A 72,089-nucleotide genomic window follows, 5' to 3' on the forward strand; every position below is an offset into this window, starting at 1 on the left:
TGTCCCCCAGTCAATAACCCGCAGACAGGACGGTGCAAGTAGCGCTCTGACTGCATAGAGCCAATATTCTGTCCAATCAGGGTCTGTGCTAGAAACTAGTACAACGCTCTCTGGATCTTGAACTGCTCCAATCCTGGAATGGAAGTAGATTGGACCCCCATAATTCTGTTAGTTGGTGGAAGAGCACTATTATTATTTTATTAATAGTAAATCTAATTTGGAAGTTCCAGCAACTGGGACTTCCAAACTTAGATGTATGGGGGAGCTAGTCAATTCCTCCTTGGATTGGAGATTGAGACAGTAACTGTGTCAAAGCAGATGAATAAGAGAATGCTCCTACTGAATGGAATATCCAGACAGTAATTGCATTCCGCACTTCTATCTCACACACTCGTTACTCATTATTCATTGCCAATAACCTTGGGTTATAGCTGCAGATGCCAGAAATCCAGCACACAGCTTCACAAGCCAGATATTGAATGCATATTCAATGTTTGGGAAAAGGTTAAAGAACAAGGTCTGGGTTCACTGACGACCTCACTCGGACGCAAGCAATTCTGGCACAGACATAGCTGGTGGTTGTTGTGTAGGCCTGGATTTATATGCCGTTTTTAAAATAGATCTTTTTTTGCTAAGATTTTCCTTAATAGTGATTGTACAGATCTAATGGTTTATGCACTGAGATTGCTTTATTAACCATTAGTATTTTTGAAGCACAGAACAGAATACTTTGCATTCTTACCCAGTGTTGACTGGGTTAATGAGAATTCTGTTTTCCTGCATTTAAGCACAGATTTTCTAATCTAATTTTATTGGCATTTCCCCAGCAAACACTACTAATTTCTAATAAAGATAGGGAGATTGTGCTGGTAACTCAGAATACTATCTAAGACCAAATCCTGTTTCTTTTTTTCTTTTTTTTTGCTACGAGTGCATCTGGCGGAGTTTAATATGCAGCTATCACAAGAAGAAACAGCCCCATACGGCTCAGGGGAGAGAGAAACATGATAAAATTGACACAATCCATGCAGCTCCTCCATCAGCATCCACATTTGGTAAAAATGCCATCAATCCAGACTGATTTCAAATTCTGAGGAGAGAAATAAGCTTACATCGATGAGATGCAGACTAAAATAGTGCCAGAGAATCATACAATTAGTAGATGCCCTCTGATGCCTTGTTCCACAAAAATCTATGGCTTGGAAGACTAATATCAATACTGAGCAAACATACATAGCCCACACATTAGTGCAGACATATTTATATTACATTTATTTAAAGCACGCTGCCCTGTCATAGAGGAGACTTTGGTGAAAGGACAAAAGAAGCCAGCAGACAGGACACTGGCGATCATTTCCAGATATGTTATCATTGGGCTAGTGGTGGTCACACAGAGCTAGGTGAGGGGCTCGCTATAAATGTCAGTAATGTAGGAATGTATCTGATGGGAAACTGAAAGAAGGCTTTGTTAGGCTGAACAGACATAGGGGTCCACTCATTATGTATCGCTGCAAATCACAGGAATACATAATGCAATACTGCTGCAATGTATTATGCTGGGCTCTTCAAGACCCCCCCCCCCTCTCTGATGCGAATGCACAAGGTGCAATGTGCATGTCTGGCTAAATTCTGCGCATCCCCCTGTGGGGGATCAAGTGAAGCCTTTCCAGCTTCAGTTGGCCCCATAGGAGACGGTGGTCGTACGCCATAATAAAATGGTGATAGTATGCAGTGAAAAGCGATGTTGTTCACTGCTTGATAAATCCCTAGAATCACAGTCCTCAGAATTCTATGGGGACTGCGGTAACAAACAAAACGTAGGTTAATGCAGGAGAAATCTGGAGTCTGTTTGAGGGAACATTACTGTAAAGTATTGAAAAATAATTGGGAATAAAAAAAAAACCCTTCCCAACTGATAATAGGGTGGTGTGGAACTCCAATATATTGTGCTGAGCGTTACCACTTACAGTATGAAACACTACAGCGACAATGAAACTGAAGCAACCACTCTTCAGAAAGTGTGTGTACAGGTCTAGTCACTTATGATATCCTTAGGACTATCAGCATTAAAGGGTATATAGCAGGCCTTAAGAATGGGCATTGATGGGCCTGATGCTGAGTTGTATGCAAATTGAACATAATTTACACTCACATACAAAAAATGTATTTACACCCATATGTTCAGGTTTATGCAATGCAAGATGAGTCCAGATCTGTGCCAGTAGCATATGTTCCAGGTTTACATTAGGCACACATCAGATACGTTGCTTTGCTAATGGTCTGTGACTTATCACATTGTTTAGTAAGAATGCACATACTTTGTTAGATGAAATTCACTGAATGTAGTAATAATCATCCTGATCCACTGCAGTGGCAGGATAGGTGGCCCTCTATACTTCAAAAGGGCCATTACCCTTAATACCAGTAATAAGTTAAAGCAATAATTTTAAACAAAAAAAGAGACACCTATGTGTGACAAGTGTCATTGTTCTAATTGAAAAAAGCAAATGAAAACAATATTTTTTGCATCATGTGTATGTTAGTATTCTATCATTATTGCAAAATATGTTGAAAAATAAAGAGTAGTTACATACATGATAGTGTTTTGAAGGCATACTTACAATTTTCAAGTTTATATAGGCATGCAGGGAGATCCCAGAATGAAGGTGATGTGACAAGTCCAGAGGTGTGCGGCTCCTGTGTCATCTGGCACCACGGCACAATACTGCTATTGTGTCATCATGTTGTGGCTGGGGGCGCAAAATGACATGAATCAAGTCATTGCGTTACCTAGTGAAGTGGGCAGGATGCAGGAGAAAGGACTCGGTGGGTCCTAAAATTCAGGAGTAGGCAAAGTGAAAGTGACAAGTTTTGTTGAACCTGTAAATAAATGAGCAGAGTGGGTGACCACTGACCCCTTTCAAATTCCACTTTTAAACTTCAATTTTTATCTCCGATATTAATTCATCCTTAGAGCCAGAATGTAGATTCTGGCTTCACAAACCCTGACATAAAACACCATACACAGCAATCTCAGCTGCAGAGTGAGGCTGCACTATTGACACAAACATTAACTCTTTCAAGGGCAATCATATAACACCCAATAACTAGCTGCATTTACATAGACACAATGTCAGCTAGATGGAAACAGGAGCATTACATGTCTATTCCCCTGAGCACACCAGATCTGAGCAGATAAATGCAAAGCACACATTTGCTATTAACTTTTTACAATAAAAACCTCCATAGTTCAAATCACGGATGAATGAGAACAGCTCACCCCCCTCTCTTCAGTCCATCATTAATAGGACCTGGCATGTTTATCGAATGGAGTTCATGACCAGGACCGCCGAGAGGGGGGGGAGCGGGTACTAATTACCCCGGCATGCCAGGAGGCCCGGCCCGGGCCCTCGCACCGACGTTTTTTTCAAAACTATTTTTTTCAAAACTATTTTTTTTGTTGTTTTGGGTTTTTTTTGTGGCGGGGGGGGGGGGGCTCGGTCGTTGGTGGGGGGTGCAGGGTAGTAAAAAAAAAAAATATTCATACTCACGTGATCGCGGCGCCGGCGTCCCTCCTCTCTGCTGCTCTGTGCTCCATTCAGACTGTCTGAATGCCGGGTGTGACGTCATCATATCACGCCCAGCATTCAGTCAGTCTGGAGCAATGGAGCACAGAGCAGCAGAGAGGACCAAGAGGGAAGAACAGGAAAAGGTAAGTAAAGGGAGCAAAATGGGGGGGGGGGCCTGTCATAGAGGGGTTAAAAAAACAAGGGGGGGGCCTGTCATAGAGGGGTAAAAAAAATGAGGGGGGGTCTGTCATAGAGGGGTTAAAAAAGAGCCTATTGATTTTGATGTGTTAGCCACGCCCCAATGGCGCATTTGCCCCGCCCCCAAATGCATGACCACACATCTGAAAAAATTAGCGCCGCCAATTTTTTTTTTACCATACTCGACTATAAGGGGGGCCCCATTCATTTGTTGTACCGGGGCCCTGAATTCCTCTTGGCAGCCCTGACACAATCTCAGGCTATGTGCATTACCTCTTCTATACGCTAATTAAATCTTTTTTTGTAGTTCCATCATATTATGATAACTTTTACCTATATGCCATTTTATATGTGCTTTAGACATAATATCATCCATATCAATTACATCCAGCATCTGGAACGATGGTCTTTTTTAATATAGATAGGAATATGCCTCCTTTGCCAGAACTATTAGATTCAGTGTCCTAAAAACTGGATAGTACAATCCCCATAATTAGTAGCCTGTTATGCTTTGTTGTCTTTTTTATTTGCATTCAGATATTGACTTTCTGTAAACTCTTTTATATATGATTAATGACAAATTCCAACCAGCACTTTCTTGGTGTATTGTTCTATATATATACATACATAAGGATATTTTAATTCTTTTCACAGATACCCTTCCAGTCTAGATCTTAAACAGAATAAAATAGACAGTCTCCTCTCCCTTTTCTAGCTTTCCTATCCTTCTTCAAATGCCATATCCAGGAGCCCAGTGCAGAAGGAGCAGGTGGAGTACGTGTCCCGGGCGCTAGATGCCCCTATGTGACATCATAGGCGGTCAGTCATACACACAGCGTGAGTGAACGACTGGTTTGTGGTGCCCCATAGAGCCTCTTTTTTGTTTTGTTTTAAAACTTTTTTCTTTTTAATCCATTTTTTATGACTGGTCTAGAGGAATGGGGGATCAGTCCCCTACCCGGGCTGTCTCAGCTCCCTGATGCCTCTCCTGACAGACAAAGTGCATAGCTAGTCAGGGTCGGGGCTGTTCCAGTCCTCCTCCTTGATGGTCCAGCTGGCCCTCCCCTTCTCTTCCCTCCTGTTTCTAAGTTTTGTTTTGTTTTATCTCTTCAATGTGGGGCAGCCCTTCTAACATCTTCCAGGACCTGTAGCACTGATGCCGGCTCTCCAGTGTGCAGGGACCCCGCAGGAGACAGACAGTGCCACTCACAGCAATTGTCTGAAGAGCTGCCAAGCAAGTAAGTGTAGTGGTGGGGTATTAATGTAGTGTGTGAGGATTGCACTAATGTAAAATCGTGGATGTGAGATGCATACAGAAGGACAATGCAAGTATCAGCTACAAGTTAAACTTACATTATGCAGTGCACCACACATCTGCAGTGCATGGCCTGCTACATAATGTACGCTTGACATGTAGTCAACACTCATGTATGGGTGGGGGTCCATTGCGTATGTACAGCCCAGGACCCCCCATCTTAATCCAGAATACTGTTCATCCAGACCAGCGATTCACCCATTAATAAACAAGCCCCTTAGAGTTAGAAGCAAATTCAGCAAATCTGAGCAAATTTGCACTTGGACAAACCATGTGGCAATGGAAGGGGAGCAAATACAATTTTTTGGAATGCTGGGAAAGTACTGGCTGGTTTGTTTGCAGCACAAAAATACTGGGCAACTTTATTTTTACCCTGCAGTTTAAAGTTCAAGTAGAACGTGTCTCACTGCCAACTCAATTTGTTTGCACATTTTAAAGTCCCCTCAGCTCAACGTGGCTATGGCAATGTGCTCCTTCCCCAACCAATTCCCTTTACTAAGCCCTGCTTCTTGGCTGTCCCTCATAGCTTATATCCTCACCCCCTCCACCCCTGATATCTTACGTTAAAATCTCATCCAGCCATTTAACCATCTTTTCCTGCAGCACAGCTGAACATTTCCATTGAGGTACAGCGTATCACTATATCACAACCTAAGCATACCTTCCAACATGGCACCCGCACCTAGATCAGCCCAAACCACACCTACATCTTAATGCCACTCCCCTTTCTGGGTCCAAAAACCGGGAAAGTCCCACCAATATAGGGACTTTTGGGAGTTATGCTTCCTGAGAAGCTGACATCTTGCACAGCCTTATTTCACCTTGAACATTTCTTTCAGAAATTCATACTTGGCACAAGTGATACAGCGAAAAACATTACCAATCATGGAGCATATCCTGACTAAATAGGAATACGTACAGGCTAAAAGCAATATTACACATTATATAAGTTGTAATCTAAAATATTGTGCATAAAGCATACATGAAATTAATGCATCCAAGCTGATAGATTAAAGTTGTCTGTATAGGGAAACCCCTTTTAAAGGAACATTATACACAAATCTCAAACATTGACTGATTTGTACTGGGTAAAACAAATGTACATTTATAAGATGATTTATTCAGTAATATCAAACTAGTGATCTGTATTTTTCATATTAATTTCACCACTAGATGGCATTGTTGTATAGCAATCTATGGATGAGACATCAGTATATCTAAGGCAGTCATGATCCACTTCTAGGGCTGCGTTGTGCGGCTCTCTAACCTTTAAAATGATTGCACATTAGTCTTAATCTTGGTAATAAGTTAAAGCAATTAATTTAGTCAAAGAAAGCGACATACCATATCAGCGAGCATTTTAAACAAGTGTTACAAGCTATAACTAACAAATCTGACAATACAGCAGGAAGGAGCTGGGTCCACATTTGAAGGTTCGGAGGCCGTATGCTGCCTTAGGGCTGCCCATCGCTGATCTATGGGCTCATGGACATGTGTGATATTTCCTGCCAAGAACTCTGCTTGCACTGGTTTTTCCCCCATTGACAATCATGCACTCTCTAAAGCCCAAGTGTATATAGACGCTTTTTAGCATAAAGATCAGTGATCCCTATTTCAAGCTCCATTCACTGCAGACTGCAGGGTGTGAAGCTTAGATGCAAGAAATAATACCTGTGTGCATGAGCCTGTAAGGTTGCCAGGTCACTCATTCAAAGGAAAACAATCATTAAACTACAATTTTTAATATGTTGTGGAAAGTGATAGGATTTTTCTCCTCTCCCGCTGTAAAGTCTGAGAGCTGTATTTGACAGCTATCTGGCAGCTGGAAAAGTAAAAGCCTATGATTGGCTATCCAGGCCTCCATTCTAAAAGGTTACAGCAAGTTGTTAGTGAGGTCAATGAAGAGACTTATCCTTAGAATAAACACCATCCACATATAGCAGCATATAGGGAATGTGTTCATCCTAACACTAAATATCATAACAACTAAGTAAAACTGATGATTATTTTAATAACTATTATCCTCATCATCAACATTTATTTATTTAACGCCAGAAGATTCCGAAGCGCTGTACAATTGGGAACAAACAGTAATAAAACAGTACTGGGTAATACATACATACAGAGAGGTACTTGCAAGCTTACAATCTATGGAATCCCATTTATTGTAATAATATTATTATCATTACAACACATTTATTTTAATAATATTCATTCTTTAGTTGTTTACATGTGATGCTCACTAAAACAATTGTTCCGATATAAAAATCAAGAGCAAGCCATGACTGGATGATGATTTCACAGCAGTGACTGACCAATCACATTTAATCCTGCAGATCAGGCAGTGTGAATATCATTCTCTTGTTCTCTGATGTCATGATATGGGGGATGGTACATGTAGAGATATATCTGTTTGTTGGGATGGTGATAGGCGATCTTCTGTTTTACTGATGGTAACTGAAGCTGAGCCTTTACAGTTCAGCGTGCATTGGGGCCCATTAAGGTCCCAAAGAATCACATTTCCCACAGTACAGTAGAAGGGGCAATGTAATTTACATGCTTCAGAAACACTGTTCTAAAAATGAAATCAGTATTGTTTATCAAACCCACTATCATTGTAAAAATAGCTTTACTTGTACACAGTACAACTACCAAAAATATAGCTAGGTATAGGTCCTTTGTGGGACATCACGTCATCCCTATTTCTGTGTTAATGAATGTTTGAAGAGGCATTGTTCCAGAGACTGTACCGCTGAACACCAAGCCATACACTAGACTCAGACACTGCGTGTTTTGATGTGTGGTCCTTTAATTTTAAATAATAGCCTTGTCTACTCCCTAGGGCAAATCTCCAGTTACCCTCCCTGGCCTCAGTATGTTAGGGAGGGGGAGGGCCTCTCCAGTTGCAGTATAATTATTGTAAGAGCAATGGATGTTATCCAACGCTGGCGGACACTCATGCAGGTCACGATGTGACTCTTGTCAAAGAACGAGACAGCCTGCCTGTCTATCTCGGTGGCCCGGACTCTAACCTGTCTGCCCTTCCTCGTTCACACCTTCACTTATCCTACTCCTAATCTTGCAGAGAGGCAGTTAACTGCTAGAGTGCGAAGAATGACTGACAGCAGCTGTCTCTTTCACAGCAGATTGGACCAAAAGCTTCCTCCGTCATAGACATTGTTGTGATTCGACTTATCCGAGATCTTAACCCATTCCTAGACTGAATTGTCTGCATATCTTCCAGCATAAACACTTTACCGGGTATGCAATTGTCTGCTCCTCCTGCTCCTTCTACTTAATTACATTTGCCGTAACCTGTTCCTAATTAATTACTGATGTGACCTTGCAGTGCACAGAATTCAGGTTTAAGAATCGGCCAAATACTAAAGGCTTTTTTTGCAAGGCTAGGCTACAGAAAATCAAGATTTTTCCTTTGGTTTTAGTGTGTTGGACATTGAGTGCTAACCTGGAGTTAAAATGAAAACTTTATCATTAAAGTGGACCCATCGCCTACATACAGCTGAGGCAGCCAATTTGTGAGCTAAATCATTACCCACGCTATCTACTAGTGACATCACTGAGGCATGAGGCACTCATAAATGAATCAGCCAAGGTTACTGCAAGTGGAATAAATGGGAGCAGAGCGTTGTGTGCCACGTGAGGTGTGTCATGCTGTAAGATTAGCACTATTCATATAATGATTCCTGTAGAAATCTGCAGAAAATCACCGTGTTCCAATTAGCCTTTGGCAGTTGCATATTGATATATTTTGCACAGTATCTCCCAGTTAAGGGAACTTTATTCCTGTAAATTAATTCTTACAGTTACAGCCTGTCTCATTACAACAATCGGTGATTATAATTAAAATGCAGAATTATTTTTCTCATGTTGTAATATACAACCTTAGGATTTATATGGTGTAGGTTCTAATTTTGATCTCCAAAATATACACTCAACAAATATAATAAAGCCAACTAAAAAACTATTTGAAAAATAGCATATAAGTGCTGCGACTACTTATAGTAAACGTATGTGGCTCTGAACCAGGACCGGCATTACTGTGGCTGGCACTACCTTGAGCGCCAACATTTCGAGGTGCACTTAAAACAGTCATTTAGGGACTCGTTGTTAGGTTGATGCATATGTGCCTTTGGTGCACTTAAAAGTATTCTTGCAGCCAAATACCTGTAGCAATCCAAACAATTAAAGAAGAGTAGTATATTTGCACCAGTCACTCTGCACCACAAGATACTAGAGCAGATTCAATTACAAATGAAGTAACGCCATAGCCTTGTACAGTGAGACTCCGCGCCAAGACCAGCTTGAAATCTCCACTCATTTTTTCTTGCATGCATACTTTTTTTTGTAAAAGTGCAGAGTACCAACTGTAAATGAGCAAGCCCCACACTGAGCACCATACACAACGTGTAGTTTTAAATTAAACACATCCCTTTCCTCATTTGCTGAAAATGGGGCAGATCGCGTGTTTCATAATTTAAGCCCAGCGTCACACTCCAAACCTATCACTGACAGTAAGGAGCAGCAGCATAACTGACATCCCCCTACGTTGCCTTCCGCCCCCCTCCTCTCCTCTGTTTGTTCCACGCACAGTAAGAAGCGATGGGGGGTATTTCTGAGGGGGGAGGGCACCTCGTACCCTTCCACTGGCCCTGGGTGTAGAACATCTAGCAACTGAAGTCAAAAATGAATATTTGCACTTCGCTTTTCCACTGGCTTTGTTAAATAACAGTGAATGTTTACAGTCTATATATACGCAAATAAAAATCCTTTCCCACTCTATGTCATTTGATTCCCTGCCTTTTGCAGAAATGGGTTAATTTCATGATTGCTGACGGTGTCTGAAGGAGCATTAATCTATAAATCTATTCACACCACGAAAAATCCACACTTTCTCGCACACTTCTCATACTCTGGTGAGAATGGATTAATCCATTTGGTGCCTGAGGAAGCGTGCAGAATGGTTGTGCAACTGGAGACTTGTGGGCAGTATGTGGTCTCCCGGGGGATTAAATCCTTTCCCACAATATATAGCTGTGAGTGAATCAAAACAACCGAGAGAATCAGACAATCTGTGACAGTATTCCCTGTGCAGGCTTAGCGATGCCGAATCAAAGGCACCCAGTGCACTGCAGAGGATGACAGAGCTATACCTCTAATGTGACAGGAACCCACTGACACTTCTTATAAACTGTACAGGGCTCTGCTTCTAGAAATAAATAATCATATTATCCCCTGCCTTCCTCTGCCTTTACAGCAGCAGTGTCACTCTAATACACTCACATTATCACATGGAGGTAACAAAATGAAAATTAAGCAGTGGTTGGAAGCCCTATTAATGATGTAGCACAGGAGCTAAATTATTTTCTTAAAGAGACAGATTGTATATATAGGAAAATAAGGATATATGTCCACAGATCAATTTCTTTTGTGTTAGTGAGGTGCCGTTATCAACTCAGCTTCAAGTCTTGAATTAATTATATCCTAAAGCTATGATTCTTTCAGGCGCACCTTTCAGATACTATTCCTTTATGTGATTTGTGCTTTGAACTGCCTTAAATACTGTAACTGCAGAAAATCAATATTAAGGTGTCTGACTGACACATCAACTTCTAAGTTCTTCAGAATATTCCAGCTTGCCGGCAGCATGCCCCTGTTGGGGGAAAGAGGGGGGCGGGCGATCGCCCTGATCGCCCCCCTCTGGATCCGCCAATGCACGGGAGTCCGGGAGACCTACCCGGATTCCGGGAGAGTTGGTAAGTATGATTTAGAAACACCTACACCCTCTATCCCTTCCTCAACCATATATTTGCCATTTTTCTACTTACCTCAAACAGCCCTAATTCCTCACATTTTGACCCTGTATGCAGATTACAAGGTTGTAAAAGGAGAATAGTATGTATAGGTATGCCTATATAGTATCCCAAATTTCTAAATCACTATAAATATGTTTTATGCTTTATAATTATAAAAAAATAATCATAATGATTTCAGATTTGGCTTAAGTAAGTGTGTCGCCGGGAGCTGAAAATTATCATTTGGCCTGAACTGGTTAATTGGACCTGTTTGACTCTAACCCCAGCTATTCCATATTATTAATAATATATATTTTCTCTAATTAAACAATTGACAATTAAATCAAATACCCCAACAGATACTTAAATTTACCTCAGAAACGAGCCCACCCTGCTTTGCTAATACCTCTGTCTCCCACTGTGTTGGTTCAGTGTCACTTTCTCATGAAATAAAAAAACATTAAAAGAAATGATTTTTTTATAGAGGGGCCTGATTCATTAAGGATCTTAAATTAAGAAGTTTCTTATTTCAGTCTCCTGGACAAAAACATGTTACAATGCAAGGGGTGCAAATTAGTTTTCCGTTTTGCACATAAGTTAAATATTGACTGTTTTTTCATGTAGCACACAAATATCAACTTTAGCTGTCAGTGTAACAAATAAGCTATCAAGTATTTGAGTGCTACATGAAAAAACAGTCAGTATTTAACTTATGTGCAAAACAGAAAACTAATTTCCACCCCTTGCATTGTAACATGATTTTATCCAGGAGACTGAAATAAGAAAATTCTTAATTTAAGATCCTTAATGAATCAGGCCCCTGGAGGATATCTCCAGGTCTCTCTAAAAAATAAAAATCAGTACTCCCGAACTGCCATGCTGCAGTCCACACAAAATAACTCATAGTTAAGAGTCCCCTATTCCGATAGGTATATAACATAGGAAAATTGGGTTTGTCCATCCAAAAACTGGATAGATCTCTTCAGCTTCCTTGTTACACTGACCCTGATTTTAATGCAAATTTATAATTTGTTTGAACGTATTTCCTGCATGAGAGCAAATATTCTGGGGGGCCAGAAGAGTGTAATCTGAGCACTAGGGCTGATTAACGGAAAATATATTGGTGTGCTTGATTGCTTCTGTGTGTCTATCAGAGGTCTCCATGCCTCGGAAGGGGGCATTCCCTGTTTAACAGAGCAGAGGAGTTCACCCCTCAACCATGCCTCAGTGGAACATCATTTGCTTCTTTTAGGCAAATTTGATACAGTACAGTGCAGTTCTAGACAAATTGTCACCATTGTCATAAAAATATTAAGGGGCATTATTAAGCCGCACTGCATGATACGAAAGATAGTTTTCAATCCTCATCGCATTGATAAAGATTGAACTCTTTCATATTTATCAAAACACTTCAACAGGGACAGCAGTCATGTTAAACTGCTGTCCCTGTGAAGTTTATCACTTACCTTTTCTCTGTCTCAGCTCTGCTCTTCGGAGCACTGAAAGTGTACAATTACGAAAATAGTGTACATTAACATGGAAAAAAAGAGAAAAAATTAGATTCTCAGATATTGATAAATAGCGTTACTGAGCACTCCCCATACACTTTTATGGGGACTGCTCAGTAAAATGAAAAATTATGCAAAGCAGCAGATATCTACGATTATTATTAATTTTTATTAATTATTAATTTTTATTTATAGGGCGCCACAAAGTATCTGTAGCGCCGTACAAGGACAAACAATGGCACAGTACAAGGTGAAACAGCACAGTACAAGTAACAGTAAGCACTATAACTCTGGGGCTCAGGCACAGCTAGAAAGAGAGGGAGGGGAAAAGTCAGTACAGGCAGGTAACTAGAGCCCAAGAGGGTGGGTACGGATGACAGGTTAAGAGCCACTGAGGGGAGCAGAGAGAAGCGAGAGGAGACAGAGGGCAGAGGGACTGAGAGGAGGTGAGCTGAGTAGCTGGAGAGCACAGTTAAAAGTGATGGAAACAGGAGGTAGGAGAGCCCTGCTCAAAGGAGCGTACAATCTAAAGGGAGGGGAGGACAGACAGACACATGGATGAGACGGAGAGACGGGTGAAACGGAGACGGGGTCGAGGAAGGGGGAGAAGGGAAGAAGGGATGAGAGAGAGAGGTAGCCGAACGGTGGGAGGTTAGGCATGAGACTGGAAGGCTCATGCAATGCAATGATCATAAATCTCAATTTTGTGGTTAATCCTTGAAAACGTCAGTTTCTGGAGATTTAACAGAGGATTAATGTTTGATAAATAGGCCCCTAAAACACAAAATAGCGCAGCATGTAAAAAAGACAGTTCAGATGTCCCCTTACTTTCATAATTATTGAAGACATTAAAAGGCTAAATCAAGCCGTATTTTAGAAGAAAAACAGATATATGTACATGAATAAAGGGTGTGGTCATAATGTGTTAATAGACTAGACCTTGAAGTGACTTTTTTACTATTTCCATAATTTGCAGGCAGACCCGCAGTGCCGCAAAAGGTCACTGAGAGCATTTTAATAGGGGCAGATCCAAAATACGTAATGAGAGAGAGAGCTCTTTGTTATGTGTATATTTGAAAGGATTGGACTGGCTGTGGACATAACTATTGGGAGAGGTGATAAAACTGAGGTTATTAGAAAGAGTACAGTGTACGCAACTATAAAGAGTGCAATTAGTCTGTAATGAGCAACGTCTGGATATTATAATCACCTTTATGTATCCAAATTTTAGAGCAGGTTAAATAAAAGAGAAATGTCTGTTTTGTATAATGAATTCTGAATTGTAATTAATTGGTATGGTTTGCGTCTTCTATGTACAATGATAATTATTCATAGAAAGGCAAATAGAAATCTCTAGTGTAATGTTTTTGAATTGTGCCATATAAGAGTGGAACAATACTCCCCAGATTCAATTAAATAAATATTGTATACAAGTTAACCCGTGCATGATACTCATGCATTCTAGTCAAATCAAGCTACTTAAGGTGTTAAAAAGGTTCTTGTCATGCGTTTGGGGCTAGGCCAGTCCTCCTCAGGGGAAGAGTGTTACTTCCCGACGTAAGCGCCCTTTTTTAACGTGGTTTTGTCCACATGTCACCACCTCATCATTCTTCTCCATCACCTCATCCTTCATCTTCATCGCCACATCCTTAATCTCCATCGTCTTACTGTTCTAAAACCTCTCGATACACAACGTTTCTGCTAAACACCTTATCGCTGTGCTCAATCAGTCTTCCTTGAAGGGCAGTATTCATAACCTGCACTTTCACATCACTGCTTCTCCATACTCGTGAAAATGCGACATACAATTGTCCATGACCACACACGGGCTCTGGTAAATATATAACCACATGGTCAAGAGTTTGAGCCCTCAACTGGTAAACTTAGCCTTTACTACCCCTCCCACGGGGGGAAGGGGGGATGATGGAAGTTAACTGACTTCACTATTATAATTTTTTTGTCAAATAATGTCAGTATACCAAATTTCAGGTCAATTGGATGAGCCCTTTCTGAGAAAATAGTTTTTTACACACACACACACACACACACACACACTAACACACGCCGCTAGGCTTATATATATATGTTAGATTATAAGTAGTAATCTTTTATGCCCCACTGCACTGTGTATTATATGGAGATTTGAAGTCAAGGACAGAGGTGGATAAGGCAAGAGACCTAGGCTGGATAACAGGCTTAATGTCATCTCTTCTTCCACTGATTCCCTGCCACATTGCACAAACTCACCAATACAATGTTGCATAGACCCCCAAGGCCCTTAGCACAAAAGACTCTGACATTTTGCAGAGAACTCCAGCCACATCATATTCAGTCATCCAATTTAACAAAACCTACTAGTCACATTGCACAGATCTAAGTGCTACAATGCACACAGACCCACTCTGGCTATACTGCTGCACTCTGCCAATATTGCATAATCCCTCCCATCTACATTGCACAGAACCCTGACACATTGTACAGACAGCCACCACTGCATTGCCCAAACCATCCCCATTGGCACAGCCCTTCCATCCACTGCATATATTCCCCACATTGTTCCTCCTACACACTTCCACATTTCACTGATTTTCCAGCCACATTGCACAGACCCACCAACCTTATTGCATAGACCCTAGCAACATTGTACAGACCTCCCTACACAAATACCTCTGCAATGTTGTACAGACTCCCATACCCCCTCTCTTCTAGCTACAATGCTTAGATCTCCCATCATCATTGTACAGAATCTCCTGGCTTTCCACCACCACCTTTGGCTAATTTCCGAGTCCTATTGCATCGAACCTTCATTGCATAGATCAATGCATAGACCGGCGAGGTAAATTCTGTAAAATACACAGCCACATTGCACAGACCCCCGTCAGACAAATTGCACAGTCTCCTTGTTGGACAGGACAATCCTGACTGGACGGAGAAGGTACAAATAATAACAGCATGGCAACTGTGGATATGTCAACAACTGCACTTCTCTAATCACAAGTTGTGCTTGGGCAACATAACGTCCAAGTCCAGGGGGAGCTATGTGCCTTACCATTAAACCAGCAGTGATCTAGAAGTGACAATATAAAAGCATGAGGCAGCAGGCCAAGTTTTTGAAAATGAATATATTTTGTGAAATGCTTCTAAGTGTACACTAGAGAGTACATAATGATATGATATCCATATGAACAAGTACATTTGCAAAAACTCACAGCACTGTGAGGGATCATGTTACTGTCATTGGATACAAGTGTGCTCCTTTTGTAGGTTTCGTTCAGTCTGCTTTGCAAGAACAAATGTCCATCCCAAACCTCTATATATATCCCCATACAAAAGAAACAAACAGTGTGCTCTGTGAACCAATAGCACACATCTCTTGGGCAGTACAGTGACCTAGTGGTTAGCACTTCTGCCTCACAGCGCTGGGGTCATGAGTTCAATTCCTGACCATGGTCTTATCTGTGTGGAGTTTGTATGTTCTCCCTGTGTTTGCGTGGGTTTCCTCCAGGTGCTCAGGTTTCCTCCCACACTTCAAAAACATACTGGTAGGTTTATTGGCTACTATCAAAATTTTACCTTAGTCTCTGTGTGTGTGTGTCTGTGTGTGTCTGTGTGTGTGTGTCTGTGTGTGTGTGTGTGTGTGTGTGTGTGTGTGTGTGTGTTAGGGAATTTAGACTGTAAGCTCCAATGGGGCAGGGACTGATGTGAATTAGTTCTCTGTACAGCGCTGCGGAATTAGCGGCGCTATATAAATAACTGATGATGATGATGATGATGATCTCTTCATCTATACCTGTGGTTTCAACTACTGTTAAAATAACAGTATGTCCTTACCAGGGCCAGATTAACCCTAGGGCTAACTGGGCTATAGCCCAGGGGCCTCAGGCATCCAGGGGGCCCTTCAAAGTCCTCAGCAGCATTATTGATCATTCCGAGGGCGGGGGCGCCCCCATCCCGATCAATGCTGCTGAGCACTGTCAGTGCAGTCCTCCGTCCCCGACGCCACTCAGTAATCTGCTTACTGAGGAGATCTCGCGAGAGTTCACGAACTCTCACGAGATCTCCTCAGTAATGAGCTTACAGCGCGCCGCGGAAGGAGGACTGCACTGACAGGTAAGTGCTTGGGGGGGTGGCCTCACGGGGGGGTGGCGGGCGGCTCACATTGGGGGCCTCAGGGGGGAATGGAGGCCCCCTTAGCCCAGGGGCCTCCATTCCCTTAATCCGGCCCTGGTCCTTACTGAGAGGTATAAACAATCCACACCAAGGAAATCTAAAAGAGGAATAGAAAGGAATGGTGTATTCCATAATGTGGCCAAGCTCAAATGAGTTCTTAACCTGCAGTGACAGCTTTGCCCCAAAGCCCACATCATTTGCAAAGCTGTCAGCATCCAATTCCTGGATAACATTAGAAAACTACATATTAGTGGAATAAAACAAGAAATGAGAGCATCGAAGGTACCGTAACTAAGAAATGTTGGAGAAATATACATCAGAGACTTGCTGGCTGCACAACTTTTATTATTTGTGTCTTTTGAACCCTATAGATCATAAGCTGTCCACAGCAGAGCCTATTGGCATATCATTACTCTCTGCTGCTTACAGTACAATACATATTTTGTGAAAAGCTTTGCTTACATCAGCCTTTCTAGCCTAATTATTTGATCTTAGCTATAAGCCCTTTAACCAGTAGATACTGTGTATTATAAACATCATGCACATTACAACGCAATCAAGTATGATTTTATGGAAGTCCTAATGAGAGCTTTCCAACTATTGTTTTGGGGAAAGAAGAAAGGACTCCACATGTCTGGTTAGTCATAGATTCTATGACCAAGTGCCCCAGGCATGTGAAACGCACAAGCGCAAAACCCTGCAAACTCTGACTCCTTTGTTTCCTGTACAGCTGGCACCACCTATAAAGTTCCTGCACAACATTTATTTGTTTGGAGTGTATTTAGTTACTAACTTGTATCCAAGCAGTTTGCATTTTGAAGCACTGATGCACATAAGTAAGAAGTTGGCAGGGAGACATTGGGGCATTTTGTTATTACAGATGAGGGTGGGCACTGACACATAGGCTGTGCTTCCATCAGTGCCGAAATTATTGTACTCAGCATTGCATAGTGACTGAATATAGCAGATATGTGACTGTTAGAAGAGGAAACAGTCATAGCTATAATTATCCCGCAGCAGGACACAGGTGGCGGCTCATCATGACTCCTTACATCTGTACTCCTTCCATAATAAATTGTTAATGTAAATGACTGGTAGTGTTTCAGTACCACAGGCCACTTACTCGTGCTAGTCCGCAAAGCCAAAACTTGCTAACCTTCCCCTGCTGTACATACAGTATATTTATAGCAGATATAGGATGACGACATATGTATTGTACTATATATGTATGTATGTACTAAATTCAACCATTTTATTATAACACGAGATCTAACCATGTTTGGCCATGTGGACACCATAAGGATGACACACTGTTACAGACAAGGTTTAATGTTCCATATTCCATAATGGTAGAATCATAAGACAGGTGATTAAAAAAATAAAAATTATTATTTGCATTAGAGAATTTCTTTAATGTCGCATATTTAAAACATCAGAGAGTCAATTTTAAGAGGCAGGCTGTTTTGCAAAGCGGCATATCTCACACATGTATTGTGTTTTAAAGGGAAAACGATATAGGAACATTGCTGCACAGACATGTTAGTGCTATGGATTGAGTCGCAATGGGTTGAGTTGTGTAGGGCCGACCACAAAATACATTTGCAAGGGCCCTATGTATGCTACAGGGGCCCAGTAAGGCTTGGGGCTCACCAGAGGATCCTCAGAAAACTTTAATGGCCAGTTTGAGCCTGGCAATGATCAGGGGCTGGCTGGGCTGGGGCATATGGGTTCCATAGTGGGCTACCTTGGGCTGAGTCACTGGGCTACCTGCATTTTTTTTATTTAAAATGTTCCTAATTGTCTACAGAGCTGGGTCGTGCCCCCCACCCCCACCCCCTGGGCTACAATTTGCGAGCCAAATCCTGCCTATGGCTGGGAATTTGTGAACAGAGGTGTTAAATGTCTGTTTTCACTGCGATTTTCTAATATTTGCTGTAGCTCCTTTAAGGAAGGGGTTAAATATATTAAATATAAAATATAAGTAGGGAATAATGACAACAACCTTGAGCTCATGTGTATGTAGTATCTAAAGAATATTTCCACATTAGATTAAGATGCAAAATGGAAAAAATAAAAAGTCTATCCAGATTAAAGCATGAACAGGCAAGACGTTGGGGGAAGGGACGTCACCATGTTTCCTTACATGTCAGTGAGGCAGACGGATTGTCTTAGTCTCCTTTTTAACAGTGGAAGACGTGTGATTAGCAGCCAGTGAGGCGGCCAGCATTGTGAGCACAGGCCATCTCACTCCTTTTCAGTGTAATCCTTGACAATCCTCCACCCTCATTTGAAGAAGAAAAGCCACATCATACCTCAGACCTCATCAGCGCACAATACGCTGTTCCCTCCAGTTCAACCCAGTGCCTGGGGACTAGGTTGAATCAGCGTGCCATGAGGCAGATTAAAGTGGATTCAGCTGTATTGAACACATCATATCCATTATTTTTGCTGAGGCGTTTAAGAAGGAATGGAAGAGTTACCGAATGAAGGGTTATTATTATTTCACTGTCACTAACATGCATTTTAACATCTTGTGACATACTCAAAAAGTAAATAAAAACATAACCCCTGATTCAATACTTTAGTTTAAGCTGCAAAACTGAAAATTTCAAGGCCGTATTTATCACGTTCTTTAATTTGCTGCCATGTGACCTGACGTTCCTTGCTTTGGAAAGTACTTTCTGTCATGGCTGAGCATTAGCTGGGTCAGAGGTCACAGACCCAGCCTAAGTCGCTTGCCTACATTATCACTCTCTTATTTAAGAGTAATGCAGCATTCTCTACATTGGCAGGACCAGGAGGAAAGGGGGCATTTGTATTAGAATCTGAGCACCGTTCTGTTGTACATATATATCATGCAGTTTCGTGCAGAATATTTTGATGTCACTTCCTCTTCTACCTCATTGTTTCCTGTTTCACACTATACAAAAATACCATGTGACTTCTCAGCATTTTTTCTAGTAAAATTAAAACAATCTTCTTAAAGTGCTACGTTTTCTTGCTGGGGATTTGATCCCTTCATGGAAGCCCGTAGTGATTTAAAAAAAGCAACTGAAATTGAACCAGGTCAGTCATCATATATATGTTATTAAGTGATATAACTACAGTAAAAACATATTACAAAAAGTGAAAAATAAGAAAAAAAAAACCATTTGTAATAACCACCAGTGAAACTTTTTGATTTTGACTGGAGTTGCTAGATTCTCAAACGACCTAGGGGTATATTTACTAAACTGCTGGTTTGAAAAAGTGGAGATGTTGCCTATAGCAACCAATCAGATTCTAGATAGCATTTATTTAGGACATTGTACAAAATGTCAACTAGAATCTGATTGGTTGCTATAGGCAACATCTCCACTTTTTCAAACCCGCAGTTCAGTAAATGTACCCCCTAATGCCTGATTCATTAAGGCAAGCAAAACAAAGGTATTGTGCATTTCTTTTTAAGCTGCAGGTAAATATAGGCCTTTTTTCAGATTGCTTTGAATGTCTCGTTTGGAAATGCACTAAGAAATTTTTTGGGAAACAAACTGAAACACTGGTGGACACAAATTAATTATATGACTTCTGAAGACAAATGATTGATACAGATTTGTAGTCGTTTTTTAAATGACATTACAAAATTATTTTGTGTTAAATAATGGTTAAAAATTCCCATATTAATCTATTTCGATTCCATGATATAAGATAAATATGTGACAAGAGCCAAAGGGAGTGAATACTTTGTATAAGCACTGTAGATGAGGGCGCCTTGGCTTGCCATCAGCTTAATCATCATCATCATCAACATTTATTTATATAGCGCCAGCAAATTCCGTAGCGCTTTACAATTGGTAACAAACATTAATTAAACAATACTGGGTAATACATACAGACAGAAAGGTAAGAGGGCCCTGCTCGCAAGTTTACAATCTATGGGCAATCTAGTTTCCTTAATTGTGCTCCTGTCACCATAATCACTAGCATCTTCTATGGTTATATTTAGAGATGGGCGGGTCCGGTTCTCCGAGAACCGAACCCACCCGAACTTTGGGTATCCGAGTACCGAGCTGAGCAGCTCGGTACTCTCCCGCCAATTCCGAATCCAAATCGAGGCCGAACGTCATTGTGACGTCGTCGGATCTCGGGACTCGGTTCTCGCGATACTTCAACTTTATAAATACACGCCTCCACAGCAATCCATCGCCATTTGACAGAGGGAGAGAGCAGGGTGTAGTCATAGGCTAATTAGAGCAGGGACAGAGAAAGAATACAATATTGTTCTTGCAATTGCTCTAACCAAAATCGCTAGTGCAGAGAGGAGGATAGAGGTTTATTATTTTTTCTTCATATTTGGCACTCCCCAGCGCTTTTGGGTTGTCCCCCATAATTGTGCATTAATATTTCTGGCTGTCAAAAGTCATATCTGTCAGCAGTATCTACTCAATAAATGTTAGCACTCCTCAGTGTTTTTGGGGTGTCCTCTCTAATTGTGCATTAATATTTCTGGCTGTCAAAAGTCATATCTGTCAGCAGTATCTACTCAATAATTTTAAGCACTCCTCAGTGTTTTTGGGGTGTCCTCTCTAATTGTGCATTAATATTTCTGGCTGTCAAAAGTCATATCTGTCAGCAGTATCTACTCAATAAATTTTAGCACTCCTCAGTGTTTTTGGGGTGTCCTCCCTAATTGTGCATTAATATTTCTGGCTGTCAAAAGTCATATCTGTCAGCAGTATCTACTCAATAATTTGTAGCACTCCTCAGTGTTTTTGGGGTGTCCTCCCTAATTGTGCATTAATATTTCTGGCTGTCCAAAGTCATATCTGTCAGCAGTATCTACTCAATAATTTGTAGCACTCCTCAGTGTTTTTGGGGTGTCCTCCCTAATTGTGCATTAATATTTCTGGCTGTCAAAAGTCATATCTGTCAGCAGTATCTACTCAATAATTTGTAGCACTCCTCAGTGTTTTTGGGGTGTCCTCCCTAATTGTGCATTAATATTTCTGGCTGTCAAAAGTCATATCTGTCAGCAGTATCTACTCAATAATTTGTAGCACTCCTCAGTGTTTTTGGGGTGTCCTCCCTAATTGTGCATTAATATTTCTGGCTGTCAAAAGTCATATCTGTCAGCAGTATCTACTCAATAATTTGTAGCACTCCTCAGTGTTTTTGGGGTGTCCTCCCTAATTGTGCATTAATATTTCTGGCTGTCAAAAGTCATATCTGTCAGCAGTATCTACTCAATAATTTTTAGCACTCCTCAGTGGTTTGCGCTCAGAATGGATTCAAAGCAGTCCACATATGATCTAAATGAGCAACCAGGTTCTGTCACCAGTCCTGATGTTAGTGTTCCCAGTACGTCATCTGGCCAAGGCGATGTCAAACAACAGAGTGTTTTCAAATTAGTGCAAAAAACAAAAACCAAAAAAAAATTTACTGTATTGAAGCGAAAAAGAAGTGTAACTGAGCAAAAGTTAAGTGACGATAAAAAAAAAATTGCAAGCATGCCATTCTACACACGCAGTGGCAAAGAGAGAATGAGGCCTTCACCTTTGGCTATTAGTGGCAGATCCCAAAAAGTTACCCAGGCTACAATTGGTGCACAACTACTGTTACGCGTCAAAGCTGAGCTGCAAGATACCAGTGAGGCATTACAGGAGAATATTTGCTCTGATTCACAAATGACAACAATCCCTGTGGAGAGTCCATCCAACAGTGGGATGTCTAATCGTGAGCATTCTGCTGATGTGTGCCTTAATAGCCCGAGTGTAGCCGGTGATACCCAAATTGAGGATGCCACTTTGGAATTAGAAGAGGATGAGGGGGAGATTTGTGTAGGCGACGAGGGCGCTAATGATGATGTTGATGATTATGATGCAGACAGATACCAAATTGCCTTTCTCAATTTCTATTTATATTCTAGATTATATAACGGCTGAATAGTTTTCTATTTTACTCCTAGTGGAGAGAGGATCTGATGCAGACAGATACCAAACTGCCTTTGTCCATTTCAATTTATATTGTACAGTCTATAATGGCTGAATTTTTTAGTATTTTATACAAGTGGAGGGGGGGCTAGAGAGACAGAAACCAAACTGGCTTTCTCCATGTCAATTAATATTGTACAGTCTATAATGGCTGAATTTTTTGGTATTTTATACAAGTGGAGGGGGGCCTAGAGAGACAGAGTGACCCCAAACTGTCTTTCTCCATGTCAATTAATATTGTACAGTCTATAATGGCTGAATTTTTTAGTATTTTATACAAGTGGAGGGGGGCCTAGAGAGACAGAAACCAAACTGGCTTTCTCCATGTCAATTAATATTGTACAGTCTATAATGGCTGAATTTTTTGCTATTTTATACAAGTGGAGGGGGGCCTTGAGAGACAGAAAGCAAACTGGCTTTTTCCATTTCTTTACATATTTAACTATAAGTGTAGGGTGTAATATACATTCAAAGACGATGGCTGCATTGCCAATATGCATAGATGGAGAGGAAGACAATCTGTTTTGTGTGTAGAATAGGCCTACCAACGAAGAATTAAACTGTTTTTTTGGATGATTTATTACCTCAACAATTAGATTACTTGTCTCTAAAACAGTTGGAGCACTAAATTGGGTTAATTTAGGCCCAAAAACATGGATTTTCCCAAAAAATAGCAAAACAAAACCAAACAAAACCAAAACCAAAACCAAAACACGCAATGGCGGTTTTGCAAAACCAAAACCAAAACCAAAACACGACGGTAATCCAGATCCAAAACCGAATCCAAAACCAAAACACGGGGGTCAGTGACCATCTCTAGTTATATTTTCAGATTTTTGTGCTTCTGCAAAATGTTTGTCATTTCATAATTTTGTCAAGTCATAGTTCAAAAATGTGATGTGGAATATTTGATAAACTTTGTGCAACATCAATGATTGGAGGCTCTGGTATCACAGAACAGACATCACATTGCAACATATGAAATGACATAAAAGATACAAGAGAAACGCACATCATCTGGATCCATAAAGATAGTCAGCATTCAAACCTCTATGAATGTCTGAAAGCAATTCCCCTTTGTCCAATGTTACACACATCCCGGACTATGTTGTGTGCAGCCAGTGCAGGTCCTTAGGTCGCTGTCTGGTTTCAGGGTGTCATTTAGCCTGTCAGCAGAATTTGTTGGTATGGGTTAAAAGCTTTTATCTGTGAATTGCTACGGCAATGAATGTTTTGGTTTATAGTTGCAATCTTTCAATTCTGATCTATGTCTTTATCAGACACATATGTCTAGTGATATTCCATGTTAAATGTCCTGTAGGCACTGAACGCTGTATTAAGGCTTTAGTACATAACAGGAAAGTTGTACAGGTCAACAGTTTTTGCTATTTCAGTGTCCATTTTGGATTTATATCTTCTATAACTCACCTTTCTCAACCCCAACTCGGTCTATTAAGTGTGAGTCTTTCCTCCGGACCCTGATCACAAAGATGGTGGCTTTTTTGGAAGAAAATGATGTGTTAGGGGTCTATTTATTATTGCTTTTTTTCTTGAACTCACACATTTAAGTATTGTCCACATTTGTTGACAGTGCATTCCAGCAGTTAACATAGATATCTGTTGCCAGGGCCGTAATACAAAAAAGTGGTATAACCTGGCGCAAATATAATATGGATTATAAAACAATGGTATAAGATACAACAAACATTTATTAATATCTCTCAAATGGTCCGGACCAATAACCTCCAGTACCATAAAATAAAAGAATTATATAAAAAACCTAGTAGGCTAGAAAAGAGCTTCCTTTGATGTATATAGGTAAAATCAGTCCATTTTCAAATGTCAACACTAGATAAATAATCCTAGAGGATGAGTGGGTGACGAAAAACTGAAAACAATCACATACCAAACAGATAGAAGTTCCCAAAAAATGTAGCCACAGCTCAACAGCAAATACAGTCCAGAATAAAAACAGTCTTGCCAGGGCCGTAACTAGGGCTGTGCGACAGGGGCGACCGCCCAGGGTGCAACTCTGAAGGAGGGCGCAATTTAAGAATATTTTAGGTTAATTTGGTTAAAATTGAGGGCTAGGGGGGTGGCATTTGTCTTTCTCGCACCAGGCGCTAGAATTCTAAGTTACGGCTCTGTCTGTTGCTTTGCATGTTTTTCGAAATCCAGAGCAGTCCCAATAGATGTCTATGGGGACTGCTATACACTGCAATTTAATAAGTTCCAAAAAGGCAATTACACATACGGTAATGTACACCAGCTCAGGCTGGTGTAATGCCCAGCTCAGGCTGGCATACATTACTGTATGTGTAAATTTACAGCTCTGCTCTATGGGGACAGCATTACAGTAGAGCAGAGGATCCCAAACTTTTTCAGTTCAAGGCACCATTGGGATCTCCATAATTTTTTGAAGGCACCTCTGTGCCAAAATAATTACCAAGTAGTCTCCCACCTTGCTTACCATTGGGCCTGGCTGAGGTACCCCTGGGAGCCTAGGTGCACAGTTTGGGAACCACTGCAGTAGAGGGATCTTCGGATCCCTCACCACATCTTACTGCTCTCCCCTCCCCCCTCCGGTCACTATCACTTTGTGATACTGAACATAGGAAAGATAGGAGAGGGGTCTTCACAGGAACAGCAGTTTTACGTGACTGCTGTTCCTGTTGAAGTTTTTAAATAAATACACATCTTTATCTTGCGATGAGGATTGAAGTACATTGTGTATAAAATGCAGTGGGTTATAAATAGGGGACAGAGTCCTTGCACAGAGTGTCAGTGAAGCAGGAGTTTGGTTTTATATAAATAATTCTCCACTTTTAGAGAAAAAGTTTCAGTGAGTACTGCACAAAATGCAACTAACAGTTCTGTCTTTCACTGAACAGATAGTTCTATATGTCGGAAGTATCAGGAGTTACTTGTTGTAACAGGAACTATTTCTTCTTTCTTACCCTTTCCCTGAAGGATCAAAAACAAGCATCAGAAAGACGAACTGATAAGAACTTTTTCCATCTGTTTGGTAGATAAGTTTGTCTGTGCATCAAAATAAGAACTCCACATATTCACTTGCTTTGTGTAGCTACAAATGTACTTGATACAATGATGTGTATTCACATATGGTTTCTACACACCACATAGAAGATCTCTCTTAAGGTTTCTCTCTTAAGGTTTCTTTGGTATGTCTGTGGTTGTGTTTAGTACTCTGGCTAGAGGACCTCCTTTCAAGATCTCCATCACCGCAAGTAGCAAATACAGCATATTAAATGTTTAATATGTGTCTAGACATTCATTTTGGGATTTTTTTACATAGCCCCTTTTGCATACTTGCCAACTCTCCCGGAATGTCCGGGAGACTCCCGCATTTTGCGAGAGTCTCCCGGACTCCCGGGTGAGTGTGGTAATCTCCCGAATTCTGCCCACTTCACTAGGAAGGCAGAATTAGGTCCCAAACACCGCGATTCCCGGTGAATCGCGGCATTTGGCCCTGCCCCCGCTGTCAAATGACGCGTAATTACGTCACAGGGGGTCCAAAAATGACGCGATTTTTGGCGCCCCGCCCCCTCACCCCCACCTCCAACGGCAGGCTTCCGGAAGAGAGCTGAAGAAAGTTGGCAGGTATGCCCTTTTGTAGTAATAATGAACATTGATTATACCCTGAACTTAATTGCGTGTACTTTATAATGTGTTATCACAGTGACTACAGTGAACTGCTGAAATGCAAACAGTTCAAGTACAACATTTTATTTTTTATTGATTTGGACTGTAGAAAAATGTGAAAAAAGTATATTCAGAAAAAATATTACAATGTGTCTGACAAAATACAATTTACTGACGGAAGCTGTAGATTTTGGAGTCTGCTTCTACAAAGCCTTCAATTTACTTTTGTCACATTTTCTTTTGTGTTCCTGTTAGTCAGACTTTGTAGTTATTCTGCAGCCATCTGCTGTTTTTTCAGCAAACCTCTGAAACTAGTGATGACTACACATGGAGCAATCTGGTTGCGTAACTTAGATGCTTTCATATTTAAATGGCCTACCTGACTGCATGTAGATCCATGTTCCTCTGAACAATGACCAGATCGGTGCAATTTGGCAAATTCTTATCAGGTTCGGACATTACTTCTAGATCCTGCCCATGTGGGGAGGATATTTGTAGGATATTTTGTATCTCTATTAAGTTACACTCACTTTTAGTTACACTGTAAGCATCAAAGTTTTTTTTAATCATTATTAAGATTGATTAGATTTTATTAACATCACCAACATACAGCAATCAATTCCCTGTGTGAAGAGTTAATTAAGATTATTCAGCGGCTTGAGAGACCTGGCTGCATTCAGCTTGGACCTCGGGTGCAGGGAAGTTAGATTGAAGCTTATGAAACGGACAGCCTGTAATAAAACTCTCTCAGCCACTGCGTTGTTTCTTAACCAGTGCAGCTATTTCTTCATACTAAAGCCTTATAGACGAGACGGTGCACAAACACCATCTGTAATATATGTCTCATCAAGCCTGCAAATACCGTGCACATCTCGCCTACACTTTTCCTTCTTTTCAGCTCAACACACACATACAATGTCATGTGGGATGAGTTTCTGTACTGCTTGTACGTATTGGGACAGGACCCAAATCCCAACTATGTAATGGCAAGGATTTATATAATTCATACAATGGTTTTAGCACAAAATAAAAACATTAATCGGCCTGTCTGCCCAAATACAGCTCTTCTTTGTAATTCTCAGGTACGGTGTCTTATCAACTTACCTTACCTTCTAATTTCTTCATCGGTCTATGTAATAAGTACTATTTAATAAGTAATAATTCCCAACCATGGCCTTATCTGTGTGGAGTTTGTATGTTCTCCCCGTGTTTGCGTGAGTTTCCTCCGGGTGCTCCGGTTTCCTCCCACAATCCAAAAACATACTAGTAGGTTAATTGGCTGCTATTAAATTAACTCTAGTGTATATGTCTGTGTGTGCATGTTAGTGAATTTAGACTGTAAGCTCCAATGGGGCAGGGACTGATGTGAGTGAGTTCTCTGTACAGCGCTGTGGAATTAGTGGCGCTATATAAATAGATGATGATGATGAAGTAATATTTGTTGCTATTCTTCTATTAGCAACTTCCAGGCATTTTCCTGACAGAGATTATTTTCCAAAGGGATCAATATGACCAGTGTTGGAATAAAGCTCTGTGCTCCTGCAGAATGGTTGGATCCAACAGGGAACATTTAGTGTGGATGGATGGATGACTGCACACACAATCAGACGTGGATATTGAGAAGGATTGGTGGTCTTGTTGAGGCCACCATATATGCTACAATTTGCAATCAATGATGTCTAAATGGACCTAATTGGCCTACAGAAATACAGGGCTTGTAGGTACTTAAGTCTATCTAGAGTCCTACAGCTCCTTTGTTCAGGCTTATTTGAAAGTGTGCAACTTAGCACTTGGTGTCTAACAAACTTCTACAATCTTAATTGCGCATCTTGACCCATTTGTATATTTTATGGCAATTATAATTTGGGAAACATAAACCATCATTCACTTGTAATGTATACGCCTTTAGGATAGCTAACCTTTCCTTAATATATTTTATGATTGTAAGATTGCGAGTAGGGCCCTCTTACCTCTCTGTTTGTGTTATTACAGTGTTTGTTTCCAATTGTAAAGCGCTACACAGCATGCTGGGGCTACATAAATAAATGTTGATTTTTATATTTATTCCATTATTTATATTTTGAAATTTGTAAAGATTATACTTTTCATATTTATGTTATTTGTATTAAAGAAAAACTAGTTCCTCTACAAAATATATAACGATTTATTTTTGTCTTCTCTTTAAAGGGCACATTCACACACTTCTTCATCCGTGAATATGGACAAATTGGAGAACTTTTTAAATGCTTAAAAACCTTTTTTGTGTGATTTCCAGTGATAATGTGTCCTCCATTAATATGTATAGCTAAACACTAAACACAAGGAACCCCCTGAGAACCTGCATTCCAACCAGGATGCCAATAGTCAGGTTTGTAGATGTGCCGAAAGTTTTTCAGGTCACTTGTTTTCTTGACAATCAGGCTCTTAAAAACAGTGTTTGATAGTTCAGTCTCTGCTGGCAGAGAGCATACGTTGTGAGAACAAGTCAGGATGTTGGAAACAGAAGGGAGGCCAAGCAGACAGTAAATAATTAAATATAAGAGGGGTCAGCAAGATGGAAGTACAAATATGCTGCAGTCTGCTCTATGATGGACCCCACTGTCAGTTGCCTTTATGATTTTTACATGTGCAATATGTATGTGGTTAGCACTTCTGCCTTACAGCACTGGGGTCATGAGTTCAATTCCCAACCATATCTGTGTGGAGTTTGTATGTTCTCCCCGTGTTTGTGTGGGTTTCCTTCGGGTGCTCCGGTTTCCTGCCACACTCCAAAAACATACTAAGGGTTAATTGGCTGCTAACAAATTGACCCTAGTCTGTCTGTCTGTGCCTGTGTGTTAGGGAATTTAGACTGTAAGCTCCTATGGGGCACGGACTGATGTGAGTGAGTTCTCTGTACAGCGCTGCGGAATTAGTGGCGCTATATAAATAAATGGTGATGATGATGATGATGCTGATGATGTTTCCTATACTCACAGATGGGACCGAGGCCTATACAGCTGGTGTCTGTTTTGCCTAGGTTGGGGTTACTGGATCACTGGTGTAAAACAGTTGAACTAAGAAACGGTAGTTAGTGCTAAACACTCTGCCCTTATGGACTTAGTGTAGCAGCAGAAATGAAATGTGTAAACCTAGAGATTATCATCTCAAAAGTGTTCTGCGGAATATTCACCTCATTCCACCTTTGACTGTGGGATTTCGTACTGCACCGTAATTCAGCTTTAGATGTTTTACATGGAATTCCACCTAGTATTTTTGTTCATCGTTTCCCAGCTCTATTTACAGACAATAAATTCTGTAGAAAGCATATTTACAAATACAGTATGGAATTGCGAAACAAACGCAGAACTTAATGATTCTATTGCTGCAAATGGTCTGCTCCACCGCATAATTACATTTGTGCAATGCAGAAGTCACACTCATTTAGAAAGTAACTATATATCATGTATGATACCACCAGCAGATGCCCACTAGGTGCCAGGTATGTATATCAATGCATTCCTGTAAAGGGGCGCACGCAGGGGGGGTTTCTGGGTCTCCAGAAATCCCTCCCCTCCGCTAAAGAAGTGCCCCTACATAGCGGCATTGAACTATATAGCAGCCACGGCGCTGTCAAAGGAGCGTCCGCGGCGGTGCTGTATTACAGCACCGCCGCGGACGCTTCGTTGACAGCGCCGCGGCTGCTGTATAGTACAGTGCTGACGAAACTAAGCAGCTGCGCATGCGCAGGCAGCTCTCTCGTTTTTGTTTTTTTTGGGTGGGGGGAAAACCCCTCCTTAAAAATCCTGCGTGCGCCCCTGCTGTGGTCCCTAATCCCATCATGTGCACAGGGAACACTGGGGGGTACAGCTGAATACATAAAGACTTGCTAGCAAAGTGTCCTCAGAAAGTACTCTGACAACCCTTCATACAGTAACCTAAAAGGTATGTGTGGAGACGCCGGCTCCACACACGGGCCGCGGGCCAATCACGGCGCCCGCCCACGGACCAATCACGGCTCCCGGCCGTGATGAGGTCATAGGGAAGCGCCTGGCCCGGGAATATCGTCGGCGGCCACGTGGGAAGCGGCCTGTTCGGCGGGAAGTGAAGCTGGAGGAAGGACGTCTGGACACAGCAGCACCCTCAGCAGCAGCACCCTCAGCAGCAGCACCCACGGTAGCAGCAGCAGCAGCAGCACCCACAGTAGCAGCAGCAGCACCCACGGCAGCAGCAGCAGCACCCACGGTAGCAGCAGCAGCACCCTCAGCAGCAGCAGCACCCACAGCAGCAGCAGCACCCACAGTAGCAGCAGCAGCACCCACAGCAGCAGCAGCACCCACAGCAGCAGCAGCACCCTCAGCAGCAGCAGCACCCACAGTAGCAGCAGCAGCAGGACCGAAGAGGAGTTACGCTGACGTCGCGAGCGGAGGACCTAGACCAGGTAAGACCCCAGTGGGGACCACCCCTCCCGGGCCCACGCCCGCATCCTATCGGACACTCTTTACCCGGGCCCAGGGCCTTCTGCCGGCGTCCATTAAGTCTGCCTTTCCATTTGGTAGCTCCCGTTAGACCCAATAGGGCACCAGGCCCTGAGTAGATTCCTAGGGCGCGAGGCCCTCAGGTCACCCCTGGGCTTTAGGCCCTGCCTTGGAAGTCTGTCTTTGTTCCCTCTCTCCCTTTTCCTAACCGTATCACCCTTGGGGCAGAGTAGGACAAGAACACACACACTCTGCTTTGATATTACACTTTTCCGTGTTAATAGTGTCCTGGGTATTGTACTGTGCAATTGAGTATTGTATGGTGAGTATTGTACTGTCAATTGAGTATTGTATTGTGAGTATTGTACTGTCAATTGAGTATTGTATTGGGGGGTATTGTACGGTGTAGTGGGCGGTTGGGGCGTGTTGTGTCTCCCTGCAGGGGTCGGAAAGTGGTGTGTTGGGACTGATCGCCGGGTGGACTCAACTCGTTCCCGAGCCGGTAAGTATTGTCTATCCCCTTTCCCTTCCCCCTTCCGTGTAGGCCCTGGTGGGGCAGATCCTTGGGCGGCGGTGTGGCACGACTTCTTCGCGGGCTGGGAGAGAGCCAGGTCTCCCTCGGTGCCTTGGAAGTAGTGTAGCACAGCCCTTCTGAGTTCCGAGGGCGGTTCGGGCGTTCCGCGGTTCCACTGGGGCAGTACAGCCCTGCCCTGGTGAGTTCCGGGGTTGGTCACAGCCGTCCACGGTTCCATTGGGGTGTCTGGCCGGAGTTCCGGCAAGGTTGCCTGACGGTTCCAGGGCAGACGGTGCCTCGTGGGGTAAAACGGAGTCCGCCCGCACGCCGGCAGGAGACTGACGGTTCTGGGTGGGGACTGTGATACCTCGCGGCGCACCGCCGGCGGAGTGAGTCTTGTCCCCACACTTGTGGCCCTCCCCAGAGGGGAGTAGGGAGTTCGGGCGAGAACGTTCTCTACCCCGAACTCTTGGAGCCGCGTGGCTTGGCCAGAATAAAACGGAGAGTCGCCAAGCGGGGCTGAGTAACCCTCTAGTCCTGGGCGGCATTCCGGACACCCCCTTCCACTTCCCCCATTGTTTTCGTGCCTCTGTTCCTCTCGCACGCAGGAGGGACCGTGACTGCAGCAGAAGCCTCCTGCACTTGACGGGTTTCGCCCATAGCGACCCTCGGGATCAGGTGAGAACCTTTCCTCATTACAGGGGATCCTTTGAGACGTTCTTCGGGAGTACCGCTCTCACATTTGGCGTAGTCGGCAGGATCCCGACAGGTAACTATGGAGCCCACGGGCAACAACGACGATCCAGAGGGCCGGCCGTCTGGAAGGCCGGCGGGCGAGGAGGATCTGCCTAGTGCCGCCGGGAACGTCCCACGCGACGTGGAACCGGTAGGGGAGCCGGCGGAGCGCTCCCGAGTTGTAGCGATAGGGGCAGCTCTTTCTCACGTACCGAAGTTCGATGGTACGAACATAACGTTAGCCGACTGGGAGATGCAGTTACGAATGGTCATCCGGCTATATGGTGTGCCCCCAGACATGCAAGCGGAAGTGGCCGTGCTCGCCTTGGAGGGAGATGCCCGCCAGGCCGCACTTCTATGTGAGCCTGAACAGCGAAAGACTTTGGCGGATGTGTTGAGGGTCTTAAGCGATGTGTATGGGGACAAGTCTACCACCGCGACCCTGCGCAAACGTTTTTTTACCCGATTTCAGCGAGAGGAGGAGACCATCCCCAAATTCGCTATAGCCCTCCAAGGCCTGCTGGCGAATTTAAAGAAAAAGGACACTAAGGTATTGGGAGAAACAGATACCGTACTACGGGATCAATTTATCAACGGCTTACGTAGTGAGCACCTGCGAACCTATATGCAGGACCGATTGGAATTGTTGCCGAGCATGACCTTCCATCAAGCACAAACCACGGTCATCGCCCGGGACGACAATACAGGCAGCGGCCCGAGCACCGTGGCCGTGCAGCAGGTCCGCGCCCCCATCCCAGCGTCCGCCGCACCATGGGAAAGCTGCATCCGAGACCTGACGGACGTAATTCTACAGATGAAGGAGGACATGGGACGGATGCAGAAGCGGATCGAGGGAATACCGTCCGGCCGCGGGGATAGAGAGTATCCACGGAATGAACCAAGGGACGCCCCACGGCGACGCCCAGCGGACGGGCCCCGGTGTTGGCAATGTGGGCAGGTGGGACATCTGGCCCGTAATTGCCCCAACGCCGCACCCAGGCCGACTTTAAACTAGAAACCCTTGCGGTAGTGGGACCCACCGCAAGGGAAGCCGACTCAGAACGACTGATTGTTAATTCGGCTGAATTAGTAGGAGAGTGTCCCGTAGTTGTGGCTCGCTTCCAGGGTCACAACCAGCGTTGCCTATTAGACACCGGGTCCCAGGTCACCACGATGACAGCGGCCTGTTTCCAAAAGAACTATCAACATCTACAACAGGCCCAGACGGGGGACTGGATCCATCTCACGGCCGCCAATAATCTACCCATCCCTGTGGTGGGAGTCGTGTGGATGGAGGTGGAGCTCTACGGGCGCCCGTTGGGGAAGCAGGGCATTGTGGTCATAGACAGCCCGGAACTACGACATGGCCCCGTGATTCTGGGGATGAACATCCTCCGAGGATTAGACCATATGCTGTGGTCCGAGAGGGGTCCGGCTTACTGGAAGAAACTGGGGGTCCAACGACCGGTACAACAGGCGCTACAGCAGGTGAACCGCCTGCGAGTCCCAACATTTCCCCAAGGCCGTCCTGCTCCCCTGGGATCCATCCGCACGAACTATCGGCAGGAGGTGGTCGTTCCCCCTCGGCAGGAGCTCCTGTTGTGGATGAGGGTGGGGACCAAGCGGAGGCTCGAAGGCCGGGAGGTGCTCCTCGAACCGGTATCCTCGGGCGGGACGGAGGAGAGCAACCAGAGGACGCCAATGGTTGGCCGTGCACTGGTCAGGATACGGGAAGGACGAGTCCCCGTTCGTTTCTGCAATATGGGCGACCAACCACAGAAAATACCGCCCAACACCCTGCTGGCCTTGCTCCACCCAACCACCGGAGAAGAGGTGGAAACCACTCAAGATGTGTCGTTGTTCCCCGACCCCCAAAGACCTTGGACCATGGTGGTCCAAGTAGCACCCCCGGAACAACCCACCTCCACCTGGAACGGACGGGTAATCCGTGAAAGCATGGATGTTTCAGAAGGTGACCTACCGCCGAACGAAATCCAACAACTGGAAGCGATGCTGTGGAGAAGACAGCGAGTGTTCTCCCGACACGAGGACGATTTCGGGCTAACGGATCAAATGGAGCACGAGATCCATACGGACGGGGCCGTGCCGGAGAGAGAACGTTACCGTCAAATACCCCCGAAGCTGTACCAGGAGGTCAAGACCATGCTGCGTCAGATGTTGGACAACGGGGTGGTGACTGAAAGCCGTAGTCCCTGGGCGGCACCGATCGTCCTGGTGCGGAAGAAAGATGGCACTGTCCGGTTCTGTGTGGACTATCGGAAGCTTAATCACTGCACCGTGCGCGATGCATACCCATTACCACGCATAGAGGAATCCCTCGCGGCGCTGGGCCGGGCCAAATACTTTTCTACGTTAGATCTGGCAAGCGGCTATTGGCAGGTACCCGTGGCCGAGAAGGACAGGGCAAAGACGGCGTTTATTACACCCATGGGGCTATTCGAATTCCAACGAATGCCGTTTGGGTTAACCAACGCGCCAGCCACCTTCCAGCGACTCATGGAGCGCTGCCTCGGAGATCTGAATTTTGAAGCCCTGTTAATCTACCTGGACGACATCATCGTATTCGCATCCACCCTGGAGGAACACTTAGCCCGCCTAGACCTGGTGTTCCAACGACTGGAACGGTTTGGGCTGAAACTCAAGCCGAGGAAATGCCATCTGCTGAAGGATCAGTTGGAGTACCTGGGCCATGTGGTGTCGCGGGACGGAGTGCGTCCCACCCAGGACAAGGTATCCGCGGTGACCAATTGGCCAGCCCCCACGACCATCACGGAGCTTCGAGCGTTTCTGGGCCTCGTTGGGTATTACCGCAGGTTCATCAAGGGATTCTCCAAGATCGCCGGACCATTGTTTGACTTGCTCCGAGGAAGCCCTGCGGGAGCCAAGTCCCGAGTGGAGGCGTGGAATGCCCCCCACGAGGCTGCTTTCACCCAGCTAAAAGAGGAACTTACCCGCGCCCCCGTGTTGGCATACGCCGACTTCAGCCAGCCGTTCATCCTGTACACGGATGGCAGCCACCAAGGGCTAGGAGCAGTACTGGCCCAGATACAGGATGGTAAGGAGCGCGTGATCGCCTATGCCAGCCGGACCTTGCACGACTCCGAGCGAAACCCCGCCAATTACAGCTCCTTCAAACTGGAGTTCTTGGCAGTAGTGTGGGCCATGACCGAAAAATTTGCAGAGTACTTAACGGCCGCGGAGGTGGAGGTAGTCACCGATAACAGTGCACTGGTGCACCTGGACTCGGCCAAATTAGGAGCCTTAGAACAACGGTGGCGAGCCCGCTTGGCCAAGTTCTCTCATCGCTTCCGCTATCGCCCCGGCCGGAATAACGGCAACGCCGACGCACTCTCCAGATTCCCAGTGGTCATGACAACTCACTCCAAAGACGAAGAAGAGGAAGAAGTGGAAATCCCAAACTTCACGCGGTTTCACAAAATGGTCTCCAAGACACCGCTAGACGCCAGAATATGCGCCACCCTCCTTGCCAACCAGATGCCAGACTGGGCCGCAGAACAACAACGGGACCCCGGTATACGCCAGGTCTTCCAGTGGTGCCAGCAGGGACACTGGCCCTCGAAGGGGGAGAGGAAGCGCCTGCCGGTGAGCGAACAGAAACTTGTGGAGCATTGGAACCAGCTGGCGGTGCACGAGGGCGTGCTGCGACGCCGCGCCTATTTGGAACATGAACTACGGCCGGTGTGGCAGATTGTGGTGCCAGCCGAAACCACGCGGCGCCTGGCCGAGGAGGCCCATGTTCGAGGCGCCCACCTGGGGGCCATGAAAACAACCCAATGGCTAAGACAGCGGTTCTATTGGCCAGGGCTGCCAACGTTAGTGGAACAAGTGTGCCGTGAATGCCGAAGATGTGGCGTGACCAAACCCACCCAACAACGGGTGCCCGTCCACACCATCTCGTCGGGACGGCCCCTGGAGCTCCTCATGATCGACTACGTGGCTATCGGAGAGTCTACCCGCGGACACCAGTATGCATTGGTCATGACCGATCATTTTACCAAGTTCACCGTCGTGACCCCTACTCGGGACCAGACGGCTGAATCCGCCGTCACGGCCGTCGTGGAAGACTTCATCAGGAAGTACGGCTGCCCGGAGCGAATCCACTCCGACCAGGGAGCCTGTTTCCAGGGGCGCATCATGCAAGGACTCTGCGACATGTATGGGATACGCCGGTCTAGGACTACCCCCTACCACCCCCAAGGGAATGGCGGGTGTGAGCGCTTCAATCGGACCCTAATCCAGATGCTGCGAACCCTCGAAAAGGAACAGCGCACCCACTGGCCAGCCGCGGTGCCGGATCTTACGTGGGCTTACAACAACCGAGTACATAGCACCACCGGGTACACACCCTATTTCTTAATGTTTGGCCGAGCAGGGAAGGACATGCAAGAGCTGGCTCTGGGACCGGCAGAGGAGGAGCAATGGACATGTCCTGCCTGGGTCATGGAGCAACGGCGGCGGCTGAAGATCGCATGCAGCCTTGCCAAACACCACATCGAAGCCAAGATCCATGATGGCGCCCAGCGAAAGGCACCCCCGGACTTCACAGAAGGGCAGCGCGTCATTGTCCACGTGTCTAAACCGGCAGACAAGCTACAAGAGAGATGGGAAACCGCCCCCTATGTGGTCCGGCGGCGGTTGAGTCCAGAAAGCCCCGCCTACGAGGTTGAGTCCACCAAGGTACCCGGACTCACGAAAATACTACACCGAGACAAGCTGAGGCCCTGCCTGTTCCACCAGGCCCCAGCAGAGGACCCGGTTCCGGAAATCCTGGGACCCGCACCATGCCCAGGGGGTGAAACCGAGAAAGGGTGGGTGGAGGTACCCCGACCAGCTTTGCCGGGCTCCCCCCGAGATAAAAGATCGGACGACCTCGCAGAAGCACCCGGAAACGTAGGATGGGAGGCGACAACCCTACAAACCCCCACCCTTGGCCCCCAGACGCAAACGGACCCGGATCGCCCTGTCCCTTCCTCTCCGCTAAGACTCATGGCGCCTCGGCAGTCACAGAGGAGCAATCGAGGCGTTCCGGCCCCACGATTCGCCGATCCGCATTTCGATTGGTCCCAAGCCGTCATTGCAGGGACTGCAATGGGAAACGTAGGGGGATGTGTGGAGACGCCGGCTCCACACACGGGCCGCGGGCCAATCACGGCGCCCGCCCACGGACCAATCACGGCTCCCGGCCGTGATGAGGTCATAGGGAAGCGCCTGGCCCGGGAATATCGTCGGCGGCCACGTGGGAAGCGGCCTGTTCGGCGGGAAGTGAAGCTGGAGGAAGGACGTCTGGACACAGCAGCACCCTCAGCAGCAGCACCCTCAGCAGCAGCACCCACGGTAGCAGCAGCAGCAGCAGCACCCACAGTAGCAGCAGCAGCAGCAGCACCCACGGCAGCAGCAGCAGCACCCACGGTAGCAGCAGCAGCACCCTCAGCAGCAGCAGCACCCACAGCAGCAGCAGCACCCACAGTAGCAGCAGCAGCACCCACAGCAGCAGCAGCACCCACAGCAGCAGCAGCACCCTCAGCAGCAGCAGCACCCACAGTAGCAGCAGCAGCAGGACCGAAGAGGAGTTACGCTGACGTCGCGAGCGGAGGACCTAGACCAGGTAAGACCCCAGTGGGGACCACCCCTCCCGGGCCCACGCCCGCATCCTATCGGACACTCTTTACCCGGGCCCAGGGCCTTCTGCCGGCGTCCATTAAGTCTGCCTTTCCATTTGGTAGCTCCCGTTAGACCCAATAGGGCACCAGGCCCTGAGTAGATTCCTAGGGCGCGAGGCCCTCAGGTCACCCCTGGGCTTTAGGCCCTGCCTTGGAAGTCTGTCTTTGTTCCCTCTCTCCCTTTTCCTAACCGTATCACCCTTGGGGCAGAGTAGGACAAGAACACACACACTCTGCTTTGATATTACACTTTTCCGTGTTAATAGTGTCCTGGGTATTGTACTGTGCAATTGAGTATTGTATGGTGAGTATTGTACTGTCAATTGAGTATTGTATTGTGAGTATTGTACTGTCAATTGAGTATTGTATTGGGGGGTATTGTACGGTGTAGTGGGCGGTTGGGGCGTGTTGTGTCTCCCTGCAGGGGTCGGAAAGTGGTGTGTTGGGACTGATCGCCGGGTGGACTCAACTCGTTCCCGAGCCGGTAAGTATTGTCTATCCCCTTTCCCTTCCCCCTTCCGTGTAGGCCCTGGTGGGGCAGATCCTTGGGCGGCGGTGTGGCACGACTTCTTCGCGGGCTGGGAGAGATCCAGGTCTCCCTCGGTGCCTTGGAAGTAGTGTAGCACAGCCCTTCTGAGTTCCGAGGGCGGTTCGGGCGTTCCGCGGTTCCACTGGGGCAGTACAGCCCTGCCCTGGTGAGTTCCGGGGTTGGTCACAGCCGTCCACGGTTCCATTGGGGTGTCTGGCCTGAGTTCCGGCAAGGTTGCCTGACGGTTCCAGGGCAGACGGTGCCTCGTGGGGTAAAACGGAGTCCGTCCGCACGCCGGCAGGAGACTGACGGTTCTGGGTGGGGACTGTGATACCTCGCGGCGCACCGCCGGCGGAGTGAGTCTTGTCCCCACACTTGTGGCCCTCCCCAGAGGGGAGTAGGGAGTTCGGGCGAGAACGTTCTCTACCCCGAACTCTTGGAGCCGCGTGGCTTGGCCAGAATAAAACGGAGAGTCGCCAAGCGGGGCTGAGTAACCCTCTAGTCCTGGGCGGCATTCCGGACACCCCCTTCCACTTCCCCCATTGTTTTCGTGCCTCTGTTCCTCTCGCACGCAGGAGGGACCGTGACTGCAGCAGAAGCCTCCTGCACTTGACGGGTTTCGCCCATAGCGACCCTCGGGATCAGGTGAGAACCTTTCCTCATTACAGGGGATCCTTTGAGACGTTCTTCGGGAGTACCGCTCTCACATATGCACTAAAGCTGTCTACACCCAGGCTGATCACTGCTGCCACTAATCAATTTCATGACATAGAAGTGTGGTAAAATGTCCAAACTGGATGACACTTGTGGGTCTGTCAGGGTGGTCATACGAGGACTGCACACATATGGTTATAGCTGTCATCTTCTGACCAGATTTACCGGCATGCCCAATTATGATTCAAACAGTTACGGATGATTATCATGTTCAACACGGGGCCACACATGGGGTGATATCAAGCCAATTGCTTTATGTTACCAGCAGGCTTGTCTCATTGTCTTACCAAGTCTTTCCTGAGAACACAAGAGATTTAGCTGGAAGCTTTGTGCTATTGACCCCTGTGTATATATACGCAAAATAGAGGCTTATAGATAGCCCATGTTAGGCAAGTGTTTCATTATTTATTCTGTAACCGTATTGTCTCCTGTTGCAGTCTGGGTGTAATTTCTGTAGGAGGAGTAATATTCACATTATAACTAGATGTGTCAATAATACGTTTCTCTGGCTATCATTTTTATCTTTTAATAATAACAAGAAACTAATCATTCTTAGCTAACAATCTGCATCAATTTGTTAGCAAACACCTAGCACTAGGAAAACAGCTAAACAAAATTCTTGTTTGAAATCATTACCTGCTTATTTTTTTATTAAAGTCATTGGTGAAAATGTACTATACCTACATGCATGCATCTCTCTTTTTCAGTATATTAAAATTCATAAAGTGTAGAAAAATTATAGCCATGTTTACACATTTAAAGTAAATGTGAGTATAGCTAGCAAGAATAAAAGAAAGCTATGCAGTTTTCTGCCGTCAAAAGAGTCTGGCATAAGAAGTGTAGCTGGGTTATAAGCTGAAGGCACTGGCCATGGGGCCTCCACCAGGGCTAGTGTGGACTGGGAACATAACGAACTCTATTCTGTCACATATACAGCAACTGCATTCCGTCATGTCCCTGCCTTCCTTCTCTGTCAATCACTGCTATGTGATGTCACATGACTACAATATGTCATGTGACTACATCTGTCACATGACAAAGAAATTGCAGGTGAGGAAGACATGAGGGGCTTAGCAGGTTAAAGGGTGGAATGTGGGACACATCTTAGTGCACAGAAAATGTAGTTCCTGTACTGTTTTTTAGGATTCAAACACTGGCAGGCGCGGGCTGGCAGATTTCAGCCCGGGGGGCACACAGGCGACCGCATCACATCACATGACACGCGATTTGGCCGCGTCATTGATGACGCGGCCGCATCGCGTGTCATGTGATGTGGCCACCTGTGCGCTGACGCGGCCGCATCGCATGTCATGTGATGCGGACGCCGTTAATAATCAGGTAGTAGAGCATCCGGGGGGAGCGGCTGGCCGGCCCTAAAAGCGGTGAGATGCCCCCTGGCCCAGCCCGCCCCTGAACATTGGAGCCTACAAACTAATTAGCTTCCCCTGCCATCCTCATGGTGTGGCAACATGGCATTGAGTGTTCACAGAGACCTAGGTCTGCTCCTTGCCCAGCATTCTGAAATGGCCGAACAGTATTATCTGCAAGCAGTCAGTGCAGTGTTTGCCCAACCTGTGCATGTGTGAGCTTAATTTTGACAGTGGAATGTTGGAGGACCTATTTGGGAAAAAATGGCTACATTTAGAAAATTACAGCCAGCCCCGGCGTTAAATCAATAGCACCCATGATTAATAATTAAGCCTTCCTCCAGCCCCAACATTAAAATAATAGTATTCACATTTAATAAATAAACCTATCATTTAGCCACCACCTACCTCACACACACTACATTGCAACAAGCCCCTGTGCCATCACACACACAATACTGTGCCCCTAATCACAACTACATTGCGCCCTCCATGCTGCTTTCCCCCCTTCTTTTTCACTCTGCCTCTCCCCTTTTTTTTTTTTAATTAGTGCTTCTCTCCCCTTTTTTTAATTAGTGCTTCTCTCCCCTTTTTTTAATTAGTGCTTCTTTCCCCTTTTTTTAATTAGTGCTTCTCTCCCCTTTTTTTCCTCTATGCCTCTTTGCCCCTTTTTTTTACCCTCTGTCCCTCTTTGTCGCTTTTTTTCTCTGTCCCTCTGTGTCCCTTTTTTCCTCTGTGTCCCTTTTTTTTCTCTGTCCCTCTGTGTCCCTTTTTTTCTCTGTCCCTATGTGTCCCTTTTTTTCTCTGTCCCTCTGTGTCCCTTTTTTTCTCTGTCCCTCTGTGTCCCTTTTTTTCTCTGTCCCTCTGTGTCCCTTTTTTTCTCTGTCCCTTTTTTCCTCTGTGTCCCTTTTTTTCTCTGTCCCTTTTTTCCCTCTGTCCCTCTGTGTCCCTTTTTCCTCTGTGTCCCTTTTTTCCTCTGTCCCTTTTTACCTGTGTCCCTTTTTTTCTCTGTCCCTCTGTGTCCCTTTTTTCCTCTGTGTCCCTTTTTTTCTCTATCCCTCTGTGTCCCTTTTTTTTCTCTGTCCATCTGTGTCCATTCTTTATAGCACTGTCCCTTTCTGTTTTCCTCTCCTTGACTCTCCGTTTCTTTACTTACCTTTTGGTAGGTTCTTTTTTCTTCTGTCTTCTCTTCTTTCTTCTGGCTTCTTTCTTCATGCTGCGGCGCTCCTCACTGACTGACTGTCGGGCGTGACTTGATGACGTCAGTTTGAATGGAGAAGACAGGAGAGGAGGGACGCGGTGCCGCGGTCACGTGAGTATTAATTTTTTTACTTTTTTTTATATCTGGTTGCTCCCCCCTCCAACAGACCCCCCCCCCTCCCCCCGGGAAAAATAAATAAATATATATATATATATATATATATATATATAAAAAAGCGCAAGATAAAAAAAAAAAAAATAGCAGCGAATGCCCGGCCCGGGTAAAATGTACCCGCTCACCCCCCTCTCGGCGGCCCTGCCCACAATACACAGGGTGGTCCTACAATCACCCTCCCCTGCACCCACGCCCAAGCTGTCACTGAAGGTCACATATTTCTCACACAGCACGACTCTGTGACATATTATATCTCCTGTATGTAGTGATGTTTCGCTGACCTTACAGCGATCTGACGATTCCCAACAGCTTTGACTCTTTTCCGTCTGAGGACTGAAGATCCCATCCAGACAATTTCTATTATCACTGCGAACATAAATATGACTTCCAGGACACCCCCATTATTTCCATCCATATGTAGACACACAGAACAGACTGCAATATACGCACATGTGTAAGTACAATAAAAGGTTACATCAGAACGCATAATACTTTTATTTGAGCATTAAATAAAATAACAAATCTTAACAGTATAATCATTTATATAAATATTTTCAAATATATATTTTTTTTACATTAATTACACAAATAAAGATGCTATCAATGCGTACTGTACATAAAAAGCATTTTAATAGTGTATCTTAGTTGCAAACAGCTGTTATGTGATAGCTACTGGCACGCATACATGTACTTTTTAATTCAAAGACTATGTGCAAAAGATGAAAACAACCATACTTACGACAAACACAGGACTTGAATAGGCCACATCTGCGTCATTGGCGCACGCAGGGGGGGTTTCTGAGTTTTTAGAAACCCCCCCCTCCGCTAACTATGTGCCAACCATAGCGGCACTGTACTATACAGCAGCCGCGGCGCTGTCATAGAAGCGTCCACGGCGGTACTGTATTACAGCACCGCCGCGGACGCTTCGTTGACAGCGCCGCGGCTGCTGTATAGTACAGTGCTGCCGAAAACGAAGCTGCTGCGTGCACCCCTGTGCGTTGTGCTGTCCTTACTGTACATGGTCTATGTTAGTTATCCAAACGCAGCATTTGTAGAGAGGGGTTTCCACACCACGCCACCAGTGGGCGTGACCAGCATGCATGGGGGCGTGGCTATAATTTTAGACAGTGGTTGGATGTTCTCCAACTCTTCCTATCCCCATCATATACACTGGCAATGCTGCATGTAGAGCTGTTTGAAGCAGGACATATCTACCAACTGTCCCTATAGTCTCGACAAAGTCCTGACTGAGTGTGTCAGAACAGTTGGCAGACTGTCCTGCTCTCTATTACCTGTTCTTGCTGCTTTCAATACTTGTTGCTGGTGCTCGTGTCTTAAGCTCAGTTGCTGCTTGTCTGGATCCTGGAATGTTGGGGTCCTGTTTGGAAAAAGGACAGGTATATGAGTAAACACAGGAGGCCTTCCTCCCCCAAAGCAGGCCGATATGACATCAAAAGTACCCACGTTTAATAATTAGGCCTTCCAGCAACCAACCCGGAAAGTAAATTAATGTCATGCACCTTTAATAAAAAGATCCATTTCCCCCAAACAACTCCAACATTAAATTGATAGTATTTACATTTAATGAATAAACCTATTTCCTCCCAAACATTAAATAATTAGCATTCACTTTTAAGAAATAGCTCTCCTCTCCAAACTTAGCCACACATTCAATCACTACCACTTAAACCACCCCAGCATTAAATGAATAGTCCCATCATCCCACCCTTTAATAGGTCCGCAAAAACCCCACTATTAAATTAAATATCCTCAATCTTCACCCCACCAATAAATTAAAAGCTCCCACTCTCAACCTACTATAAAATTAATATTTCACACCCCATCAGCATCACATAAAATAACCCCTTACACTTACATTAAAATCCCTTTCCCCCTCCCCCACACATATATTAAAAGCTCCTCAATGCCTATGTTTACAAGGGAACTATTGTACTTCTACATTAACTCACCCCACTCACATTAAAAGCACATGAGAACCCCCCCCCCACACACACACATACACTCACATTCACACACTTACCCTCTTCAGCTAGTGCTGTGTCTTGTGTCCTCCTGCTGCACACATGACACATGCAGGCAGTGGGAGAGGTCAGGACAAACAGCAGGGGGAGATGGCTGTTAACAATGCAGACCGAAACGAACTGCACAGAAGCTGCAAAGTAGCTGGTCCAGCCACATCAAGCATACAGTGCTCCAGGCTGGGAGATGGGTTTACAGGTGCTAGTAAACCCCCCTCGGTTTGCCTATGCAAGTTGTAGGCAGTCATGTCAGTTGCATGGGGAATTGCGTTCATTGGCGTAATGTATGTTTCATGCGCAGAGCTAATTCACGCAAGATACACTAAGCAAATGGACACAGCTTTAGGCTGAGTACACACTATACAAACTGTCTCCCAATGAGATATACTTAATGATTTTACCAATGGTTAAAAAATTCCGATCAGCATGCCGATGCATGTGTACAAACACATTTTACACGATATACCTTCAGATCACTGTATCATGAATGCATACATACTACAGAATTGGAACAACATTGTTCCATTGTGAACGAGATTTTGAGTTCAGTTTAAAAATCAAATGAAACGGCAGAATGTGCTTTGGAACGGTAATCGATCATCATTCAATGTACACACTAATGCGATATCGGGCCGAATGCTCTATTATCGTTTAATTGGCCCCATAAGACATAGGAAAGCTGACAGCTCTGAGCCAGCACTAACTTTTACATCCAAGCTTAGGGCTGTATACAATAAGGCAGAGACTTGTTCAGACAAGTCAAAAGATGTTAAATCTCCACCTGCCTGCACTTTGTAACTGATTAGAGGGATTCTATGTATCCCTTTATAGCATTTTAATGTATACGTAAACTTTTTTTTAGATATAATTAGATAAACTGAACTTCTGTTCCCAGCAATTGTGAAGCCAGATATTTTTTTCAAGTATTTTGTTCTTGAAGGATAAAAAATAATTCAGTTTAATAGACATACACAAACTTGCAGTGATAAAACTTTGCTGGTGGTTTTAGTACTGGACCGAAAATTCAAGAATCCGTCAATTTTACTATTTAAAAACGTCATTTCATAAAGGCGAGATAATTAGAATGTTAAGCAATGTAATGTTTCTTTATATTCCTAATACACAGAACAGGGCTCATAGCAAGTTCATGTGAACCTGACTATAATGTGAGTTTTATAGCCCAGCCAGGTGTAGGCTTAAAATGAATGTGATGAAGAATTGAGAACCACTTTTAGTATTAAATCTTGCCAGCATGATAACCATTTATCAATATTTACATGTTACCTTTTTGTACATAATCAGTCCTGCTAGGATGATACAGCAACATGAAGAACAATGCATGCTTGAAGAACAATGACAGACGTAACAATGGGCAGACGGCAAGGGCTGCTGCATAGGAGCCACAGGGGACACATTTAAAAGAGCAGACATATTGTGTGTGAGAGGAAGAGACAGTAAGGCATAGTGTGCTGAGGAAGTTATCCCTCTTATAGAAGTGTATAGAAAGGATTTATATAAATAAATAGACACAGGACACTGGTAGCCAGAAAATTCCTGACAGGAGAGAGAATGCCTGGTGATAAACTGTATAAATGTAAATAACAGGCAATGGTAAGTGACTAGTAGAGTTGAGCGAATCTTTCAAAATTTGATATGTGACTGATCGATGAATTCGATCACAAAATTTAGGAATCTGCTAATGGATTTATTGGTCTGTCGGTTACGACAGTGTTTCATACAGAAAATTCCAGCTAGGTTTGTCCAAACTCCGGGCCATCTTTTCTCCTAGGTGTAACTTATGTCTTTGGGAGGTAGAAGGGCATGTATCTCTATTTTTTTAAGCTTTTACTTTTTAATTTTCTTGTTTTTACACCATAGATGTTTTTAATTAGTTACATTGCTAGTTTATATCTTCCACTGCTAATGTCACTGTCCCTCCCCACATCTCCTGCACAGTCAACATCATCACTCCTGTTCACTACACGCGCTGCCATTGTGTCATCCTTGACTCCGCCCTCAGCTTCACTCCTCCCACCCAATCCCTCTCACAGTTTTCTTGCCTCCTCCGCTTTTTGCTGTTTATTTACTCACACTAAAAGACATTCATACCACTATATGTGGTGCTAGGGTCCATGGCGCCCTAGGCATTTTTACAAAATCGGCACCCCCCCCCATTCTGTGGCGCCCTCCAGAGCCTAACCTTGCCTAATGGGAGCGCCGGGCCTGTATGTACTAGCTGTAACTGTTTGCTCATGACTAAAATTCATGCATTTGTTATGATGTTTAATTGTATTCATGTGTCTGTTATTATGTTTATCATATTCATATATGGCATATGTGTACAATGGTTGTCCAGATCTACGGAATCTGTCGCGCCCTATAAATTAACTATGAAGATAATGAAAGATTCATTATATTGAGCATATAAAATAATATATAATAATAATTTCAAATAATTTCTAATTGGGGCAGATTCAATTATTTATACATATCTTGCGTCAAATGCCACAATTATGGAATTATATATTAAAATAATTTAGCCCCACATTTACTGCAGCAATTATTTGAATGAAGAATGGACATTTATAAAACGTCTATCTATTATTTAATATTATTTAGTAATTTGAACCTGTCACAACTGACCCACAGCAGTGCCGAGGCTAGCATGCTTCTTAACTATAGCCAGTGTTAGACTGGGACATGAAGAGCCCACCGAGAGATGCACTGGTAGGGGCCCACCAGAGAGGGTGTGGCCAGTCACCTGAGTGTGTGACTAGTGGGCAGCCCACAAAGGACATGACTAGTACCATATTGTAGCATATCATGTAGTAATATCTCTTTTCCTAAAGAAGAGCCCGTGTCACAACGTCACATGGAATAATAAAGTCCCCTCTTGCAAAACTTTGATGCATTTGTAGATGCCGTATCTCTATTGTAGGATGAAGCAAGAAGTTTTTCCACTGGCCCTCTCTCTATTTACACTTACCTTCATTCATCCGGCACAGCTGCTCTGATTGACTGACACAGTCACTCAGCCTATCAACGCTGCAGAGAAGCTCCTCTGCATTACCGAGCTACACAGGCTGCTCCTACACTTCTATGTCTGTGAAGGCCCTGGTGGTCGCATCACAACCCCGCCCCCTAGAGAAAGGGGGCGGGGCAGTGGGGCCCCATCAGGGATCTCCCTGGGACCAACACTGCCTATAGCAGCCGTTTTTCTTTTAAAGTTTGTTCATGCTTATGTGCACTCATTTGGCCCCAGCACTTATGCACAAGTCAGGAGTGTTTGATGACAAGAGATACTTGGTTTCAGACCTAGAAAAGCAGAGACACAGAAGGGATGATCAATATCAGGCCATGTTCAACAAGTCAGGCACCAAATCTGTATCATGGAGAATAGTCCAAATCCATAGTCAATGTCAGGGCAGGTAGAAATCAGGCAAGATCAGAAGCATTGCAGGATACAAACACCAATGAACCACAAGTAACAGCACACTCAGATATCATGTGCACTGAACAGCATGTGTCCTGGCCTTATACAGCTGCAAACACTTTGTTGGTTATTTACAAGCATGCCCACATTGGGGCACATCCCATTACGGCCAGATGCACCACCATCAGTTTGTCTGTCCATCATTCATACCCTGCTGAGTAGGTGGGGCAAAGCCCAAATAATGACCAGCTACACATGCCATAAACCACACCTACTATGGTATTTGTTTGAATGACAAAGGTGTGTTTACAAGACAGAAAATGATGTGGCACAATCAGAATAAATGAAATTAAAATAATTTGAACGATAGCTCCTGCTGTATTTAAAAGATGTTTATATTATAGACAAATTTCAGGGGCAGTTGTTATACAAAACATTGTAAAAATTTGAAACACACCTACTATAATAGTTATTTGAGTGAACAAATATTTTTGAAAGGCTGAATAAATTAAAAGGCAAATCAGCAGAATTGTTTTGTTCATGTTACCATCAATACATATCTTTCCATTATCATTGTGACTGTCCTGTTCACCACAAGTGCGCATATGGTTTTATATATAAAGGTATTTGTGATTAAAAGATACGGTAAATTGAGATTTTACAAGAAAAAAAATCAACTTTCTGGTGGTTTAAAAATAAACTATTTTCCAATCTATAACCACACTTACCGCTGTATGAATTTAAGTCGAAAACAGGTGTTTTAGAGCCAGTAAATTGCCTGTCTTATAAGGTAATAAGTGTATTTCAATAATCTGTAACCACACTGCTTGTAACCTGCAAACATGTTCTGCCATGTTTTTGTTTTGTATATTTAAATTCAGGCTAAAACTTTACAATGAAAGAATTAATGCTTAAATATTCCAGTGCAGATCTAATGCTGATATCCGCTTTTAACTCTTCTACAGTACAAAATTTAGTAAGAGTCTAAAAAATGGAACAAACTGAATGATATCGGGCTAAGATATATGGGTTCTGCCTTAAGAATGGCTTATGAACCCTTCATAAATTATGCAAAGCAAATTGTATGGAGAAAACTGCTGTTTATTCCACTTTTATGCCTGATTGCATATGTGTTTTCAGTCTCTTCCGAGCTTGCATCTATGCCCCATCCCTGCTTGTGTTCTCAGTAGAACGTAGGTGAACCACAAAGCGCACTTCCGGGTTCATCAGTATGGAAGCCTTAAGGGGACACAAGAGTAAGAACTTACTGCTGTACCAATAAAAGTATTACCGGTATTTCATGATTTCCCTGAAATTTCCTGATCAGTATCAAGTTTCCCAGAAAACTATGAAAAAACTGTAAGTGGAAACACCGCATTACATAGTCTCATACTGCTGGTCACTTTGCAGAGCCCATAAGTCACATGGAGGTTCCAGGTGGAAGTACAGGACACTACTACTAAAGCTAGGTACACACTACAGAATTTTCCACCAGCTTTTTATGCCGATCGATTTTACATCCGATCGATGGTCCGATCACTCGGTCCATGGACTGCATACACACTAACCATGTTTTAGATGATAAAGGGAAGAGCGGAAGTCCCTTTAGCGACTTTTTACAGCCATGTTGTCGTGGGGAATGACTGTAATTTGTCGTGGATCGGTCGGAAGTTTATACACACTACACAACGGAAACGAGATTGGAACGAAAATATTTAACGGTATGACCAACCAAATGAGGCGACAAGCGTCCATTTGGGCAGACTTTCGCCCATCGTGTCACTACACACACTGACCCGACTTTTGAACGAGCGGTCGTATTTCGGCTGGTTAAGCCGATTATTGGACAAAACCCCCTGTAGTGTATACCTAGCTTTAGTGGGATCTGCTTCTTAACAGCAGTTATGTGGGGTGATAGCAGGGGAGCAGAGCCCGGATCCAAGCGATACATTGGGTGACATACAAAAGTGACAGCAACTACTGTAGCAGATATTGTCATGAGACCTTATTTTTCACATGATCTTTATTCTTCAGAAATCTGTTTTTTAGTGTGATGGCCGGCAGCACTCACCTGATCTGCCTGTCATCAACACTGTTCTGTGATATGCACAACAAAATAACAAAAGAAATTACACTTCCTTTCATGTAGCAGCCTCTCCTAATTACCCTAGCTTGTTAGAGGAAGCTGCAGCGCATTACTTTACAACGTACAGCTGACTCTCGATAAAACTGCTAATCGATTTTTAGTTCTCTCTCATCCTATTCTTTCCTCCATCCCTCATGCTTCCCTTTTTAATCACCTTCCCTGGCCTCTCTCTCTCTCTTTGCCGGTGTAATCACCTCTCCGTAATGAATGCAGCACCTGCCCTGAAGCGGGAGCAGCCACACATAATATATGTTGTTGGTTTTTTTCATTTGTTTTTAAGTTCTTCCTTTTGTTTTTAATTTTCTTTCTTGTAAGAAGATTGTAGTTTACTGGCTGCCTCACAATTTCCCCCCATTCGCTCATCGCTGAATTCAAGTAGAATCTGACGGTCTTTGTTAGCCTTCCTCCCACACATACAAACAAGCGCTCACTAGGAAAAATGCATTTGTGACCAGTTTCTGAGAAGACGACAGCAGCACAGAAAAACAAGATAGACAAGGGGCTAAGGCTGCGCGTCTTGTTCATGGAAAACCCGATGACATAGAGAGTTCACCGCCCTCATTTACCCTGCACGGCAGATCAGCAAAGCGCAGTGTGCTCTGCCAGATCCAGATAGTGTCTGTGTGTGTTCACTGGAAAGCCCTTGTGGTGAGCATGCTTATCCTCTGCCACTTCCTGTAACCTCTTCATATCCACAAGCACATGTCAAAGGGGATTAGTTTAAAAACACTGTGAGAGATCTCTACAAGTGGCATTAATATACATAGAAATATGCTGAAATACAAAGCGTCACACCACAACATGGCATTACTACATGAGTGCTTTTTAAAATTGTGAATTTTCCAGCCAAAAATAGTGTAATTCTAATGGTGTCAGAAGTTTGTGTAGTGCCATATAATACACAATGGGAAACGGTGGCTCCAGAGCATCTACAAATGTAAAAATGCGTCATGCAGTTGAACTTTGGTTGGAGGCCCTAAACTCTATTTCATTACATCATTTTCCCGAACAACTTTCAATATTTTGTTCATGATTCCCCAGTGTAAAATGCCTGGAGGAGATATTTGTGAAATTAAAATATTAAAAATAAAATTCTACAGTGAATGCACTATAGTGGTCCAAGCAATGACTATCCAGACCTGTACATTTTCTCACATTTTTTAGTTGACCTTCATGTGACTCATCAACCCTAGTTTATTTGGGAGTCAGAGTGGAGATTCAGATCATGCGATGTTCCTCCAAAACACCACCCGGAGACACACCGGCAGGGCCGTAACTGTTTGATAGGGGCGACCGCCCAGGGTGCAATGCTGAAGGGGGCACTGTTTATGAATATTTTAGGTTTATCTGGTTAAATTTGAAAGTCCGGGGGCGGCATTACTCTTTCTCGCCCCAAGCGCTAACATTTTTAGTTATGACTCTGCACAATGAGGCAAAGTCCTCCCTCATTTTTCCTGGCACCCCATAGAGGTGTACAGGGAAACTGAATGAATTACTGTAATAGGCGGCAATGTACGCAGCCAACATGATGGTGGTGATGACTGGTGGCACATCACGTTACATTGAATCTGCCCAAGAGCATTCATATATCACATTTCTTACACCCCTACACTACTTCAGTGGCTGGTAGAGAAAGTACAGAATAACAAAGCAGTCTTTTTCCTCTATCGGACTACTTCAGGACAAAAGGAAAGAAGTTTCTATACTGACTAATAATAAATTGGAAAATGAAGGACTTGGGTGAGTATTGTTTGAGCTAAGAGGAATGGAGGATCACTGGGAACAATAAGTGATGCTACATCAAGGAGGAAGAGCATATTAGTAAAAAAGAAAATGTAGCTTGTATTGCAGCTTTAAAGAGATCTGCTAAACTTGTTTATACTATAGCTACTGTCAAGCCAATCATATCAATAAAGACACATTTTTCTTTATTATAATACAATAAGATAAAATGGGCACATTTATAAATAAAAAAGTACTCGATCTGTCTCATTTAGTGCCTTTGTGACAATTATTTAATAAGATTAATCAAAAATATTGCCTTCAATGCTATCCTGCATGTCAACTGTCTCTCTGCCATCTGCTCTTCAGCATCTCAGCGCTACCTAAAGCTTCACATGCCCAAAGCTGAGCTCATTATCTTCCTCCTCCCAGTGTCATTCCCCCTCTAGTCTCCCTCATTACTGGCAACATAACACTCTCCCCAGTTCCTGTGTCCTTGGTGGCATCTTTCTCTCCGCTTTCAGCTTCACCCACACATCCAGTCCCTTGCTTCATCTTGTCACCTCCTCCTTGTAAACATTGCCATAATATTTCCCTCTCTCACTCAGGATGTTAGTAAAACTGTCATACATTCTCTGATTATCTCCCGCTATGACTACTGCAACCTCCTCCTATCTGGCCTATCACTCACCTGTCTATCCCCACGACAATTCGTCCTACATGTGGTGGCAAGACTGGTCTTCTCTCCCTGCCCCATATCAGTTGGGATATCCCTACACCGGCTCACTACAACCTCCAGAAACATATTTAGACTACTTAACCCTCACCGTCAAAGCCATCATCTACACCTTACACTTGTATATCTCTGACTTCATTATCAGATACTCTCCCTCATGCTGTTTTAGATCTTCCCCTGACATGTACTTCTTCTCTCTCACTCCTGCCTCTAATATTATTCCTGTGCTACTGCCCAAACTCCATACCCCACCTGACCAGTCTCTCCCCCAACCTTCAATTGTTTCATGCACTCTTTCAAAACCCATCTTATCACTATAGCCTATCCTACCCCCACCTCATACTACTTCTTCTGGGTACTAGCAGTTGTTATCCATCCCATTAGCCCCTACTGTCTCAGCTTTGCCCCTCCCTTTAGATTGTAAACTTCCATGAACAGGGTCCTGTCTACCATCTGTTTTATATCTACACCTTCTCCATCAAGCTTGTATGCCCCTGTCCTGTTTCTAGGTATAATTTGTCTTTTGTATGATTTGTTATACTGTCATGCATTGCAGAGTTTTGTGTTAACTTGATGATTGGTACAAATCTGCATTTAAACCATGGCAACCAATCATATATTACCTTTCAATTGACAAAAGCTTATCTTTGATTGGTTGCTATGTGTTTAGTGAAGATTTACAACTATGAGCAATGTTAATAAATACCCTCTGTGTCTGTATTTGCACCTCCTTGCCAGGCAATACACTGACCATGTTACCGACTGGATTTGTGAATCCATTGCTATTTTTGGTTTGGGACATTCTTGTTTATGAGGTTACAAATGTAAAATAATGAGAAAGTACTGCCTACGTGCATATTTGTTTTCCCTATAATTAGTAATTTTCTCCTAATATAGTGCAAGTTCAACCCTCATTAAAGTATTAAATAACTCATGATAGTATTGGAATATCAAGGCTGCTTTCACTTCAAGTTATCATTCATATTTATTGATATTTCAATTACGTTGGTTTCACATCACATGATTTATATTATGGTTTCCCATGGAATGTAACGGTTTGAGGTGGTGTTACAATCTAGTTCTTTTGCGGTGTGAAAAAGCTTTTTGGCACCTTGCAAATGAGGAAAACATTCAAACTTCACCTATCTACCCCTCCTTGACGCTTATTTAAATATCTCATGCGGAGAATTAAATCTTCAGCAAGCAATGCAGTGCATATTAATAATAGAACTTTCTCCATTAGGACCTTGCTGATCCTTCCAAATCCACTCCAAATCCAGAACAAGCAATTTCCCCATTAAAAGACTCCATCTTGCCTTGCTCATTTATGCACAGTGGTGTGAAATCTGGCATAATGGGTACAGAAGTAGTCACACAATGTAACAATGGGGTTAAAAAGGCTTTTGAGCAGCACTACTCTATTTTTTAAATATTGTTTTGTTTTGTAAAAGGCCCTCAAGGAATAGTTTACATTCTCCTCTACCCTATGTCCCATGAATGTACACTGTGTCTCTGTCTGCCCTCTCTACGTCCTCCTCGATGTCCCTCTTTTGTCTTCTGCTGAATTGTTTTTGTAAGCCATGTGATTTGTCTGTTGTGTTCATGTATTTATTATTTTGCGTACCCATTGTTCTTATCTGTATGTACATAAGTTATTTTATTGTTTGTTCTGACCCCTATATATGGCGTTGTGGAATCCTTGTTGCGCCTTATAAATAAAAGATAGTAATAATAAAATGTATTAAGTAATATAAGGATACTTCTAATAGATACTGCAAGTTATTTAATTATGAGTAGTTTGTAATTAATTATAACTATTTACTATTGCATCAATTATTATAATAATTATATTAACCATTTAGCTGCCATGCCAGGAAATAATTTAGGGCGGAGAGGGAGGGAAGGTGCATATGTAATATAGGCGATGTACAGTGAGGGCGTGCCTAGGTTGATCGCACGCACATCTGTCCGATTCAAGCTGTGTAGCCGTATCACTTGCACCAGCCACAGGGCCGCTAAGTGCCTACTGATAGTGATGACATCACGTATACATACTAGAACATGTGTTTGCAATTAAAAGCAACAGTAAAAATCCATTTTATGTACAGTGGCAATGATAAATGTTTTTCTTGGTAAAAAAAAAAACTAGCATTTTTTTCAATGTATTATTATTAATGATTATATTATTAACAGGTGTTAATGTATTTAATATTTTTTTCTGTGTGTTCTGATGGGACATTATATTGCACATATGCATTGTTGGTATCCTGCAGTGTGTTGTATCTGTCTGCATTTGACAAGTGCCTTATAGGCAGAGCGTACATATACCCGTATTAAAATGGACACGTTTCTTCAGATCTGCTTGTACTTGAATGCAGGCTTACGTCCAATTTCCGTCCTTTTTTTTAAAAGCAAAATGCAAATTGCCTTCACTTTGCGCTCCTTGATGAATCAGGCACCAAGTGTCTAGCCGCTCGTGTATATATTAGCGATAATGTCAGACACTGATCATCTGCACATGGACCAACTTTCATCAGGTAACACCTTATAAAGCAAATAACTTGATGGAAAAATGGATCAAATTGGTACAGACCTATGTACAGCTGGGGTAACTCAGCAAGTTGTGCATCTAGATGATTTAACATTAAACCATTATCTTGAACTCATCAATATAGACTGTGTATACCTGCTTTATAAGCAATTTAGATAGCAAACCTACAAATTGTCCTTGTTATGTAGAGTCCTCTTTGAGACACAAACGCTCTTGTCCTTCTATCTTTTGGGTTACATAATTATATTTCTATGTTCCATTTAAAATATTGCTCTCCACATTCAACACAATCTTATGCAAATTGTCTAATGTTCTTAAGCTGGCCATATGCATTTTAGATCATATATGTGCCCAACATGATGATGAGATATTCTAGTCAACATGATTGATGAGACGTCAAAACAGTCCAACCTGATTAACTGATAATTCCAATCAGTGAATATGTGCCGTCATCTTCAGCCTTACTAACTAGGCCCCATGTCATCCAGACTGGTCTATTTTAGTAGCCTGTGTTTGGGAATGACTAAAGCTTCCTATGTAGGGGTAGCTTCGGTATTTAATGTGTACATTCATGTCAAACTTCTGGCTAATGTATATACGTAAGCAGAGTTATAAATATGTGCGATATAAATGAAACTAAAACTGAAACAACCAATGTTCCCACTAAGATAAGCAATCAAGAAAGGAAAGAGTTAAAAGATGAATCTAATGGCGACTCCACCCGGAAGAGCTGCATACACAAATTGCTGATTTTTTTTTTCCCTTGCAAGTTCTGTTCCGAACATTATTATTCCCAGATCACTCAGTTTACAGGGAACAGTTGCTACAACATACAGGCTAATTTGTGGAGAAAGAAAAAATGAAATGAAATGAAACAGCATTTTGGGTGATGAATTGGGTTGCTACCGGATTAGGAGACAGATAAGTCATCTTGTCTGCGGAGTTTCAGCTATAAGATTTAAGAGAAAACACATAGACCTGTGTGTAAAGTACACAGCTATCTGTTCCTTTAGTATTTTCTTATGTAAATTAAGCAATGGGTGGTATGAGCTAAATATAAATCTGTTTTAAAGCTGTAGCTATTTTATTTTAATTCATTGCATTGATAACGCTGTGCACAAAAGAATCTGTTTTGTGAATACTGATTTGTAGGGCAGTATATATCGGGTCACACATGCTGGAAGGTGTATCAGAATACTGTCGGGCATAATGAAAAATGTGGTCATGTGATGACTGCTATTGGCCTGTGTGTGCAGCTATCTTCCAACACGCTAACAAGACACTGCGAAGCTGGAAAGAAGGTGGCTGTTTGGGCCGAGCATCAAATAGCTGCATCTCATCCAGTTTGGCAATCCATTTGTGTGAACAGTTTTTCTCATGTTACCTGTGATCTGTAATTTGTTTCCTATTCTTCTGGGGTCTATGGATTATACATCATTTGCATCAGTCTAGTAATTAGCAGCTAATAATGGAATACACATGCAAGCTGCATCCATATGAGCCACAGCCTCCCCTATGCTTTTGGAACTTTGAGCACAGACAGTGTAAACAGTTTGACAGCTTCGGTGGTAGGTATCATTGATAAGCATGTACAAAGATTACATGCAATGTTTTACAATCATCATACATATTCATTCATGACGATGTACCACGACAACAACATGCTTTCTTATGTGAATAATCCCTTCAAGTGCATCACTGAAAACATCATAGAGGGAGATTTAGGGATCTATTTATTTACACATTGTACAGTTATGATTTCTTATCACATTGATAAAAAATTATTTAACATGCCTATTTATCAACATTGTATAGACAGTACAGCAGCTCCGACATGAGCCTGTCCAGGTGAATAGTTTATAGTAAAGTGATCACTTTACTTACAGACTCCTAAGGCCAGGATGAATTTGCGATGGGGAGAGCACAAAGTCTGCCAAGGAGCAATCCGAATATCCCTCTACCCATAGGTTAGAACAGCTAATGCCATCTTCAGATGGTGATGGCTACCAGGGTCGATAAATAGGGCAAAAATCGCAGTCCCCATAGACACCTAAGGGGACTGGATTTGCGATTGAAGAGATCATCTATTAAATAACCTTGTTACTATCGCAATGCGGTACTCCCCCAAAAACAGTTTACAGGGGAATAGAGGTTGATAAATAGGCCCCTTACTAACCAGCGCTTTCACCTTCAAACAGCAGCATTTATTATTGAGGTCTTTGGAGGGTGAAAACTCAAACTACCAGCAATGTGTACCGGTTTTAAAAGTCCCAACCTGAATGTAGTTTAGGCAAAACTGTTGGTAAAACCACCATAAAAAGTTGGTGGTTTTGAGAGGCAAGATAGATAAAATTTCAAGCTGTTTAAGCTATCTGGCCATACAAAACATAACAGGAGGCACAAAACAATTATGAGGTCAATCATCATCATCATCTTTATTTATATATATAGCGGCAGCAAATTCCGCAGCACTTTACAATTGGGGACAAACATAGTAATAGACAATACTGGGTAATACAGAGAGGTAAGAGGGCCCTGCTCACAAGCTTAATAATCGTTATTTATGAAGAGAGCAAAAATACTGATCTTAGAGGGTCACAATAATTTTATGAATATATTGGGGAGGGGGAAATTAATATAGCTTTATATATGGAGGGCAATATTATTTTATAATTATTTTATGGGTCAATACTATTTGGTTACTAATTATTGCAAGAATAATTTATTTATTGATGGGGCAACACTTATTATTTCATGATGTGGGCACTGTTTATAGTATGCATATTATGTATTTATTTTAAATCCACAGTAATATGGTGGAAATGTGGCAACTAATGAATTCATTGCTATGCAGTTTTGGAAGCCAGTGGAGTTGAGTATGTTTTGTACGATCCGTACACGTGTAAAACGTGAGTGGAATGCAGGAAGATATAGAACTGCATGATTCCTATTCGAACACAGGCGTTTGTAGCTGCATTCCCAGCACAGTGTAATGCGCCTGTTGTTTAGCACTGGTTTTCACACAGTTCCACCAACTCCAGCTATGTGTATACACGGTTCATGTGCCTCTGGATATAGGATATACATTTCTGGTATATAGGTTCAGCGTCTTCTTTCTCCCTATTAAAGCACGTTAATTGGAAATGTTCATATCAGTATTACAGTATAACTATTACTGAAAGCATGAAGTAAAGTGGTATAAATTGTAGTCTTCTAATTCGGTGCAGCATAGAGCCTGATCTAGCATACTATGCATCGATAATCACATAGATAAAGGCCCAGTGAGGCCCGCACGGAGAGCGGCACACAGCGCTCTGACCTCCAGGTCAGCGCCCAGGGGCTGTGAGAAGACGGCCTGACAGTCTCTGCCGGCAATCCTATTATGTCCGTGTTCACGGAGCTCCTTGGCCTGATCATCCGTCAGCACGCTGATGGAAAGAGAACACATGTGGCAGGCAGGACTCGGCCTCTCCGGGAAGTAATCATTCAGCGCTGCTGCATTCTACAATAGTGTAGAGTATCTGCCCTCCTGTAGTTTTTATATTTGTGAGGAGCCACTCCAAACGGGGACATTTCTTATACTACCCTCATCGCAGATAAACAAGCAGATCAGTATGTAATCACAATATACACATTTCCATTCGCCTGTGGTTTTATTGAGGGAAAAAATACAATTTAATCATCCTGCTGCGTCTCTTAAATTGTGCCTTTGGGGGAGGAGGTGGAAGATGTTTATTTTTTTCCATGGAAGAGCTGTGCATTTAGCAGTCGTATAGTGAACAGTGTTTCACTTTGAGCAGATGTTTCTTTTTCTTTCTTGAAGACAGTAGACTGTGGCCTTATTGAAAGGTCAGTTTGACATTTACAACTATACAGTTATTTTACTCATTTTAAAAAAAAAAAAATTATGTACACCTATGAGAAGACAAGCACTTAAACATCCAAATCCCACATAGTGTCTGCAGGTGTTTGAAGCACTCTCATTTATTGTGTTGAATACCAGCATCTTAAGTTCAAAGCCAGGGCTAGATCATCTCTGACATCTAAGTAATGTGTTGAACTACAATTCACAGTACACTCTTTCAGCTACTGATTGGAGTTAAAAGGGCCTATATATGAACTTCCAAAGAGGTTTAATCTCACCTGCACTGAAATGAATCAACATGAGGAATGTCCTTGTGCATATGTTCTGTTTCACTGTTAGAGATCTGTTTACGACCACAGCACGGTATGCATCATTATGTATTGCTGCAAATTGTAGAGTGTACATAAAGAGACACCACTGCAATTTATGATGCTGGGGTCGATCTGGGAGCCCCAGTGATGAACCCGTTCCTAAACAAATACTTTTTTCTGTTCACCGGCAGCTTAGCACATACCACTTTCTCCCCTGAGAGCACCAGCGATGCTAGAGAGGCTTCAGCTGGATCCTATTGAATATGACCATAGCGTTACTTTGCTATGAAAAGCTTTGCTTTTTGCAGCTTAATAAGCTAATGCTGCTGTACCTATAGAGGTCTATGGGGGCAGCGGTAAGTGGCGCCAACTATGTTAATGCCAGAGAAATCTACAATTTCTCCAGTGTTAACCCTTTGATATATTAAACATGTGGTGTGATCCACTTGCCATCACTTGTTAAATAGACCCCTTAGTCTCTGGTGTGATCTATAGCTGGTTTGAGTGTGAAATGTGATTCTCTTAAAGTGCCTACACAGGCACCAATTTTTATTTTACATGCAATTATATGTCATTAGATCTACAATAATCCCTATGTGTGACACACACAAACAATTTAAAAGGATGTAATCTAGTCTAAGTTGGATCATCTTGATTGCCCAGCACTTGAAAATAATTGAATTGCTGAATATGTGGACAGAGTGAACAATCATAATTACATATATTTTTATTTTGCATATTCAAGCACATCATAGTTACATCATTAATTCTGTTCATTGTACCATTATGGGTAGCTTGAGTTTGAAAAATATCTCCATCTTTGAGAGTGAATAACTGTGCTCTCTGACTTTGTATATTCAGACTACATTGCAGCATGAGCGATCCACAGGCTGCAAAATGCTACCCAACCGAGGGGGTCTTTTGTGAAAGCACTTTTCAAACACTTTTATTAACTAGGTAATATCTTTTTACTTACATCTAAATCAGTGCAGTGTCATAGCTATAGAAATACTCCTAGGCCTCGTTGCCAAATCCGAGTCAGATACCTATGAAATCTATCCACAATTAGTGACACTTGCCACACTCACACAGACCACACAAATCACACATACCTCAGTAGCATTATGTAAGTACTGAATATAATAATCCACAACTGGTTTGCCTGCACTGTCTGGTAATGTATGATACGTTGTAGTTCTGAATTCTCACTGGAACTCTACGCAGAGACATCTCACAGTGCTCACGATTTAGAAAGCCTCCGACAACTGGATCTGCTGTTTGCAAGGAGGTTCCCTCTGAGCTGAGCATGCACAACATATAAGGAGGCTTGCAGCTGTTCCCCCAGCTGCCCCTCGGCCCACTTCAGTATATCACTACTGTCCATGTTTTTATGGTGTGGGCTTCCTGTATATTTTATTTATTAAATAAAACAATTGAATACAACAGAGACTATACTGATTCTCAGGAGATTTGCAGCCAAAGAAAAGGTTTGAAGATCTGCATTCACCCCTTATACTTATGTATAGAAGACTTGGGGGTAAATGTATTAAGCTGAGAGTTTTACAGCGGGTTTGAAAAGTGGAGATGTCGCCTATAGCCACCAATCAGATTCTAGCTATCATTTTGTAGAATGTACTAAATAAATGATAGCTAGAATCTGATTGGTTTTTCAAACCCGACGGAAAACGCTCAGCTTGATACATTTACCCCTTGCTGTCCTAATATAAACTCAGTGCTATTGTATGGTCACTCAGCATTTGCAGTAGATACATTATAGATATTTTAAAGGCTGTTTTTTTGAAAAGCAAAGTTCTTCCTATGAGATCCTCATATATCTGGTAACAAGTTAAATTTACTATGTATTTATCTATTTTTTTATTGATCCTATACCAGGTTTACCATTACTGTATTTGCAGCCTATGTATGTAATACTGAGCATCATTTGTATAGCTGCCTTATGTTCCCATACAAACAAAAAGAAAATAGTGGAAATGCATGGACATTTTGGCATTTTGTTTAATAATCTGCCATGTTGATATTTATTAGCAAATAAAATTAAGGAGGGCTGCTTGCCACTGGGAACCACAGAGTACCCATTGGGTCATTTATCTAAGTCTGGCTGCAGAATCTGTGTTAATGGTTTGCTCACTGCATTAGAATTTAACAAATCAGCACCTCACAGATCTCATTCAGAACATGGTTTTTGTTCCTAAAATCAGAACATGGTTTTACTCCATTCTTTGAATTTATGATAAATAACCCGGGCTTATAGACCAGGACAAACCCTTTACATGACACAATGACCATGCAGCTGCTTAGAGGCCTAATCATTTGCATAGTCTGGTTATGCCCAAAACCACCTCCAATTTCCTGCAAATTCACAGCTGAGTGTTATGGACTATAAAGAAACATTTTAGTGGCATAATTGTGACTTCAAAGTGGGAGACTCCAATTTAATGAGAAATTGGAGAGGAGATGTGAGCTGCATATAAAAGTATTGGAAAAACACCTAAACATACACACATCCAAAACTGATGTTCTGACAGCATCCGCTTTGACCCAAAGCTTTTTTTTTTAATTAAAATCAAATAAACTTTCTCAAAACCAGGCAAAGTGGTTGTAGCAGAAACCCTGTGTAGACTGATAGAGAGATAATGAAATTATTCTCTATAATCTGTCAAAGTTGTTGCAGTGGTGTTACGAACTAATGCCATAATTATGTTGTACAGAGGACAGCTAAGTTTTGATTTACTGTTGTTATGACTTCTCTGAGACTTACAGTAGTCATAGGGTGGGATGTCCCTGGTAGCGCACTGACTGCTTGTAAGCAGGCGCTCTAGTGACATCATCACCACATGTCAATGACCTGTAGCAGCAGCATGTGGTGTGATGTCTGCCGCATGAATATGAGGTAAGGAGGAGAAGGAATTTGGAGAGGGCTGTGTGTGAGAAATGATAACGGGAGCAAGTTTATTACTGAGAATATGTTGGCGCTATATAAATAAATGATGATGATACATTGGAATAAACAGGAGGTATGGGTGCTCAAGCGCTAGGAACTGATCTCTCAGGAACTGTTCTTTTGATCTCTATTCCCGAGCGGACCGAGTTTGGGTGCGCACCCAGAAAACACATGACCGGCTTATCATCGGGATCGACCGACTGCAAGTCCCTATTAGGGTTGGTGAATACCTATCTTCTGCATATACGGATTGCATCTAGCAGAGTGTCCGGAGAGGACTAAATCTGAATCGTGGATCGGTACAGGTACCCTTTATTCTATGCACAGTTTCGGATTCTAGTGAGAAGAACATTCTCTAATTATCCATTGGCGCTCAGATGTTTTATATCGGGTTCGATATCAAATACATTATTTCACTAATATTCATATTGATTTTATGAGATATCTCTGTGTTTTACGGGTATATTGATGTACCTTGGAATTCATCTATTGTCTTTGGTCGCTCACATGTTCTAGGTTCCATGTGAGATTATCTGGTATAGATTTTATTTCATTGCAATATCAATAAATGTATATGTCTTTACATATGCCAGCCATTTGAATTTGTTTTTAATTAATATCCTCTATTGCTTTTTCAAGCGGGTTTCTGCGCTGGTAATATCTGCTTTTATTTTGTCTATTGCGCGTACGCCAACCCCTCTTTTTTTTCCAGCTGCATTGCTCACAGGTGCTTATCATTTTTTAACATCATTTTAGCGCCCAGGCTATCTTTTGTTTGTTTTTGTATACTTTTATGGGTGCTTTGGGTGCCAATTAAATAAAAGGGGAGGGTGGTGGGAGAAAATTAGTTATATGGGCTTCATTCAGATTCGGGCGTATGACAATTTTTGTGGCTTAAATACATGAATTTCTGTATTACACATGTGTACCAAAATGCATCTCTATCTAGATTTGTATGTATAATAGACTAACGGCCCTTATGTCTGGAGATGCAGGGTGGGCAAGTATAAGTGTATCACACCCCCAGAGATACAGGTTGAGGTGTTCATGTATCCCCAGATACGCTTGTGATTTTGTGCATGTATAAAGATACGGCATGATGATGATGATCAAACCAGAGTACTATCTAGCCTGGTGATAATTTGGGCCCTTACCTGTGCCCCCAACTCACACCTATAACCCATTGGTCTTTTTCTCTGCTTTATGTCCCATCAGCCCGATGACTCCTCTTATTCACTGCAAGGAACAGCCAGCTTCCCCCTCACGTGGCTCCCTCCACACTAGGCAGGGCAGTTCCAGCAGCACATCTGAGATCAGTGGAGGAGGGACAAGCAGTCTGCACCATATGGGGTCACCACCTTCCTCCAAGGCAAAGAGCTGGGTGATTCCTACTCATTTCAGTAAGGCTATTCATTTTTAGGCAGATCCTGTTACCAGTGTGCTGCAAAGTAGTTTTTTCCCTTCAACATGTGAACACACATTCTCTGTCATAGGGCAAATTAAGATCAAGCACAAGAAGTTGATGGATGGATGAAAAGCTGTCTGCAGAAGCGAGTTATTATTAATTATTATTAATTTTTATTTATAGGGCGCCACTAGGTGTCCGTGGCGCCGTACAGGGACAAACAGAATTACAATACAAGGTGAGACAGCACAGTACAGTAAACAATAATCACAGTAACTCAATGAGCTCAACGCTAGGGTAGGGGGAGAGTCCGCATACGACGGAGCCCAGGAGGGAGGGCACGGGTGACAGGGAAAGGAGGGAGCGAGGGGGGGGGGGGAAGAGGGTCCTCGAGGAGGAGGGCTGATAGCTGGAGAGCAGAGTTGAAAGTGGTGGAGACAGGAGGAGAGATGACCCTGCTCAAAGGAGCGTACAATCTAAGAGTTGTGCCTGTTCCAGCCTTACACCCTACATTAAAAATCTGGTCTCCCAAAAGTCATATTTAATTGTTAGATTTGTTTGTTATAGCTTGTAATACTTGTTTACCTCTCATTAAAATACCTGCTGTCAGATTGGTGTCTGTCTTTCATTTCATGCAAATGTGCACTCTTTAGCTGGATTTGCTGCTAATTCTAAATGAAGCCCATAGTCTCTTGACTACCTACTTCTTGCAGCAGAGCTAGATGATTGTCAACTTGGTAAAACAGTAAAGCAAGGGCAAATATTGTGTAGCATAGGGAAGTACACATGCCTGTAATAACCATCAAAAGGGATTTCTATGTCCGTTCTTAAGCACCGCCACCAGGTCATGTTTTGAGGATCTCCTTAATCATTCACAGGTGAGTGAATCTGTTAAACCATCTCCCAAGTACTGCAAAGCACGGTCTGGCACACAGTGATTCACAACAACAATACTTCTGATGCTTGCATTGTGCAGCGCAGATGTGCAGAGAATAGCTTTCAATAAGGAAATCTGCTGAGCTGGATGGAAAGAGCAGCATCATAGCGTGAAGGACGGACTAGTGTCAGAAGACAATGCACTGACCCCTTCATCATAACCCTTTATAGAAGAAATAGAGACAATCACTACCGATAAAGAATGAGGCACGGAACCAGAAAAGCTGCAGCAGCAGAGAATCCAGGGTTGGAAGTCGATTAAAAATATTTCACAGAAACCTGGATAGATGAATTATCATACACACAGACTTGAACAGCAGGATTCGCATTAACTGGCATTGTTAGATTCTTGGGTACCGAAACCTGAACACAAACTGTTGAGATCACATCAAGTTGGGCATCGGTGACAGGCATACCTCAAAAACCACCTCTACAGTTATTACAGAGAATTCTGAATCTGTTCCTTTTAACAGTAGGAAAGAGCTGTTGGGCACTCCTGTGAATTGTCAAGGTCATCCCTGGTTACAAAAAAATAAAACCTAAAGTGATGCCAATTAAGGCCTTGTATAGATGGGCTCTGATAAAGCATCCATATTTTATTGAGCTGAGGGTGCCTTCAACATGCTGCATACACTCAGAAAAATAGGGTTCCTTGAACCCTTTGGCAAATGTTCTCTCTGTATGCTCAGCACTCGCTGTAAATGTGGGGCGATCACAGCTAGTGCTCATGAATAAACAGTGAGCATTCAAGGGTACGATGAAACCGAATTTTCCGAGCATTCACAGAGGAATGCAATCAGGCAAATCTAGTATCTTATAATATCTTTTCTATTGGTCTGCAATTGGTGTATACTAGGATAATTATTTTATTGATTAGTGGAAGCATCAATAGAAAGAATAACAAAAGTTATGTCTAGTGATTATGCTTTGTCCAATTGTCCTCGAAAACAACACCATGTATCCTTTCCAAGAAACAGTGTCAGTAGCAGGTTTTACATCTCCTGGCACAAGGAGAGTGTGAAAGTAACACATAAAAAGCTGTGTGTACGCCTCATGTGTGTCCTGGAATACCCAACATGTCAGCGTGTCACTTGTTTCTACAAGTTCATTCCGTACTCCCACACTGCTTTGTCCTGGCGAGTGAGCAATCTTTCTGCATATGGCATGTGTTTGGGACATAATGCAAACAAACCCATAGCAGCACGTTCCACCCAAGCAGCTCCGATTCCTTCTTAGCTGTGCATGGTTTGTATTCAGAGTATCGATTACATTACAAAGGATTACATTCAACAAATTACCATAAAGACATATTGCCTATTTGGCAAGTCCTTAGCATCCTGTAGGAAAGGAGAGGGTAAGAAAATATAATTATTCCTTTAATAAGACCATTGAGAATGGGTTCTGCTGCTCTGCAAGCATGATTGTTATGTCTTTATATACAGTATTCGGTTCACTGTTTGCACCTCAATGCAGCACAGCAAATGGAGTAACCTCATGCTTTCCTTGCCATACACAGAAGGAGGATGGTTGTAATGCATGTAGATACTGATGCAGAAATTCTATTCTCACACAGGGTGTTTGGCTCTCAAGTTAGCTGAACAACTGGACTGGGCATCAAAAGTAGATAATATTTTCAGGGAACATCAATATGTCTGCTTAACAAATGATAAGAGGAACAGAATTAAAGTCCTTTGCATTCCTTACTTTCACAGCATATTAAGTTTTTTTGGAGGGGAAATGTGCAGTTTCACACTTGCAACCTAAACCCTTTTATTTTTGTTTCCTGAATTTAACCGCTACCATCTAATTTGCACGGTTTATACAATAAATCATAAAAGGTGAAGCCTCCCTCTATTGCATTTTATATGTTGTTGGGCTCCCCCTGCTGACCAAAGCAGTACTCCCATTGCTGGTATATTTCATTTGAGTACGCACACTCTATAAATGGTTTATCTGATGAAGTGTACCACTCTTTTTTGAATTTACATATATTACTGCTACTAATTCTAGAGCTCTAATAGGGAAATTTATGAAAAATGGTGGCCATAAATAGGTGTCATCTCAGGGTTTCCCAAACCCAGTCCTCAGGGCTCCCCAACAGTGCAGGTTTTTCATATCTCCTTGCTGGAGCACAGGTGTATTCATTACTGACTGACACATTGTAACAGATCCACAGGTGGTCCTAATTATGTCACATGTGATCCAGAAAACCTGCACTGTTGGGGAGCCCTGAGGACTGGGTTTGGGAAACTCTGAGCTATAGATTTAATAGTATAGATCAGTGTTTCCCAACCATAGTCCTCAAGTACCCCTAACAGTGCAGGTTTTCCAGGTAACAAGTGACATAATTATACCACCTGTGGATCTTTCAAAATCTGTCAGTCAGTAATGAATACACCTGTGCTCCAGCAAGGAGACATGAAAAACCTGCACTGTTAGGGGTACTTGAGGACTTGGGTTGGGAAACACTGGTATAGATTAAAGCAGTGTTTCTTAACGCCAGTCCTCACGTATTCCCAACAGCTCATGTCAGTGGCAACAGGATAATTACTGACCCAGCCAAGCAGACGTAAGTCACCTGTGCATGATTAACGAAATCCTGAAAACATGAGCTGTTGAGGGTGCATGATGACTGCTGTTAATAAATACTGGATTATAGAATGAAAGCAACAGTTGCTATGGCTTTTAGTACATATTCTTGTGCACTAGTCTTTAGAAACTGGATGGCCATAATAGATTGAAAAAAACTTTGCACATGAAAAAATGCTTTATCCTGAAAGGAATTTTTTTTTCAAATTATTTTAAAGTGTAAAATTTTTTCTTTTATAAAAGCCAGCTGTGGAGACTGGTCCTGTAAACTGATGAGTTAACCCTTACCAATCCAGACTAGTATAGTCCACCAGGGCAGCAGAGTAATTTGTTTGGTAAATTACGGCGGTAAGGGATTTTTTTATACTGATAAATAGGCCCCTAAGTCCCATAAACTATGTAATCCACTGCTACAAGTAAAGTTTAATTCATTATTCCCCCTTCTTCACAAATTACTACAGAAATCATCACAACTCTTAGATGGTGACTACAATGGTTCTTATAGAACAAGTTAACATGATAAAGAAAAGTATGTAAGGTATACTTGTTGGCCATATCTGTGTGTGAATTTACCAATATCCAGTCTATACTAAGCATTTATTACCACAGACAAACACATACCTCCCAACTGTCCCGATCTCAGCATGGGAAGGGAGGTATGTAATAGGCAGCCCTCTAGGGGCATGACCACGCCACCGGATTGTACAGATGAAAGAAGAACACAATTGGTAAGCATGAATGTTTTTTTCTCCCCCCTTCCCAAATAAAGTTTTGTTGAACAACGGGTGTCTTTTATTTACACTTTGCATTGGTGCACGGCAGAGCCCTGAGTGTCAGGGCATTCTGGCACTTGTAGTTCCTCGAGTGCCAGCATCCCACGGCAGCCATGGGTCTGCTGGTGCTAGTAGAAGTACAAGCACCAGCATGCCCATACTTTTCATGGCTGCCCAGGCTTGCTGGGAGCTGTAGTTCACTGATGTAAAATAGTGTTTTATTCTTTTTTAAAAACCATTTATTACCCCACACCCACCACCCAAGGGTGTGAGAAGAGCCCTAGTGCTGTCAACAGGGGGCTGGGTACCTCTAGGGAGGTAATCTGCATTTTTTTTGTGGACCCCAACTCCCTAGGGAATCCAGTCCTGTTCTGATGGGCCTGCATCATGGCCGGGGAACCCCCTACTGAGGGTTCACCTGCTATGGTGCCACCTAGTGCTGGTCGGAAGAAAATCGGGGGCGATCCCATGCTGTTTCCCCCCCTGATTTTCCACCAATTGGTACAAGGGTGGCACTGGCAGCACTAGGGTTAACATGAGGAAGTGGGGACGCACCTTTTTTTTAAACATTCATTGCCATCAGACCCACTGGCATCACTGTTTTAATATCGGCATTGTGACTGTTGGCAATCACAATGTTTGTATTTTTTCTGTGCCAGGGAACTTGAGATACCGACATTTAGCATGTTGGCATTTTTATGTCGGCAGGATAAGTGTCAGTATTTCTTCCATTGGAATTTCGTACCCAACCCATATAATTAGTTGTCCTTTAACACTTGCCCCACAGGAGCATTGCTATTTGGACTAGCTAAAACTACAGTAATTAATTAAGACTGATTGCATGCAGCAGTTTCTTTTACAGAGGGAAAGATCTGTCTTCACAGATCTGAAGACAGTTCATTAAAAGGGACTTGTACCCTCAAATATTTCCTCTGCTTAATTGTGCCTAACACCGGGGATATACACTATAGATTTAGACTCTCCATCTGTGTTGGTTCTGCTATATTCTCAGTCCTTTCTGGACCTGATGACCCCTTACCTTGTGCTCATTACTATGATATCACAGTATCCCTTATCTTAGGCCACTCCCCAAGCATTTGTATTGTGAGAAAATGAATCACACTTTAATAGGATTAACAGTGAGCTTTGGGGTGAGATAAAGGCATTATGAGGAAGATAAGGGAAACAATGGTACTTCTACTGAATGGTGATCTATGCACACAGACTTGTCAACAACTTATATATAATAAGAATATTTTCCGCACTTATCCTTTAATGTTTACATTAGACAAATGGGCTAATAAAGGATAATAAAACAGGGCCAGCTATTTACATTAGACAAATGGGCTGATAAAGGATTATAAAACAGGGCCACCATCCCTTTAATGGTACAGTTCTGTATTCTATAAATATACAAAGATAGTCCCTATGTACACATCATTGTATTTTAGGAATGTTCTTGGAGAAAGATTAAAACTTGTGGTGAAGGTTTTACAAATGGGACCTGGGAAGAGAGACTCATGGTGTCCCCAGGTCAAATGCAGTTTCCATCCTAGTCCTTCCTGACCTTCAGTCATAGAATACATTCCTTCCCACATGAACCAATTCACCTTGTACACAATGCTCCGCTCTCTTCTTATATCTCAATTACAGCAACCACTACTGAATTAATTAAATCATGCCAACTTAGGATGGCCACACACACACACAATTTTATTTTATCCAGAACATATATTGCATTTCTTTACAATGATATCAATGTACATTGAGACACACAATGATTTCTTCACATCTGAATCTGAGATAGCAGAAAACCACTTTCATAACAAGCGCGATGTAGGACAGTTGTAGGACCATTGGATTATAATGGTGATATCAATACACAAACTTCAGTCAGTTTCAGCCTGACACATTTCCAATGAAAAAATTTCACCCACACGCATGTCACTTATTTAACCAATTGATTAAGAGCGATCATATTAAATGATCAGGTTATGACGTGTGGCTAGTTTAACATTTGACAGCACTGGTTTATGCTATTAGCAAATTACATGGTAGAACAGGACCAGAGCATTGTAAACAAGGTGACATATGTAGAAATGCAAGATTTTGTTGTGCACTGTCACATCTGTATACATATATGAACAATACACTGAGCTAACCAACAGGAAAGATCATCCCAGTAATAATGGCCACACACAGACCGATCCTGCTGCTCAACCAATTATCTTTAAATTTGGCTACATTAGATGAGATCCAGCCACTCTGCAATACAGATTGTCTGTTCAGCTGTCATCTTCCGACCGCATTTTTTATTAAACCTGATAATGATCCTTTTAAATTTTGAGAAGATCATTATTGGGGTCTGCAGCAGTTATCAATCCATACATAGTATGATCAGGTCAATTACTAATGGCTTTGATGATGCAGCATGTATGAGCAACTTTGGTTTATAACACAGTACAAAGGAAACTAGTTTATGTGTGCTATTATATGAAATTTGTCTTCTATCTTCAGTACCTAAAGCTAACAGGAAAACATCAGCTTCTCCCCATGGTGCAGGTACCTATGTAACTGCATTTATCTCATTCTAGCTATTGTCTTAAGATCTAATTGATCTCCTTTGAAGTTAGCACAGTTGCCTTTTAGCAGCTCCCACGCAAGGAAAATTAACCTCATCAGCAAGCTTTTCTTGGTTTCGAGTTTCAAACTGTACACACGTTTTCACTTCTGCTTTGAAAGAGTAGACGTTTTGGGGAAACACACCGAAAACTAGAACAGTGATCAAGATCAGAATCTTAGCCCTGGATTCCTATTTGCATTTAAAACACATCCGGTGGATAGATCTGCCTGCTCAAATCTCTTAACATGGTGCACTAGCAACGATACTGTGAAAAAAGACAGGGTTTATCAAATAAACACTATTTTTCTGAACAGACATTCCTGCTGTACATCAAACACGTTTTCGATTTTTCAAGTTTATCACAGCTGAAAGCATTTAGGTAGGTAAGGATGAAATTAGAGAATTGGGTCCAGGAACTACAGGATTGTAATATACACCATGCTGTGGTGTGGGCTACACTGTGAAGCAAAACATCTTGTGGTTAACACTTGCTAGACCTGTCACTAACCCTCTTTTACTTCAGATGGGCTTAACAATTTTCCTGGCTCAACGCTGATGTAGGTCATTGCTAGATAAGACCAGGTTGCATAAAGTATTTTATTACTTTAGACAGGAGCAGCTGCCAGCAGAATGTCACTTTTTCGACGATTTTTCGAGTATGGCCAGTGCAATTGTGTTAGGGCCAGGGATTCAATGGGTTCATTGTTTTGTTACATTTTCTAACCAATCTTGTTCTAGCTACCTGTAGGTTTGCTCCCTTAAAGAGTAACTTCTGTTGAACACTAATTTTCTTTCTGTCTTTACCGTTTATTATTATTACTATAGAATTAACTGTGTCCACATCCTTACCTAGCTTCCATACTCAGTGTTGGCCACAGTGAGATATAGCAGGAAGCAGTGGTGGAACTACCATTGGTGCACCGGGGCCTTTGGAGATAATGGGGCCCGCTGCACGGCAGATGCAGGTGGTTGGAACTAGCGAGCTGTTGGTCCACGTTTCCCTCCTCCCAGCACCGGGGCCCACAACTCACTAGCTCCACCTCTGGCAGGAAGCAGTGTTGGACTGGGACATGAAGTCCTCACTTAGGGTAATGCTATGAAATAGTGTCGCTGCCAGTTGAATAAGCATGGCCAGACACCAGAGGTGAGCCACTAGAAGGGGTGTGTTAATTATACAGATGCCACTGTAGCTGCTCAGCATTGCCTGCTGCTTTCACTTGATCTGCTTTTAACAAATCCCATGCTGCCAAACTCAAGTCAGTGTCATCGCTTTCCTGTCTGTTTCTTGGAAGTCTCTGTGGGTCCTGAGGAGAAGAGGAGAGAGGGAGGGAGGGAACCTACAATGAGGCGGCTGGTCTCAGGGGAGGGGCTAGCCACCAGGAAGAGCAGCAGTGCCTAGACCATGTAGCCCTGACCCCTTGTATCTGAAACTAGGAAGAGGAGAAAAGTCACTAAGAAATAGCCTTTGATCGGTGATTCACTTGGACAACATAATGCTACTTGAAGCTTTGTAGCAACATGTGGGGTAGATGTATATTTAAGTAATATGTTCATTTATCAACATTGCATCTCAGCAGATATCATCAATATCTGCTGCTTTGCATTTTTTTTTCCAAAATACAAAGCCCCCTAGATGTCTGTGGAGACTGCTATTTAAGAAGTAATGAAAAGCTCTTTACACATACGGCAATGTACACCAGCTCAGGCTGGCATACAGTACCTTATGTGTAATTTTTCAGGTCTGCTGTATGGGGAAAGTATTGCAGTAGAGGGATCTACGGATTCCTCACTGCATCTTACTGCTCTCCCCCTGGTCACTATCGCAAAGGTGGTCACTTTGTGATAGTGACCATAGAAAAGATAGGAGAGGGGTCTTCTCAGGAACAGCAGTTCCTGTTGAAGTTTTTTAATAAATACACATTATCTTTCAATTTTTATCTTTGCGATAAGGATTGAAAGGGATCGTGTTCAAAAAGCCCTCTTTAATAAACATGCCCCTTAAGCTCAGTTGACCTATTTCCCCCCAATCAGCCCCAACATAAAATAGTGTTCAGAATTAATAGATAGATCTACATCCCCCAAAATGCACTGGTATTAAATTAATGGTACTCACATTTAATAAATACACCTATTTCCCACAATATTAAATAATTGGTAATTAATAAATAGCACTCCTTCTCCCTACACTTAGCCCCATGTTAAATTAACAATCCCCAAACCACCTAACAATTAAATAATGCCATCTCACACATTCTTAAATTAATAGTCGTTACTGTAACCCCACTATTAAACTGAATAGTCCCCCCATCAAATGAATTGCCCATCACCCCACCAATAAATTAACATTTCCCAGCCACTATTAAATGATTATGACCCACCATTAACTGAATACTCAGC

Source organism: Mixophyes fleayi, chromosome 2, assembly GCF_038048845.1.
Source record: "Mixophyes fleayi isolate aMixFle1 chromosome 2, aMixFle1.hap1, whole genome shotgun sequence".
Taxonomy (NCBI): Eukaryota; Metazoa; Chordata; class Amphibia; order Anura; family Limnodynastidae; genus Mixophyes; species Mixophyes fleayi.